Source organism: Pipra filicauda, unplaced genomic scaffold, assembly GCF_003945595.2.
Source record: "Pipra filicauda isolate LSUMZ 115617 unplaced genomic scaffold, ASM394559v2 scaffold29_size4552773_pilon, whole genome shotgun sequence".
In the NCBI taxonomy this organism is placed as follows: Eukaryota; Metazoa; Chordata; class Aves; order Passeriformes; family Pipridae; genus Pipra; species Pipra filicauda.
In genome coordinates, this window is record NW_024104420.1 from 2,014,842 (window position 1) to 2,075,789 (window position 60,948).

The 60,948-nt window shown below is 37.7% G+C and overlaps 1 protein-coding gene across 2 annotated transcripts; it reads left to right on the forward strand.

Moving 5' to 3' along the window:
• The first annotated feature begins 27,591 nt into the window (after positions 1–27,591).
• Positions 27,592–60,231, forward strand: SNX2 (sorting nexin 2). Of its 2 annotated transcripts, XM_027710267.2 has the most exons (16): positions 27,592–27,725; positions 35,587–35,704; positions 44,460–44,623; positions 45,889–45,955; positions 46,155–46,198; positions 46,284–46,425; positions 49,777–49,855; positions 51,030–51,105; positions 52,302–52,415; positions 52,643–52,736; positions 54,503–54,708; positions 55,867–56,010; positions 56,512–56,523; positions 58,692–58,772; positions 58,877–58,948; positions 59,745–60,231. In XM_027710267.2, exons 1-16 carry the CDS (start codon positions 27,618–27,620, stop codon positions 59,793–59,795), a joined length of 1,572 nt encoding a protein of 523 aa, XP_027566068.1. In that variant the 5' UTR covers positions 27,592–27,617; the 3' UTR covers positions 59,796–60,231. The 2 variants fall into 2 exon arrangements, with proteins under 2 accessions (XP_027566068.1, XP_027566069.1); XM_027710268.2 differs by lacking the exon at positions 56,512–56,523 and having other exon boundaries at positions 27,593–27,725; positions 59,745–59,907.
• Positions 60,232–60,948: the final 717 nt, after the last annotated feature.

A 60,948-nucleotide genomic window follows, 5' to 3' on the forward strand; every position in this document is an offset into this window, starting at 1 on the left:
GGCTATCACAGATATAATGAAATGTTGACAGTAGGCAGCTTTAAATGTTTTCAGTGTTCAAGTACTGGATGATACCACTCACAAGAGACAGTTGTTTTTACCACAGCTTTTACTAGATAGGAAACTCTACCTTCACCCTGCATCTGCAGCATTATTTGCTGTCAGGACATGCTCCTTTAGGCTGTCTTGATTGTTCTTCTTTATCTGGATACCTAACAATCCACATCTGAAGAAATGTTTATTGACTTCAGTAAGATTTAGAGTTTATATGTCTTGGAACACTCAAGAAAACCAGTACAAATTAACTAAAGGTGTGAATTTAAAGTTGTGATTACTTTAACTGCATTATGTGCACATTCTCATTCAAAATTAAAGTGGCCCTAATTTGATTTAACTACATTTACTTCCAAAGTAAATTAATACATTCTAAATGAGAGTTGGCCACACAGAAATTTAATGTGGTTTAGCCAATCTATTTTAAAAGTTAATTCAGATTGATTTTTCTGCAAGTTCTAGACAAAACCATCAGCTCTTAAATAGAATGTGAAATCCTATTTCATTTAGGTGTGTAGTGTAAAATGTTACTCACTAGTTCCTCTAAGGATTATTCTGCATGTCTGCAGCTTATGCATTAGACCTAGAGATATTTTTTAAGAATGAGATGTCTTTTAAAGACTTTCTACATTGCAATTTCTTTGCAATGGAGGATTCCTACAGGTATGCCATTCAACCTCTCTGGACCTTAAATCAGTAATTATCGAGCTTTTTTTAAAATATGTGTCTTTATGAGAGGCTTTGAGAGCTGTTTTAAGTCTTCAGAAGGAAGAGAAACAAACATTTTATCTTGAACCAGCAAAAACCAGAACTCAGGGCAATAAAGAATATATGTGTAAAAGAAGGCATACCTGGCTAACTTAGAGAAATTATTGTGAAATTAGTACAGCATACATACATACAAACCCAAGCTCTCTGCAGAGAGAGACATTAAAAATAATGGCTACAGACTATAATGTGTAACAGCAAAGATCCACAGTAACTGCTGGACTGCTGTCAGAACGTCACACACTCATTTGCTGGTTCTCGTAATAGCAGAATGAAATGCAGAAAGAAAGATGATTGCAGATGACTCTTGTTAACAACCACTCTTATCAATACTGAAGTAGTTAGAGGTATTTTCTTAGAGCATGGTATCATGTAGTATGTTTTACCTACTTATCAAATTCAGAGCAAGAAAAGAACTGTTATTTTTACAACACTGAAACATACTGTATTCTTCCAGAGGGAACCATCAGTATATTGTTAGTTAACCATTAGCTCAATCAACCTCATTAATTGATTGATAGACGGACAGAAGAACAATATTTTTGTTATATATAACCTGTAAAGATAAGTTAAGGAAGACTTATGAAATGCCTCAATGAGTTAGTATAACAGATTTTATTGGCAGTCAATAAAGATTTGTGTTCCTAACCTTCTTGGTGGTTTTGATGAGAAGAGGAAGATATGTCTGCCTAGCAAACTGCAGTTGTACCATATCCTACTATACTGCTTCTAATTTAACTAAGGGTCCCTGGAGAGTTTATCTTCTGATACCGCACTGCAAGATTGCCCTGCTACAATGATTCTTACTGTTGTCAGCGCTTATTCTATGACACTGGTGTGGAAAAACTACCACAGCTTATAGTCACATCCTCATTTGACTGTGCCGTTGAACTTGAAGAGGACAAAGTGTCTTTGAGATAGATTATTATTTAAATTAGGTTAAAAAAAATTGGGGCTGTGAAAGTTAGGTACAGGAAGAAAAATTTTCTATTTGGTAAAGGCATTTAACATTTCTCTCTGAATGTACAAAGATTTCTCCAAGAATGCTGAATCAAAATAGTAATAAGAATGGCACATTCACTGAAAAGTTTAAGGAGCAGTACCAAATCCATGACATAGAAAGCTTATTTAAAGTAATGTTGGTTATTTGACCTGTTAAGGCTATGACCATATGATTATCGTGATCGGGTACCAATATATTTGTAAGCCTTATATCTAACATATAGTCTGTGTGTGCAAGCTGTAGTTAAGCTGCAATAAAACTGTACAAAAAGATTAAGCTTAGAGCTCTGCTTAAGAAACCAAGTTTACATTTCTGATTAAGACTGTAAACAGATTGAGACTGGCAGACCTTTGGCAATTTGCAGTCCTCTGCACAGGCACCTGGCAGCTCAGCAGTGGCAAAAAGGGTTCCCTGAGCTCTCCCTGAACAGTTCTTTACTGCCTTAGTGTTTACACCCTGCTTCAGTGCAAGGGTATTAGCTTAAACAAATACTGACAAATAAAGTGATTTATCAGATAAGTACATCTCATGGGACTGAGCTCAAGCTTATGTTGCATCTGCACATCTAATATTGTCCCTGAGAGACAGGAATAAATGATACCTCTACTGCAGTGATGGCATGGAGTAACATTATCTTATGTTACATGTAAAGTCTAACTGCCGAATAACTTAATAGCAACAGCCAAATTAGGAATGAGAAACCCATTCTGATCAGGTTCAGTGGAAAAATCTGAAATTTGAACTTCTAGATTTCACTATTTGACCAATTATAACTAAGGAAATAAAGATGCTTTAATTCCTTCTATCTCTGTCATCTACGAATGCAATTTAGGCCCTAATTACTATTCTTCAAAGATAAATAATCAGTGGCATAAAGCTTGCTTACATTCGATAGTATGCACACAATTTCTTGTTCCATTTGTGGCATCTTAAACACTGAACTTCCTACTTGAGCGAGTTTCATAATTTTTTAATCATAAATGGATTTGGTGGAAACTCCTTGAAGCAAGAAATTCTTTTAAGGTTACTGCTCCTGTGATCATCTGGGAGGCATGCATCTGCACTGCACCACCAAGGAGTGTTTTTTGGTTTTGGCTGGGATTGAGTTAATTCTCTTCCTAGTAGCTGGTATAGTGCTGTGTTTTAGATTTGGTATGACAATAATGTTAAAATTCTGTTTTAGTTATTGCTAAGTAGTGCTTACCTTAAAACAAGAACTTTTCACTGTCCCATGTTTTGCCACTGAGCAGGTGCATAAGAGTCTGGGAGGGAGCATAAATAGGACAGCTGACCTGAACTGGCCAAGAGGATATTTCATAACACAGAATGTCATGTCTAGTATATAAACTGGGCAGAGTTGCCCAGGAGGGTTGATAGCTGCTCAAGGATGGGCTAGGCACTGGTCAGCAAGTGGTGAGCATTGTATTGTGCCCAATTTGTTCCTCTTGGGTTTTATTCCCCTTTCTCATTTGTTTTCACTACTACTACTACTGCTGCTGCTGCTGCTGCTACTATCATTAATATTGATATTAAGTTGTATTTTATTTCAATTATTGAACTGTTTTTATCTTAACACACAAGGTTTACTTTTTCCTTTTCCTATATCATCCTCATTGGGGGTGGGAGTGCTTAGTGTCTGCAGGGTGCTTAGTTGCCAGTCAGGTTTAAACCACAACAGAGCACTCTAACAGTAGTTGTAGGTGCTGTCTTGCAGCTTGCTGGCTCTTGGCCCCATGTAAAGTCTGGCCCTTCCTGGCAGGCTCTCACCACATCTCTGCCTGCTACTGCTGCTGCTGCTGCTGCCGCTCTCAGAAAGTGACAGAAAAGGATTAAGGTTCTTTCCCTCAGAACTTCAAAAGTACATTTTATTTTGTAGCTTCTGGGGGATGGAGCACGTGAATTTCTCATGTGTCCACTTTCTCATCAGTGTGGTCCTTCCTGCTGACCCTCCCTTTCTCTATGTCATATAGTCCATCCCAAGTTTTTCTTCAGTGTGGCCAAAATTTTCAAAAAGGTTCAGAAGGGTATTTCTACATTACTCTACAACATCCAGCCTCCCTAACAACCTTTTATTAAAGGGTTTCTCTCCACAGAGATACCTTACCATCTGTCAGAGAATTTCATTCCTATACTACACAATAGAAGCGCAAGCATAGCTTGGTAAGTTCTTCTCCTCCATTAGAAATCACAGCATCTGTATAAGTTTTCTTAATGGGTCTCAAGCTCTTTTTTCAAGTTGTAAAGTTGGCAACAGATTAGTTTTGATTATCCTTTTAAAAATTTTCAGGATGGAAGGAGTCACTACCACAGTGTCGTACAGCAGTCCCTCTGATAGCAGGTTCTGTAACAAACAGGTGTCTTCTATCTGGGTCACAGCAAATCTTCCATAAAGGTATCTTTTAGTACTTTGGGTGCCCAGTCATAGCTAACAAGTCACAGTTCTTTTGGCACTTGATGAGTATATACAGCACAGAAGGGTATCCACTGCCTTTAGATGTTTACTGTTCAGGACAAGAAACAATAGGTAGTTTAAACAAACGGAAGAGGCTAATGAAATGGTACAGTAAGCCTGGCTTATATGAAAAATTGAAACAGAAATAGGAACACTAAAATCCACTATTTCTGAAGGTCATCGTGGCATCAAAAAAAAACCCCTCTGGATGGTGCCAAGGGGCTAGTGCTGCAATATACAGAATTCATGGCCAAAGAAAGGGTAAAGGATCAGCTCAAAAGAAGAGTGGATTTTATTAAGCCTGAGGTTTCATTTAAGGTATTGTAGCTGTTCTCCAGCTTCCCTTCTTTTAGAAAGCTTGATTTATTCTCCACATCCCTTCACACTCAACACAAACACAAGCTCTTACACACTGAGAAGCAAAACTTCCATGTATTGATTTTTAATATGATTCAAAACTCATTCAGTGTATCTATACAAACAAGTATCACAAAGAAAACAGAATTAAATAATTTTCCACAATGATTGTGTTTGACATATACACAAAAATATCTAATGTCATATCTACTAATCAAAGCAGAATTCTATCTGAATATTGAAAGTGACTACCAGAATTATAAAGACATTTCTAATCCAGATGTACATTTTCTGACTTTTTAGGCTTCTGTGTTAAAGCTGGTAGGAAAGAACATTCTAGTGTTTTCTTTATAGTAGCAGCAGAAATGTAATTTTATTTTCTTCTTAAAAATGCATACATTGATTTTGTTCGAATTTCCAAGAAAAACTGACTATTCACGAGAGAACAATATATTTCAACCTAAAAGGTAAGAATTCCACATATTTCACAGATTTCATAGAATGTTCTCAGGTGGAAGGGACCCACAAGGATCATCAAGTTCAGCTCCAAGCGAATGGCCCATACAAGCATTGAACCCACAACCTTGGTGTTGTTAGCACCATGCTCTAACCAACTGCTATTGTTACAGGGGGAAATACACTTCAAATTAAAGGCTGCTAAGTAATTTATTTATCCTAGAAGAATTCCTAGATGTTTGCAGACATCAAGGGAATATATATTTGCATCTGATATATTTAGTACTGGCTTGGAAGGTTACGTGTGTTATTTCAAGGACTAGATAGACAGGGCTAAATCCTTGACTGTGCCTGAAGTACATCCCCACGGTCCGAGGGGGGATGAGGCCGTGACACAGCACGGATGGGTACAGAGACAAGGCAGGGGTGCACATGGAATGCTTTATTGAGGCAGGCACAGGATTTTTTATCAGTTTAGGCGGGGAAAGGGCTAGAAAATGGGGTGGGGCATGAGACAGACAAACGGGGGAACAAATCGGGATAGAGACACAGGCAAAAGGGGGAGGAACGTGGGAGGAGCCGGGGAAGGAAAGGGCGAATGGTGGCTGTCTCCTCTCTCCAGATTCTCCGGCCAATCAGAGAGGGAAGCAAGGAAGCAGGGAAGTGGGCAAGCGTGGGCGTGCCCGGGAGATACAAATCCTGGGGAAACGTACAATGTGTATATTTATAAACACATAAAAACTCTAAAGTCCGTATCATAAAGTCTTGTCAATTGCTGTATGTTTTTCTCCACGTCTGGAGCCTCTCCCATCCTGAGTCTTGTTCCTTCACAGTACATACTCCCTGGTTCAGTGGGGCTGGTGCTCTCATTTTAAGGCAGCCTCTACACTTTGGCATTTTGGAACAGATACCAGTCTTTTCTCTTCGTATTTTTTTAAGCTGACTTAGCTTTTAGCAGACCTCAGGGATGAAGACGGTAGCCAAAGATCGTGGGCACAAACAGTGGCCATCCTTGTGTGCCATCAAAGAGGCAGAGGCTGACATCAGAGTTTCTCCACTGACTGTGCTGCCAGATGCTGCTTATACTGGGGCTCTCCACTTGTGCCTTTAGGAAGCCGTCGGCACTGGAGGGAGCAATAAAGACATCTCTTGTGAAGGAGAAATGTTCTTTCAGAGTCAGACACGCTCACTTAGGCTGTAAGACCTTCTCGATTGTGCCAAAACAAATGGTGTTTCTACATGACCTAACCCAGTGGGCTCCTGGTTGATGACATGGGCTCATATATGGTATTGAGTTACAAAATACTTAGAAGGTATTGCACTATGTCATTATCATTCAGTGCATGCCAGAAAATGCAAAGGATGTTTTTGAAAAGCCTCCAGAAAAAGTTAATCTAGCTCTGTAGTTTTGCAGCGTAATGAATAGTCACTTTCCACCTAGTCAGAATTCTAATTACAGCTCACTGCAAACAGACAAATGAATTTATCTGCAGTCTTAGTTTGCAGTGCAGGCACACATGTGCACATTGAAGTGAATGATGAATGATGATGAACCCATGATCCCCTTCTATATTCCTTTCTCAAAGCATGAGATTTGATATCTGTTCAAAGCACAAAAGAAAGAATAAACAAGCATCAGTCATTTTTAACAAGAGAAGTTCAGTAAAGGGAAGCAAACAAAATCTGTTTTCAGTTTATGCTACCCATAAAAGAAACAAATTCAAATGTTGAGCTTTTGAGGCTCAAAAGGAAAGTAATGAGAAAAAAACAACACTCAGTTATAAAAAACCACACTGAAACAAAAAAAAACCCCAAACCCCCAAACAAAACAAAACAAAACAAAAAAGAACCAAAACAAACTAACAAAAAAGCCCACCACAGGGAAAAAGGGAAAAATAGATGAAGGAGACAATCACTTTGCTGTATCCTCCACAAACAACAGACCTAGACAAAATAGCCTGTTAGTTCCTAAACCCACTTCTCCCTGTTTAAGAGGGAAGTCCTGTAGATATCATAATGATCCTTGTGGGTACGGGGAGAGCAATCTCTCTGCCCAATGACTTCACCATGGTGAGCATTCCAGAGGTGGCTGCCTTATGCCAGGCTTTCTCCTCGCTCAGTAGCAGTCAGTGCATTCAGACTGAAGTATTTTGACAGGTAGGAGGATACTATGGCATAAAGCCATAGGACCAGTGCTGAAGAGAGAGGGGAGAGGCTTTGCCAAAATATACTCCCTCAAAGCTAGCTGCTTACTGTAATCACACATCATTTATTGAATATGAAAGACAGTCTGATACAGGCAGGGTGCAATGACCTTGCAATTTATTTCACTTTTCTTTGTCACAGACAAGGCACAGCTGGGTCAGACTGAGGTTCTTATCTGCTATCTGACCAATATATGCTTTTTTCCCCTGCCTAACATTAGTTTTCCTTATGCAGGCCAATTAGGAGAAATTCCTCTTCAGAAGTTAGCGGCTCAGATGGACTGCAGGTGTTTACACTGACCCAACTGAACTGCTCCCTGCCGATCTGTCCAGAGCACTATCCAGCATGTCGGTGGTCTCCAGATACCATAGGGGCCTTGCCTTGCTGACCTTGCCTGTGTTTGCCTAGAGTGGACTCCTCCCACAGCCATTCCAAATACCACTTGTCCTTGCATGGTGCATCCTGATGCTTTCCAGCCTGGACCAGCAGAAAAACAATGTTCAGGGTTTTTTCAGATATAATTTTGGGAACACCTTAGGGTATCAGTCTGAGTTTCTCATTATTGGAGTGTATGGGCCATATTAAATATGTCTGTGCAATTTCAGGCATCACATGGTTTTCCTGAGTTTTAATACAGTCTTTAGTTTTGTGACAAACAACATTACCACATATAAGATATTTATACAGAGTAAGATGGAACACACTTAAATGTACTAACCTAGTTAGGCAGCTCCATGTTTTAGATGCTACCCAGTATCTGAGGTCTTATCTGCAGGTCTTTTTCTTTAAGTAATTAGTGTATTTTGTTGACATTATTAGGATTGAAGGCTCGAATGTCTTAGAAAGTTTAAAAGTATACATTCACCCCTTTTCACTGCACTCAAATTCCCTTTCCTTCTTTTTGTAGCATACAAATAGTGCCACACTCCCTGGAAACTTGACTGACTTCACTGAGCTCTAGACAACCAGGATAAGCACATTATTGACACATAAGCAGATAACAGAATGTGGGCAACTTTTGGCAGGTGACCATCTAGTGACATGACAAATGTGCTGCTTTCAAGCCAAGCGCCATAAACAACCATGTATGCACTGCAGTTTTGTAATCCAGCACACATTACATAGATGGGATGGTTAAGAGCTCTGTTCTTATGAAATATATATGCTGCATGTGCACATATCTGCTAAGGATCAGAATGGGCATTCATTCAGTAGGTTATGAGTGCTTCTGTGGCAAATATCCCTTTGTTCCAGCTATACTGTAACATCTTTTGCTTTAGTTATCCTAATTAATATTCAGGCAGTGTTTACTATTATTTTCCCAGGAAAAAAAATGCATTATTTCATTTTACCTGAGCAGATCTTCCCCATTTGCTACTCTTTTCTCTTTGTGTTTTATGTAGCATCAATATGTTCTGCATGTGCTTGCCTGCCCTTTTGCTCTGAGGTCAGAGAGTTTTGTACTGGAAAATGAAGTCCAAGTATTTTCCCTCATAAATGAAATGAAAGCAAAAGATTCAGCTCTGTGGTGCTTTTACAAATCCAAGCATAACTGAAGGATTTAGAATATATAAAAAAAGCCCACAGAGTGTACTAAGAGTGAGGGATAAAGCTACCTAAGGCAAACACAAACGAGGTAAGAAATGATGATTTTACAAGAACAAAAAGAGACGATCTTCAATACTAGTAGAGTCGTCCAGGCATTTCTGAATTCCCGGTGAGCTGGAATCCAGCCAGTTTAAGAAAGAGCAATCACAGATAACACATGGTGGATGTGGCAGAACACAGCCTATAGGGTCCTCCTAAGTCCCTTCTGTGTTTCATAATACTTAAAGTTATGCAAAGAGATATCATGCACAAGGACTTGGAAAAATAAACTCAAACTGATGTAAGAATATGGCTGGGGAAAATCAGCTTATGAAAGCCAAATCTGACATTATTTTTGGACTCCCTGTTACTCTGGGAATTATAATGTAACATTATTCTTCATATCCTTTAGACCATCATCTAATGAATTCTTGGAGATTTTACTATTTGCATAACATAAAATATATATCCCATGGTGTCCAATGAGAGAATGATGGAGTCAATTTCTTGACTGAACTTTAACATGAGCAAACTAAACCATGATTCACAGGCACTTCTGGTGTAAATGTCCTGAGGAACAAACCATGTAAACTCACAGCGCTTCTTAGAGAAAGACTCATTAAACATTTGGTTTCTAGCTGCTCTTTGGTGAACCAGCTTACTAGTTTCATCAGTGAAGCCTTAAACTCCTCTACTTCTCTTCATCCGTGTATCAGCTCATATATTTAGAGACCTTTTGGGATGCTGTGGAGACAGCATAAGACTGGTGAGAATCCTTTTCCAGCATCAAAGATGGCTAATAGCTCCGAAACACATCCATCTCGTAGGAATGGTGGAAGCCCCTGCATATATACAGAACTCCTATGAAAATCACGAATTCATGATTTTTTTAATCATGGACATAGAAAACTTTTTTTTTCTTCCCAATTTGTCTTCTTCAAGGATCTACATGCTCTCTTTCTGGTTACTAACCCTTCTAGTTTACTGTTGCTGCAGCTCACTTTTCTTGCCAACAAAAAAGAAACCTTACAGAACTCACAATATTTTGTCGGTACTTCTCAGATTACACACTGAAATGGAGGGGTGTCACTCAGACAACTGCTAGTCAACAGCAACAACTACAGATCAACATATTTCTTTCATTTATACAAGCAAATGTCACATTACAAGATACTGTATGTGTCTTCCCCATTTTCAGGGCAAAGGAATCTTTGCTATCAGGCATTCAGAAATTCAACATGCTTCTCAACCACCTTAATTCTTTGTCTTGCAAATAGAATATAAAATTAAACATCAAGGTCTTTTCTTCCTTTTCATTTTAATCATGATTTTATATACTAGAGTTTCACAATCCACCTGCTAGCCTTGGGTATCCATTCCAGAGCAGAACTTGAAGGGACAGCAGGCCACCTGGAGCAGAGAATGTTGTTGGTTCTTCCAGCTGGTTCCCAATGTGACAATGGCACAAGCTTCAGAACAACTCAGATGTAGAGACAGTAATTGGAAAATAGTAAGGGGGGGGGGGGGTGCAGAACATAAAGGAGGTTGAAAATTAATTACAAAAAACTCTGCAAAAATGTATATTATTGAAACCCAAATTTAGTATATCTAAACAGTAAACATATCTAAACCTTGGGTGTCCCATACTGCATCACCATGAAATTTAGAAAGATATGATTCTATTCTCCAGGCATTTTTCATTAATTTTATAAACTATTCTGTTTTACAGAATTATTTCCTGCCTTCAGATTTACATTGGATGTAAAAACCTTCCAAGAAACAGGCTAGATTTTTCACTGAAAGGTTGTTTCCAACAGCTCAGATTCCCATAAGTACCCAGGTGGGAGATCAGCCATCACTTTTGGCCTGGCTTTTAGGCATGCTACTGGCATCAGGTCCATGCTGAAAGAGTGGAGAAGGGAATCTGATGTCCAGAGGAAATAACAAGCAGCTGCCAGAGAACTGAGGGAGGGAACAAACTGCTTGGATGTAACACTGAGTAATCATTGTGTCCTTATGCAGCATATCCAGATCACGACATAAATGCAATTGGAGTAGGGAAAAATCATCTCATCATTGAGATGTTTATCAACAATTACCAGTATAATTACTGTGTTTATTGTGTTCCCATTTTCTTCAGTGAAAAGGTACTGTACTTCTGATGGTTCTTCTATAGCAAGTCATTTCATTGAGTCCTCTTTGCACCATCATCTGTGAAGGTAATAGAGGAAATAAAGACCAAGGAAAGACAAAAGCTAGAAGGCAACAATTCTATAAAATAAAGCTGTAAAATAGCATAAAGAGCAAAAGGAAAACAAAATACACATTTAACAGAGCAAAATGTTGGAAGGCAGATAAGGAGGATCACCATAATGTCCCAGGTGCTGTTAAGGCATGCAGGACTATTCCCTCTACCTTTAAATTGTCATATCAGTTTGCTTCAATAATTAGAATGAAAACCAAAAAATTGTATGGTTTAAAAATGAACCTGAGCATATTGTCAAATAGGAGACAGAGGAACATAAGGCAGTGGGATGAACCAGAAAATTCTTGATGTCCGTTCCAACTCCATCTCTTACGATACTGTGATAAGGCATGATGTTATCACAGACAGACACCTAACTGACAAAAATAACTGATTGGTTTGAACAAATGTGAGAGGCAAGATCATTTTTTAAAGAATTCTTAAGAAAATACTGTGTACAGGATTTATACTGTGACAAAATGATCTAAGTGATTTTGGTTTATGTTTCAGGATTACTATCTTGCTTCACGTGAATTGAAACGCTTGTTTGTGTTGGATTCTTCCATCTTAAAAAATCCCCTGTGGCTTCTTTTCAGATATAAATAAAGCTGAAAAAAATATGTGAAGTGTGGATGAAGGAGGAAAAACAACAGATCCAGACTCCCTGGTACCATTCAGTGGCAGCAGATGCCAAACATAACAAATAAGTTTTACAACAAGCATTATCCACTAGTCACCTTTTTCAAGAAAACTCTGAGGCAAGAAAAAATGATAGTTTAATTCTGTGTCTCTTGATAAGCACATTTCAACAATTCATAAAACCTGGATATCTCCAATGCAATGAGAGTATTCAGTGCATTTTTTTGCATTGATCACTACTTTTAAACACGGAAGTCTAAAACTGAGCAAAAGTAATTACTTTGCGGAAGCTGTGTGGTATTAACAGATGCCATCTTGCAACCTGTAATAAAGAAAGTGACCCAATATGCTCCCTACTCTAAGGTCACATATACAGAGACTGCTCTTGAAAGACAATGTTCAAACTACTCTAAAGTGTCTCATGAAAGAGTTGATCCACACATGATCAACTCTGCATATCTTAGAAAGTTTTCTTACTATCTGCCCAAAATTTCCCAAATGCAAATAAGCTTTTATTTCTTACCACGTTATTAGAGAAATACAGAATGGTTTACCATCACTTTTTTATACACCATTCTTTAGAACTTCTCATATATTCCATTAGTATCATGTCCCTCATTTCTTTCTCTACTTTTCCTCACAGATCATGTTATTTAACCTCTTATCCTTCTTGCTGCTGCACCTTGAAGTTCTTTTAGTTAGTCTACATTTTTTTTTGCTGTTCACTGCAGATACGATATTCTTGGATTGGGGCTTGAGCATTGAGTTATTTAAAAAAAAAAATCTGTCTTTCGGATCCTATGTAAAATTCTCCTGTTGATAACCCCATAATGAAAGTTATCTGTTTTGGCGGTGATACCATCAGGATCAACTTATGATTCGCTCTACACTCTTAATTTCCTAATGTAGATTTGTTTCCTTAACAGTCGTTGATTTGTGTGTTTCATATTAGTTTCCTATGATTTTTTTTAATTCTAATAGAAAATTCTCAAGTTCTTTAATTTCAGAATTTAATTCTTTTTCAGCCTTTCACTTATCTATAGAATAAATACAAGTTTATTAAGCCCAAATTTGTTTTATCAACTAAATGGCAATTGAAGGACTGACACAGAATAGATACCTGTGCTATAAGCTTACAGCATCTTTGGATTTTGGCTGTGAAGCATTGACTATTCATTTTTGACATGGCTTGTTGGCTCCCTACTATCGTAGATGGATGAGGCAACAACTTCCTGTGAATTTCAGATAGTTTCTCTGGGAAGTAGACATGTCTTTAAAAATGTGTATTATGGTAATTATTCGAAACTCTCAAGGAAAATGCTTTTTCTAAAGACAAAAACTACTTTAGGGGTTTGGTTCAATAACATGTAATGGCTTTAATTCAGTAGATTAGTATTTCTTAATATTGCAAGTTACTTCTTACTCCTGTTTTTATTAGTATATTCCTCATCTTCTTGGATAGACAACGCATGAAGTTTTTACCTCTCTAATTTGTGTACAGGTATTATTATGCTTTTCTGGATTACATCTTTGTGACTTTTGTTATCCACTTCATAAAGAAGCACAAAGACAGGCTCCAATTACATTATTTTCACAGTAAGTTTTAACACACATAGTTCTCTACCAGGGTAGCTACTTGACCAATGTGAAGAAATGGCAGTCCATGGACAGATGAGTTTTGAATTTGCCACCAGAGGGAGTCTAGCTAGCTCCAAATGTAACACAAAATACCCTGTGATCTCACAAGAAAAGGACAATTTCGGACCATAAATTTTGAAAGAAAGTCCAACAATCCAGAGTATGAGGACACGAGTGAAAACACTGAAGCATGTTCTGGATATAAAATGTGTTACCAAGTGTAGTTTAAGCACCTATGTTAGAAAAGAAAGTCAAAGTCTCTTAAATTACTGAATTCATGAAGTAACATGCTGCCTATGCCAGCTTTGACATAAATGTCTGATAAAAATGAAATCCAATGCTTTTTTTTTTTTCTTTGAAGAAGAAAAATATAAAATCCTTCAACTGAGACCAATGAATTTTTCCAAAAGCAACATGCTCATCTAAAATATCAGGTTCCATGTCAACATACTGATTTAACAACAAGAAATATATTCTTGGTAATAGCTTAGAGCTGTTATAAGAGAACAAAAAGCTCACCGGTCCAACATAAGATTTTTTTTCATTTTTTATACTCTGGTAAAAAAATAGTATGGGAATTTCCTAATACTGATGGTATATGTTCATGGTCTTTTAAGAGAAATGACTTTGAAACAATATTTGCTCTCTAAACAAGAAAATCCACAATGCATTCCCATCATACTGAAGTCATAATTACAAATGCACTAATGTTTTCCATTTGATTTTATTTGGATAAGCTAATACTTGTATCTAATAAGCAGCACAATGTCAGCATTAAAGTGTTCCATCTATGAGAACCTCAGAGAAGAATTTAATTTCCTCTGTTTTAAAAGGCTTAAGTAAAAATATATAAGACCTTAAAAAATAATTGAAGGAATTTATCCCATGTAATATTCAAACAGGTTGCACTAATCATGACCTTAACCCAGTATGCAAAAGTTGTTTAGATCATACAGAAATATATATTTGTTATCAGTTACCTTGGGTGAATGCCCGGTGTCCACCGAGACTCCTCCCACCCCCCTGCACCGCCCCCCCCCCGCAGAGGGAAAAGGAGGAGGGAAGGGGGGAAAAAAGAGGAAAAAAAACCTTGCAAAACCCGCTACAATATTAAATATTTTTTAATTCTAACCTGAATCCCACATTTCACATGCAAAAACTAAGCAAAGAGCCATCTTTGTATACCTGTCTGTTTTTTCACCAGCAGCTTTCGTGATACCTCTTCAATGCTCCAGCTGTATCCTCAGTATGCCAGAAATACAGGGGAGAGAATACACAGCACCTCAAGATATGCCACCCTCCCTCAATCTCCATCCTCTGTGCCCAGTGAGGGGATGTAAAGGCCACTGCTACACTGTTTCTCAGAGCCTGGAGAGGGGAGAGTGCTAAGCAGAGGTAGGATCCAGTTCTTTGAGAGGTGCTCAGCCTTCCTCACTCTTCCTCCATGACCAGACAGTTGATGCCTGGACCTGGCAACCTGTATCAAGTTGCACAACACAGCAAACATGTGTCTTCATAGATTTCTGCTGCCTAAACACCTGTGCAAAAGCATTAGTGCCAGGACCACACTTGTATTTCTCCCAATCCTGCCAGCTAACACCATTTCTACAGACAATGTTGCCTCTGGGACAAGCCCCATAATATCAGCAGTCTGCTCCACAAGAAGTATGTGCCAGCATAACTTTTTCAGCCCTTCCTTGATGAATAGAAGTCTATTAATAATAGAAGTATGTACAAGTCATCCTTGGCACATGGACTGGCTGGATGACAATAGATGCTGAGGCACATGCCAGTATCACAAAATGAACAAATAGTATCTACCAGATATACATCCTGATAACGTGTTGTCAGGGACAGCAGTGATGGTGAAGATCACACGGACTGTCACGAAGTCTGTTTCTGGATGACCCACCCATGGGCATCAACACCCTTTCCTGTAGAGGCAGACCATGTCCTGTTGCTGCATGGGCTATGCTTCAATCTTTTCTGCTCCATATAACCAGCCATGTCTTCTGGGAAAGTGGATGGGACATTTCTTCTCCAGACAGCATAAAGGAGGCAGCTTCTTACTCTGGTTGTCGTTCCTCCTCCTACACTGAGAACCCCAAGTGGATTTTTTAGCTCAGTGGAGGCTGGCACCTTCCCAGCAGGTACCTGTTGCTAACATGGCAGTACGCACTTTTATGAAGTTTCTGGAGTGTTTAGGTAAAAGTCAAAGAATAACTAAAGCTCAATACACAGGTGAGTGTGCCCAGCCTTTTTGGTCTCATTAGAAAACAAGTACCTGAAGAATCTTGGGGATATGAAGTAAATTTTTAGGTAACTTAAAGCATGAAGCTGTACCCATTGCCTTTCTATCTATGCTGCTGACAAAACTTAATCAAATGTAGGATCAGAGGAATAGCTACAGCAAAGCAAAACTATAGTCATATCCCAACCACTAAAAAAATTGTCCTCCCATATAAAAAAATGAATATATGATAAATCTTCCAAATGTCAAGGACTACATCATTCATATTTTAAAATTTGAAGACTAATTAACCTTCTAAAGATTTAATTCAGTTTAACTGTGGGTGATAGAACATCATATTAACATCTAAGCATTTCTGAAGGTTTCAACTACCTTGTCTACATCCAGACTTTAGTACTGAAACAGATTTATTTAATTTTTAAAGATTAAAAAGTGCTGCAACTGAATAGTAGTTCAATCATTTGGTATGACATAATAAATGTTCTCTAAACACGAGTCCTAATTTTTAAGTCTTGTTCCAAAACTATCATGTTTTTTTCTTCACCATTTCTCACATGTGCAATTCATTACTTATTTTCCATGCAAGAACTATTTAATATTTTTAGTCCTGTGTCTCTGTCACCAAGTACAAGTGGGAGTTGTTTTTAGACCACCTGGGACAAAATCAATTAGCCTGCTCAGATTGCAAACCCAGCTGGATCCTGCCTGGGCTGGCAAAATCACTTCTGACTGTGCATCTCAGCTGGCTGGCTGGAAGATCAGAACAGCAATAACCTCCCACAGGACAGGGCAACAAAAATCAGAGCACAATCACATGCTCTGCTAACACAGAGGGAACTGGGCCAGACTTTTGGGCTGAGCCAAGTATCACATCTTCACCGACTGGGTACTGCTCCCAACTTATGTATTGAGTTGCTTGTTGTCAGCAAGTGACTCCAAGCATGTTGATCTTATTGTTTTGACCATTCATCCAATGGCTTCCATGAGCGATCACTCCCACTGGCACAGCAGGCAGGTCCATTGAGTGAGTGGGCAGTGACAGCTCCCAGGTGAGCAGCTGGGAAAACAGCTTTGAAACACCACAAACCTTAACCTCTTTTGAAAACAAATGCTTCAAAACAGCATAGATTTTGTAGAAACCTAATTGATCTATGAAGAGGAAGGAAGGTGTGTTTCTTGGAGGAAAATATTAAAAATAGTTCAAGGAGTTCAAATATATTGAAATAATTAGTTCCATTATTTCTTGTTCTGGATAAATCAGCACTTCAGCTGTTTCTGATCTATATTCCTAGCATGAGGCAGGAAGTGGTAAACTGTTCTTCCTTCTCCCATTTTAATCTATAGAACTGTCAGCAAAAAAGAGGAACTGAGATATCAGTCCAGTACATTAATGTGCCAGTATACTAGCAACCACAGGAAGAGAACTTAATGATATCCAGGACAAACCTTTTTTTTTTTTGTTATAGATAAATATTTGTATTTTTCTCAAATATTTATATTTGTTTCTATTTTGTCTGCTGTACATATTCATATACAAAAAATATACACATATATATACTGATAGACATAATATTCTATATACAGAGAGAGTATACAGAGATACATAGAGAATGAATATATTTGAGGACTATATATATACATACCGTATAAAGAATATATATAGTACCTATGTGTCACATATATAGACTGCACAACTACATATAAATACTTTACCCATATGCAGTGATATGCATTTACCTCCCCACTCTTTCACTCTCTACGTATTGTTTTATAATGGCTTTTTCCATGTGGATATGCATATTTTGTAACAGATTGAAGATCAAAGCAAAAAAAGCTAAAATGTAGCTTGTGTCAAATCAAACATCCACCTGAGTTGCCCAAGGGAAGGGCCAAAGGTAAGATAAGACTTTGTGTAAGTTTTCTGTATGGTCAATAGAAGAGATAAAGAGATAAGTGGGGGTGACCCAGAGTAAAACTGTAATTCCTCTTCGAAGGTATGTATCTCCTTCCAACTAAATGGGGAACAAGGAAATGAGGATGCTTACAGTACAGGAAATTCAATATCATGCTTAAAATTAGGTAAGAAAAAAGTCTTTACTGCCTGTCTTTATCTGAAAGGAAAAAGTTGCCTAGGATAGAACGTCCCTTGTTACTGTGGTGTTTAGTTTTTTAAGGAGGACTGGTTAGATGAAGTTAAAACAATCTTACCATGTGCTGCTCTAAAATGCCCATGCTGAATTTTATTAGTATCACTTTCAGTTTATACAAAATTATTCTTGAGCAGATCCAGTGATTTCATTAATTAACTTACTGGCAGAATCATACTTGTAACCGATAGTATTGAAATGGGATGCTTGATGCCCTGTTTTTTGCCCTATAAAACTCTAGGTTAATCAAAGCAAAGAAAATATATTGTAGTATACAACACAAACTGGATAAATAGATGATTAGAAAGCCACAGACACTTTTCCATAGCTAAATTTGTAGTTTACGCAGGTCAAACATTTAAAAATACCTTGAGACATCATTTTGTTACTGAAGTTCCCATCTCTTTATCAATGGATTCCTCAGTATCTTATGACTGCGTCGTCCTCTAAGTTCGTTGAGCTCTTGAAACTTTATTCTTATGAAGAAATTTGAAAACATGCTTATAAACATATTTAGACAATATGTTGATTGCTTTCTCAACACTCTTGAGATGTTAATATTTTTTTTTCTTATTCTGTGTTTAGTAACTGTTATCACTTGAAGCAGAAACTTGAAGGAAACAGATTTTTCCAAGTCCAAATTTATGCCTCCACAGGATAAAATTAGCCAGAGTACAGTGAATTAAAATTTCTCAAAGAAGAACTATTTTGTAAAGACAGGTTTTTGCTGAACATGTCTAGAAGCATCTTAAAGAAAAACAAATATATGTATTAGATACACAAATATATGTATTAAATACTGTAGCAGCTCTAGTGGCAACAGTACCAGAATTTTCTGCACTGCTGTTCGGTGGATATTTGCAAGTTTTCCTGTTACTTATTGGGAAAGCCATAATCAACATTAAATTGATAAACTAATTGTTATAACAGCCAGAGACAGTGCTATTTGGTGGAAATCAATTCTATTAGAAGTTTGTAATTTTTCCTACTTATCTTTTGCCAAGTCTGGCTATAATGTAGACAGATGCTCCAAGTCACTTTACAGCAAAATTGTAAATGATGCAAATTACAGCTGCATTTGGGCTGTGAAACTTTGAAATAAAGCAAATTCTGTTTCATGCATATCCACTGAGCAATTTTCAATGAAAAATTACTTTCACATGCCCTTATCTTATATGTTCACAAAGCAGAAAAAAAATCTCTGTGGATTGGAGATTGTACTCTGAAAAAAATTACCAGAGACATTTTGAAACTATTTTTTTCTGGTGCTTAGCTCTCTTAATCCATGCAAATGCAAACATTTTGAGAGATATTTTTGAGAGTGCTTTTTGTTTTCTTTAATTTTAGGGTTCTGGTTTTTCTAAAGCAGCAGCAGACGTGCACCAGTGTGTCTGGAGGGCAGGGAAGAAATTTTTTCTCAGGCTAATTTTGGATAGAGTATTATTGATAGTATTTTACCTCAGGTTAATTCAACAGCCACTTTATAATTTTTATTATGATAAATATTATGATTAGCCAGAAAGCTGCATTTAAGATTAAGGCTCATTAATTTAATCAGTTTATAATTTAAGATATATACGTATGTTTTGCTGAATGAGATTTTCTCACCTAATCACAGTTGTTTTAAAATCAAGCATCTACCTATGAGTAAGCATCCTCCCTTGGCAATGGAAATAGGCGCTCATCAGCCAATCCATCCTATCTTAAGACCTAAAGACAGATAGCATGCACGAGAAATCATCTTTTTCTTTGACTGTCTCCTTCAACAGCCTACAAACTAAGCTGAAATAGCTTTTGTTAGATTGCTGCCTTTTAGCCAGCTAAAGTTATGAAGTGTAAACTGTACCCAAATGCATATGAAAACACAAAGGGTAAAGTGAAGTGAAGAGGTTTGGAATGATGTGTTGGACATGTATGTTCTTAAAATTCCAACACAGGTTTCAGAGAGCACATTTTCATTCTCTTGTTTGCTGCTTTAAAATCTAGGTGAATTACCTCAAATCAAAGGCACTCAGCAGGCTGAGAGGGGCAAACTGTTTTAAACACTAAACACTAAATAAGAACAGATGCAACACCTCCCTGCTTTTGTATATATGTAATTGCAGTGCAGGAACAGATGAAAGCCAAAAAGCTGACCCTCTTCAGAGACTCTATTGGCACCTCCCTAGAAATGGCTTCAAAGTCATGAGAACATACAAAATACATTGCCTCCTGTGTCTGGAACATAAATAAGACATATTGGTCCTTATCTAACCAACACTATTGTTTATGTTTTAAGAATGCAAACCTTTTAGAAAAGTACTGTGACTGGTAAAATCTTCTTTTGTTCCTATGGTAACAACCGAAAGCTCTCAACCACCTTGTGAAAGCTCTCAACCACCTTGTGACAGAACAAGGCTCTCATTGCTGGGGTCCTACAGCATAGGAGTAGGCTGGTGTATTTAATTGTCACACAGCCTCTGCTTTGTGCCATGCAAGCAGGGAAATAAGCTTCCTTCCCATAGGCTCAAGACTGGGCAGAACAATACAGATCTCCTAAGTTTATGGTGGTGAACTTAAGAGGCTGTTTACCATTTTTTGCTGCATGTCACTTCCATTTTCTTCCATGCTGCCACATTCTCTACCTTCAGGTTTTTACCATAATTCTTCACAAAAAAAAAAAAAAAAAAAAAACAAACAAGCAAAACCTTCTGCTTCATTCACATCCTGCCCTGCTCCCTCTTAAAACTTTCTAAACTAAGATTAGCTCAAGAATTGTAACTCTTTGAAAGAGAAAGACAATATAAACTTTCTTCACCTACCAAATGTTAACACAAAACTATTTCAAGGTCTCGTCTTAGTAAGTTCTACTCTGGATTGATATAGTACTGCTGATTGATAGAGGTACACTGAGATGTAGCTCTGGTTACAGGAATTTTTTAATGAAGTGCTTGTTTTCAGCAGGTGATTTTATTTCTTTTTTTTTTTTTAATTCCTCTACAAATGGACACTTGGAAATGAATTGTTGGTTTGCTTGGGTTTTTGTTGTTGTTTTGGTTTGTTTGGGTTTTTTGGAGGGGAAGGGAGTTTGGTTTTGCTTTGTGTGGGGTTTTGGGGGGTGTTCTGTTTTTTGCGGAGATTTTTGTTTGTTTGTTCAATTGATTTGGGATTTTTTTCTCTGAAACTGTTTTCATTATCATTCTGACTCTAATATTCTCACTAGATTAAATCTTCCCCGAACAAATTAGATAAAATTCAATGGCAATGTTACATACATCACTGGTAAATCAGTGATGGTAAGAGTCAGGAGGCATAGAGCAGTTCCTAATACAGTACCAGAAATTAGCTGCAGAAAACCTCTAACCCTGTACCCCATCTGAAGAGAAGAAAATGATCTGCAGCTGAAGAAACTTGGAATCCATTAAAGAAAAATTACATAACATGAAACCTTTTCTCTAACCAGACAGCTTTTCAAATGATAATTCTTTATGTGCCACACAGGGACAGTGCCAACTGATATTGTGCACTGACTTGTCTCTGACACTGTACCAAAGGTCCAACCTCCTTTTCCCACTGTTCTGTTTTTCTTGTGTCATGCAGTTTTTGATGAAAGAATTAGGACAACTCAAAACATCAATATAAACAGATAGCTCTAAAAAAGGACTCAAAGAATATTCACTGAAATGAGTTGATACAAATATCACTCAGACAGCCTTTAAGATTGCACATGAATCTTTAAGAAGACTGATGGCTTCTGATATTCTTAGCTCTAGCTGAAAGTCCTAGCAAATTAGAGAATAGCAAAAACTAGATGTTGGCTTTAGTGATTTAACATCAAAAATCTTGTAACAATGACAAAATGCATTACAATGACAAAACTCTGACAAAATGAGTTAAAATTGATTAAGAAAACTCTGCAAATGTTCATACCTTACTTGGAACCAACCGCACACCATACATGATTTCCTTACCTTCTCTGAAAACAGGAAAGCAGCTCAAGACAGCTTTGCATTAATAGAAATGTATAAAATTGACTTAGTCATGGAGCATGGGCCTGCAATTACATGACCCAAAAATTTTGCTGGGCTGAGGTTGAACAAATAATTACTTGGCAATTAGGAACCCTTAGCCCCCTTTAATATGACTAAGACTATGCTTCTCTCTGTGGACAGAAACTGATGGTTGAAGACGGGTTAGCTTCAGGCAAGTGCTGTCCCATTTCCATCCATTCTGGGTCCTTTTAAACATGTGCCTTCTACTTTGGCAAGGAATGTCTCAGGTCTACCACCTGGTGACCATATCCTAATATTTATTTCCAGCATGACCACTGTATTGGGACACAACCCATGAGATTTGACAGGCAGCTGTCAGGGATTGAGTGACTGAAGCCTAAACCAAATCAGGATATCTCAGATGCTGCTGTGTCTCTCATCAATAGCCAGGTTTAGATGTAAGGTTAACAGTGTAAAATAAAACCAAAACTTTGCTGGAAGCCATTCTCTCTCTTGTAAAGCATGAACAGTGGAGGACAATCTGAATTGCAGACAAATGTATATCACAGTAACCAATGTTTCTTGCTTAGTTCTCACCTGCCATTAGTGCTTATCAAGACAGAAAAAACTACTACTCTTCTACATCATCTTACTATTGCAACAGGGTAAACATGCAGCCAATATAAATGAACTATAGAGTTTTATATTTGTGTACTGCAACATTAGATGAACTAGGGAGCAAGAACTCCCGTTCCCTTATTTGATAGAGGGCAGTACCCATCACTAGTCCAAAGACAGATGAAACATCTGACTGAAGAGAGAACCAGTCTCTTTTATATATATAAAAATTATTTTTCTGTAATAAAAGAAGACATTGACCACTCACTGGCAAAGAAAGGTAACCAAACAAATTATTTTTTTATAAAATATGCAATAAAATACCCAGATGGAAAGATGGTGTTCTTCTGTTCACAGAAGAACAATCATCATGATCTGAAGTGTAATGTTCATTTGGCTGACTGAACGAGTGGGCAAATGAATCAAATGCACAGATATAGTAAATTTTTCTTAGGAAGGCTGACTCACTGCAAGGCTTTACTGTTATGTCCTAATGCAGTCACTATACAATAATAAAATATTCGTTTTTTAATATTTTATAAATTGGAAAAAAAATCTTAGAAACCCATCTCTAATTCTAAGCACACTGTGTTTAGTCATTTTTTTGCAATATCTCCTAGTGAGGAAGTATTCCTTCAATATTTCTTGAACATTTATCTTTTATGATTTTTTCACAAGAAAGCTAATGAAACGTTATATGTTAATCATTATAGGTTAGGTACAAAACTGGTTAGAAAACAAAGTCAGAATTTATTTCTCAGTGATTACCATTTTATAAAAGGATGAATTGAATGAAAGGTGACACTGGCCTACTGTAGGCCTGATATGATTTACTATTTTCATGTGTGATAGACCAGGGAGAATGCATACTGCATTTGCGAGTGATACCAAACTGCTGTAGCATAGCAAGAGAATTCAAAACGGTCAAAACAGGTTGAAGTAAAGGCCAGTAAAAAGAAAAAAAAAATTCCATAGGGAATGTGAGATTTTTTCTGAAGTCTGACTAAACCACTTCACAGATAGAAAATGAGACCAGCATCGGTTCTGAATATAATCACAAGCCCAGTGTCATGCTACTACAAAGTAATACTTCATATGAGGATGTTTAATTGGTGGTGACAGAGTATGAGGTTAGGCACAAGGAATGTCTTTTCTGATCCTGGAGAGCAAAGCATTAAAGCACATTGCCTGTAGAGGTTTTGGGGTCTTCATCACTGGAGTTGCTGAAGAAAAGGTTTAACAAACATTTTTCAGCAAATGGACTAGATAATCCCCTGTGGCTCCCTGCAAATCCAAACCAGGGGGCTGATCTTGACTTGTATAATTCACTGTCACTCTCTCTTCCAGAAGAGCTTCTTTGAAGTAATAAATTTCTTCCAGCTTCATTGATATTTCAGTTATTAAAATAACACAATATTATAGTGGCTATTATACTAAGTATATTAAGTGCAATACTAAGATAGACTGACACGTAAGAATTACAAAAATCAGTCATATTTGATTGTAAACGTTGATTCACATTGCTTAGAACATTGTCATCTTTATTTGGTATCTAATTTAATAGTTTTTGACAGATGGACAGAAGCAAGATAAAAAATGGTATATTGCCTAAATCTACGTAAATTCTTGTAGCTGTTTCAATGCTTCAGCACCTCTGTGACCTGAACCAGGAAAATGACACAGAGGCCTAATACTGTTGTACTGTTCCTTTTAAAAGCCATTTAAAATTGACAAGATTATACTCCTGAGTGAAATCTCATTCTGCATGAACAAAGGAAGCTTTTTATTGTGCAACAATTCCAAAGAGTGTTTATGTAGAACGCAACTTTGATTTCCCAATCTCCTCTGAAGGGATGAACTACAAAGGCTTGCAGAGTCTAGAAATGCTGTGGACAGAATCAGGAGAAGTAAGGTGAAAGTTTTGTGAGGCAGATGTATTGACTTGGAGGAACTAGTGGCTGACAGGCCAAAACCAGAAATTACCATTTTTGGAGAGTTCTCAATGTCTCCTAAGGCTAATCAAGAAAGTATGGGACTTGACAAAGGCCAATAAAGGGAAAGGAAAGGACAGAATAGAGAAGGAAAGAAATAAAAGGCCACTCCTAAAAATGGGTGAGCATAAGGCTAGTACTGTGATACTGGGGAATGCTGTCTATGAGAAGAAACTGATGAAATGTTAGGTATTCTAGAAAAAAAACCCAAATCCCAGCTGCCTCAGTTAGGGATTTCAAATTAATGAAAACTTTAGGTTTTAATTTTTCCTTCTCTGCTCACTGTCTGTGTAATGGGCATCATATTCCCACAGAAATCCTCTGAAGATAAAATTCATCAATGCCTGTGAAACACTTTGATTTGGTAGTGACAAACCTCTGAGAAATGCTTGTGAGGAGACAAATCTTTTTATCTTCAGGATAGGTTTGGAAGTGCATATTATAAATGAAGTACAGAGCTGTTAGGAAACAATAAGAAAAAACAGTGTAACTGTGCAGTCAATATTCCTTGGGAAGAGGGCTCCTATAGAAACATTGTCATGTAACCAGGTAACTAAAGCAGGCACATGACACATATAGAAGTTCCACGTGTAAACTTAGCCTTGATATTTCTACTTCTACTTTGAGGTTCTTGACTTAATTCATGTCCATCTCAGATAGCATTACAGAGGTGGATTTATTGGCTGCAAAGGAAGGAATGATTGCAGCTTCCATTGGGACACATGGGTAGTTCCGTATTCTCTGTCTTAGATTCTGACTTAGTAGCATGATGTAGAGTTGACAGCTGTTATGTATTTGTGGAGTGACATACGTATTTTTACTCGCACTGATGGGGATGAGGCTTGGCTTTAAACTGGGGTTTTGGTTTTTTCAGTAACGCATCACAGTCTCATATGTGATTGGTTTTTTGCGTTCACCCTAAATTTCCCTGCAGCACTAATTGTTTTCCAATTTATTTTCTTGATTGCTTTTCTCTAATTTGGATTATTTTCCCACGCAGATTTACCAATCCAGTTTTTCAAACTTAAATCTCAATTAGCTAAAAATCCAGCTCCTGTAGTTATCCATACATTATTCCTTGACTCTTCTGCTGCAAGAGATAAATATCTATAATAGATTTCTGTGGCCACAGATCTCTTTAGCCTGACCTGTAATTACAATGTTACTTTGAATCAGAGAAGCTAAACTTCTTAGGTACCTTTCTTTATGAGTGACATAACCCAAACAACAAAACAAAAAAACCCACCACGAAACTCACAAACAAACCCACAGGTGACATCTTGCTTACACTTCATTTATTCTGATTCTGGAGCATGCTCAGCTGGTGGAAAGATGAGTACTTCAAGGTATGAGAGAGCTGATTTTTAGCCTAGGTGCATGCGTGTTAAAGACATAGATATGAATTTTGATGAAGTCAGAAAACTAGTCAGTCTAGTGGAAAACTATTAAACACCTAAATACTATGCTAGATTAGTACACTAGCCAGAAATAGTAAAAAAAAAAAACATATCTTATGATCTTTTTAATCACAAAAAATAAAATTATGGTGATATACCTAAGAGTATAATCAAGGACACTTGATTATTATTGAGGTGATTAAATCCTAGTATCTAGATGAAGCATGCACATGCCAGTTATTTGAAAAGTTTTTAGGAACAGCATAGCAGAACAGGAATACCACAAGAAATTGGAAAGGCCGTAAGAATATAATGATAGTGTCATCCACAAAAATGTAATGCCAGAGAACTGCACTTCTGGATAGAAAAGACTTGTATATTTTAATAGATTTTTTTCAGTTTCTTACTCTGAATTTTTAAACCTTAAAAGACATCTAAATCTTATTTAGAGACATACTGAAAGCAATAGGCTGAGCTTAAAAACAGAGTAAAAATGTAGATAGAGTATATTTCACCTCACGGTCATGGGAAACAAGCTAGCAGCACTGCTATCTTGTTTTGTATGGAAAAGGGAAACATTGATATGCTGCAAATGTCCTGTTACCCTGAAACCTAAAAATGCTATCCAACCTGGTAAAAGACAAGCAAGTTACTATAGCTTTTAGTAACGGTAATTTTGTAGCTGTGTCGGTCTCAAAATACATCTTTTACTAAAATAGCAGATAACTTTTTCTGATTTGAAAATGGGAAAGCTTGGCTGTTCCTTTTCCATCTGCTTCTACACATCTAAGAAGAAATATTGTCCTTTTTATTATTTATTTATTTATTTTAATTCTTGCTCCTAAATCTCCTCTGTTTGGTAACTTCTTTGCTACTTGCAATCGGAAACTTGGGGTTCCTGAGCTTCAACACTAATTTAGTTCTCCTGAGTGGGAGATTTACCAGGTCTCACTCAAAGCATTGAGGCATGAAATGTTCTCAGATGTTGGCAGGTATGAGGGACATTCTCTCTGGACTTAGCAGTCCACATCTCTCAGGATAGAGCTCTCCACAATTTATGACATCGTGAGCTTAGGCAATACAGCCAAAATTATGCATTGTACTCTACGTTTTCAAGATGACATGTATTTCTGTTTACATATTTACAACTTTCTGGAAATAAATGTGGCGACTAGCGACAATTGGTGTCCCCCAGCAGCCAGTACTGGGACTGATACTGTTCAACATCTTTGTTGGTGACATGGACAGTGAGATCGAGGGCACCCTCAGGAAGTTCACTGGCAACACCAAGCTGAGTGGTGCAGTCGACATGCTGCAGGGAAGGGATGCCATCCAGAGAGACCCGGACAGGCTTGAGAGGCGGCCTGTGCGAAACTCATGAAGTTCTACAAAGCGAAGTGCAAGGTCCTACACCTGATGGTGAGAGGAAAGAGAAGAGGAAGGGGATGGAGACTGGGAAAAAGTTGGGAAGGGAATAGGGAAAGGGGAGGGATGGAGAAGGGGATGGCAAAGGGGAAGGGATGGGAAAGGGGAAGGGGATGAGGATGGGGAAAGTGATGGAGAAGGGGAAGGGGAAGGAGATGAGGTAGAGGATGGGGAAGGGGGTAGGGATGGGGAAGGGGATGGAGAAAGGGAAGGGAATGGGGAAGCGGATGGGGAAGGGTTGAGGAGAAAGGAAGGGATGGGGAGGGTGATGGGGAAGGGAAAGGGGTTGGGAGAGGAACGGGGATGAAAACGGGAAGAGATGGTGAGGCCGCCGGTCCCGCCCCCGCCCCGGTCACGTGCCGTCGGGGCCGGTGGTGCGGTCACGTGACGCGGGGGCCGGGCAGCACGGGAAGATGGCGGCGGAGCGGGAGCCGCCGCCGCTGGGGGAGGCGAGGCCCGCTGACCTCGAAGAGCTGGAGGATGGCGAGGACCTCTTCACTAGCACCGTGTCCACCCTGGAGGTGAGAAGAGACAGCCCGCCGCTGCGCGCCCCGAGCCTCTCAGCCGGGTCGGCGCCCGCCGGGCCCTCCCGTCCCTTCCACTCCCCTCCCGTCCCGTCCCGTCCCGTCCCGTCCCGTCCCGTCCCGTCCCGTCCCGTCTCCTCCCGTCCCGTCTCGTCCCCTCCCTGTCAGCCCCCTGGTCCCTCGCCCCTGCCCCCCGCCCCGCCGCAGCCCCTCACCGACCAGGTCTTCCGCTCGTGCCCCGGGAGCGGCCGCTCGACGCGTCCCTCCCGGCGCGGGGATCCCCTCGGGGCTCCTCCCGCCGAAAGAAACCCACAACTCTTGTTGTCTCGGAGTGCCGCTATCCCGGGCCGCCGCTTTCCCTCCTCTTAGCCCCTTTTTGTGCTGCTGGGGTAACAAATATTCCCACCTTTCCTCTTTCCAGTTTCGCTGGTCTGTGCGTGTCCGTCCTCTCCCTCCCACCTTGGACTTTGAGGGGATTAATAACAGCCCATTTTCTTTGTTTGGCCTCTTTCCGAGGCTTCACCCTCTTCCAGTTCGCGAAAATTTGCAAAAACTTATTTCTCTCTGAGGTTTGTTCCACGGGAGTCGGCGCAGTTCTTGTCTGCGGCGGCTGCTGGGACCTGCTGGAAAAGGAGCATGAGGAGACATGAGAAATGCTTTCTGTGTTCATCCCTTATAATGCGAGCTTTCCCTGGCGAGTTGTTGTGGTCACGTCTCGCCTCTGTGTGTTGCCATTATCTTTTGGAAGAACTTTGGTTTTTCCTGTGCGCAGTTACCCATTTAAAAAGGAAATCTTTCTGTTCCTCTTTTCCTGAAGAGTTTTCTATCCCTGACCTTTACAGTAATGGGATCAGTATATGTTTCTTTGTTTTTACTCTGGCTGTTGCCTGTCCTTAACAAAAAAAAAGCCCACTGTACAAAGAGGCTTTTAAATGGATTTTAAAGTCACTTGCCTTCTCTCAAGCCACTGTCTTTTTTTCTTTCTTTTTATAGATGCATAATCTGTGCATTGATAGAAAAAGATCTGTGGAAAAATGCTGTAAAGGAATAGGAAATGATGTGAACCTGCAGTTGCATGAGTAGACTTCTGTGCATCTCTGTGTGACATTGTGTATTTCTGGAGTCTTGTTGTGTGCACTGAGAAAGACTGTAGTGTAACATTAACATCTTCATTCACGTGATCTAGAATTAAAGCCGCAGGAGATAAGATAAATTTAGTGTCTGAATCACAGTAACAAGGAGAAGTCCTCATCCTAATGATTAAAAAGTTACTGAAAACTCTTCTAACTGCAAAAACTGGCAAAGAAACACTTTGTATCAGTTGTTTTGGCTGAGAGTTCCCCTTTGCTGCTGCTGTGTGTGTACACAGTCGGTTTGGAAGACAGTCCTTAAGTAGAAAGGGGAAGCCTCTTTGCTTGAAGAGAAGCTTTTAAAAAGCTGTGTCAGTAAAGCTTTTTTTGACATCTAGTCAGCTACAGCATTTGGAGAAGTGCCTTAACCATGTGATTTTTTTTTTTCTGGCAAATTTGTAAGAAAGAGGTCATGAAAATTGACTTTAGGCTTCTCACTAGCTTGAACGTGGATTGATGAATGCAGTTTATAGGGTACTACAGTCCACAGAATAATGATTATCTCATGATGTGGGCTTAGTTAAATTTCTATCTTGAGTGTTACTTTAATCTGGTAAATATTCATAAAGCAGCTGATCATAAATGGCAGTGGGAGTTCTGTTGCAACAAGAGAATCACGCTTTTTGTAGTTGATCCTGTATTTGTTTGCTGATAGCAGAGGTGAGAGTGTGGCAAGAGACAGTGAGGTCCAAAGCCAGCTTATATGAAGGCTGTGGTACTTTGAAAGGGTTCCCAACTGGTTCATCTTGAAGCTGTTCATTTGCTTTTAGCATGATTTTCTGTAATGGAAAAATACATGGAGGAACTTGAAAATGATCAGTAAGCAGTAGATGTGGTAATCTATCAAGGATGTCATTTAGGGCAGGGTGTGTAATCTCATTGCCAGTTTATTGGTGTATGTCAAAGATCTGCAATATATATTTGGTTTTTGCATAGGAAGCAAAACAGTAGATAACCACAGATGACATTAATGGTAGTCATTCAATTTAACAGTGGCAATTATTGAGGAAGCAGTAAAGACCCCATTGGAATATCTGAGAGGAAAATACTAAGTCCTTCAGTACTGTGCGGTACTTTTGTAGAAAGCTGAGTTTGTATCCAGGATTAATTGGTGTAATTCTACTGGAAGTGTGTGTCTTGTTGCTTGATGTTAAATCCAGGCTGTAATGGAAGCATGTAGACATTGCTCCTATGTGGCTGCTTACTTTCTGCTGGAAATAAAACTGTCCTGCTGTTGAATCTGTTCTCTCTGCCCATGCTGTGAGTTGTGAGCTCCTGTAACCCTGTTTCAGACAATGAGCTGTGTTAACCTGAACAACTATAATATGATTGTTACCTTTTGTCAGCCTACTGTATTTTGACTGAAGGAGGCTAGGTAGGATTCAGACAAGTAGTTGAACTAGTTTGAGGTGGACCCTACTATTAAGAGGAGGGAGGATGTCCAAACATTTAGAGCTATAATTTCAGCGAGCAGAAAATGTGAGAACTTGTTCTTGTTTCTTCGTAAGTCAGAGCTATAAGATGCTTAGTTATTGCCTCCAAACATAATGAACAATAAAAGAAAATTAAGCTTGTTATTGCCCTTGTAAATTGGAATGGGTCCCTGGCTCTCTCACCACAAACTTGTTTTCAAGAAAACAAGGAAGGATCCTGACTGTCCTGCATACCTGGATGTCCTGGCCGTTTGGTATCTTGGTTATTGAATGCTTCACTTAATTTTCAGCTCACCAGTCATTCAGAAATTTCACAGCCGTGTACGTTTCAGGAAATGGACATGTTTGTGACATTTTGTGAATCCTTGGCATCAAGAAAGTTTAAAATTTCTAAACAGCTATGCTGTTTGTCTGTGTCTGGGCCTTGAGCTTTTATGTTAGTCTCATCTTCTGTTTCTTGTCTGATATGCAGATTTTCGCTACACTAACTACTAACTGCTTTGACAGCCATTTTATTCAGCCATTTTAGCTGTACTTTGTAGAGATAAAAAGGCAAAACTGGGGTCCTGTCTTTTAGCTTGCATATGTAGAAGACTGTAACTGGAATAGCTTAATATGCTGATGGGTGCTTTTTTGGTTTTTGAGAACCTGAATAGCACTAGCTGTGCAAAATCATCAGATTATTCGGAATTATCGAGTCCGGTTTCTGATATGTTCAGGGCTGTGTCTTGCTGGGTTTTTGTAGTTCCCTGAGGGTTATGTGTGTTTAGAAGAGAAAAAACTAAAACTTCATTGCAAAACTCTTACAAACAAGCTGATGTAGTGTTCAGACCATGAATAATTTTTAATAAATTTTTACATGTTATCTTTTTCGTATAAAGTCCCAAATGTTTCCGAAGATATTTAACTCCATCCTTAATTTATCTTATCTGAGAATGACAGCTGTTTAAAAATACCAAAGAGCCACAGAAAGTTTAATAGACCAGGAGATGCCTTAATCATCTGGCAGCTGAGCCCCACATACTCACTGACTCCTGCCAGCAGGATGGGAGAGAAGATTGGAAGGGTAAAAGTTAGAAGATGGGTAGGTAGAGATGAACAGAATTTAATGGGTATAGTAAAAGCTGCACACACAGACAATATAATTAATTCATTCACCCCTTCCCATGGGCAGACCTGTGTTCAGCCATCTCCAGGAAGACACTTCATCACATCTAATGATGACTTAGTGAGACAAATGCTGTAACTCCAAACATCCTCTGCATCCTCCTTCTTCCCCGTACCTTTTATTGCTGAGCACGGTGTTACAAGGTATGGGATATCCCTCTGGTCAGTTGGGGCCAGCTGTCCCAGCTGTGTCCCCTCACTGTTTCTTGTGGACTCTCAGCCTACTTGTTGACAGGGCAGTGAGTAATAGAGAAAGCCTTCACACTACCTAAACAAAGTTCAAGCATAACTGAAACATCAAGGCTGCATTGTCAACACTGTTTTAGTTGCAGATCCAAACCATAGAACTCTGCAAGCCATTATGAAAAAATTATTTCTATGCTAGCCAAAACCAGTACACAGCTGAAAATTCACTTTATCCATAAATTATCTGCAAAATTAAACTTTAGTATCTACTATTCTTAAAAGCAGAACTTAACATTTATAACAAATGCAAATTTATTATGTAAAAATTATTATTATTATTAAACAAATAATACACAGACAGAATATCAGTTTCTCTGGAAATATTCCTATAAAAGTCACTTCTAGACTTTTTGTCTTGTAGACAAATTATACCAGCTGCATGAATAAACTTTGCTTCATGAGCTTTCTCAGGTGCCCTTAAGGTCTATTTGAGTCCTCTCCTTTTGCAAATATTCTCATATGAAATTTGGAGAAAGCTGTCTGTAACTGCTATACTAACTACAACTGTGAAGCCTGGTGTAGTGCAGAATTATTGGTGTTCTTTAAGGATGCCACTGGACAGGATCTTTCCCAGTTCAGCAACAGAAAGATACATGTGCTTATAACCATTCCTAGGAGGAATCTGTTTCTTTTTTAGAAGTGGGAATAGCTCTGTATTGACCTCTGGTTAACTTGTTGCTTTAGGCCTGTAAATATTTGGTATTTCATATTATGCCATGGGTTGATCAGGTTTAAGTGTTCAAGGTGAATTTTTTGTCTGATAGGATTTCATTTTGTGATTAGAAACCAGGTATAATCAAAAGGTAACTATCAGCAACTAAAATGGCTACCTCAGATAAAACTGAGAAGATAGGTTGAGGGAATAGCTTAAAGGTGTGAGTATTCTCCAAGGGCTCTTTTCCACCATTCATTAATCAAGAGCACAATGAAGTGATAAAGCAGAAAGCTCTCTGCTTATATACAATAAGTGGAAGGCTTTTGTTCCCTGTGTCTGACTGTATTAGAGCTGTTTTTTGTGGCAGTGAATTGACAAACACAAACTTATGTGCCATTCTGCATCTGTGGTATTGTGGGGCGCCCACTGTGTCCTAAACCTCAGATCTATCAAAATGTAAGTAGGTTGCTGTTCAAAGTTGAGTAGCATCAAAACAGGTTTGGAAGGAGTATCTGTAATGTTTTTGTGAAAAACTGTTTTTGCTGATAACACTTTAAAGTTCTTGAACCTCACAGAGAAATCAAACATTTCTGTGCTCTGCTGTTTTGCTGAAGTACAAGATCTTGAACTCACAGCTCTACACAGCACTGCCTGGAGAGACACACCATTTCTTCTGAAATATGCTACTTCTGAGTTCTGATACAAAATAAAACCTTTGACTATTACATGTAACACATACTGTCTATACTATCAATTGTAAAACACTGAAGCATGTCAAGCACTGTGGTTTTCTTAAATTTCCTAGTTCATTTCATCTAAATTTTTACATGTCTTGTGATACAACTTAAGGAGTTGTATCTCCTTATGATACTTCACAGAGTCTTCACAGAGTGGACAAATACACCTTTTACTACCCCAGAGCACTCTATTTCCTGAGGGATCATTTTGTCATTCATTTAGTATGAGATGAGAAGTGTTCATGTGACCAGTGGATTGGTTCCTTGCAGGGTTCTAAACTCTTCTACCTGTGTTCATTTCCAAGTATTCCTTCTCTGATGTTCTTTCCAGGCTCTAGGGCAAAATCCAGCCAAGAATTTGAGAGATGGCTCCTTTTATTGTCACTTTGGTTTGTTTATTGTTTTCCCCATGTATATGTGGGGTTCTTAGAGAGGGGCAGCTTTTGGCAAAGGGAGAGAGATATGACCTCTTCCGTCACTTGAATGGAGCAGTTCATTGTTGCAACTATAATCTGGCTGTGTTGGCTTTGGGTAACATGAATTTTCTTCACAGTGGCTCATAATGGGGTTGTGTTTTGGATTTGTGCTAAAAAAATAGATAAAATAGAGATGTTTTTGTCATTGCTGAGCAGGGCTTGCACAGAGCCAAGGCTGCTTCTGCTTTCCATACTGCCACACTGGCGAGGAAGATGGGGGTGCATGGGAGGTTGGGAGGACACCCAGCTGGGACAGGTGACCCATACTGACCCAAAGGAATATCCCATACCATATGACGTCATGCTCAGGATATAAAGTAGGGGAAGACAGAAGAAGGGGGCATATTTGGAGTGATGGTGTTTGTCTTCCCAAGTAACTGCTGTACGTGATGGGGCCCTGCTCTCCTGGAGAAGTTAAATACCTGCCTGCCCATGGGAAGCAGTGAATTAATTCCTTGCCTGTGTGTACAGCTTTTGTTTTCTTTATTAAAATATTTTGTTTTCTTTATTTCTTTATCTCAACCCATGAGTTTTCTGGCTTTTGCCCTTCGATTCTCTTTCTGATCCTCTTCCCAGTCCTCCCGGTGGGGGAGTGACTGAGCATCTGTGTGGGGCTTGGTGGCTGTCTGGGGTTAAACTACTACACTGATTTAGGGGTTATAAATTTTCTTGTATTCTTTTATTTGCTTGTATCTTCCTTGTGTCTTCATCAGGGAAAACCTTTCCAAGTCAATTGAGTCTTGATTTCATACTTTATTTTTCCTTTCAAAAACTATTCTGTACCCTGTCTGAATTTGCCTGGCAGGATTTTTACTATTTCTGCTTACTTCTTCTGTGCTAGAATTTCAGGTGTTTGAAGTCTGGATAGATGTGAGGGTCAGGACATACACTACTTTTGGAGAGCCAGTTATAAGGAAGACCTGTTTGTTAAAACTGTTGCCTCTGCTGCATTTATGAATGTGAAAATACCATCTGGACAGACTTTTTCAGTGACATTTCCATATTTTTCCGTCTTTTTTAAAATCTTTTTAGTCTGTGGTGTTTCTTGAAGTATATAGTGAAACATTTGTGATCTTTTTTGAATACTGGTTCTGAGCTTAAGTTCTGACACCTTTATGCAAAAACTAGGAAGCAAGTAGTGGTACAGTTTACAGATGCTCCTTAAAATGCATACAGTCATGGATAAAGACGCTGTTGTTGAAACCTCTCTAGCTAACTATCGTGGGTGAAGTTGTGAGAAGTGAGTCTTGCGAATTTTCTACTGCTGGCAGTAAACATAGTAGATATTTATTCAAGGAAGATTTTCTAAGTGAAACACTGACTTCAATTAGGTGTGTATTTATTTTGTAAGCAAGAGATACATTTGGTGGCCCAGCTTCAATATTGCTTTAATTTTCCTGAGTGTCTTCAACAGAGCAAGTTCTCGTCTTCAATGAATTAAAAGAACTGTATCTATGGCAAGCCTTGTTTCCATGTACAGTACTACATGACCCTCTGTGGCAGTAATCCATTAGCAAAGCTATCAAAATTTCTTAAGGCTCCAGGCAGTCTTTAATTATTTGGATGGCATTAATGCATTTTTTCAGTCTCTGAAAAACTGGTACAAAGCACTTGGAGATTTCTTTATTAATTTTTGGCTATGTACAAATCCAGATTTAAATCCAAGTCTTTCCAGAAGGAACTTAATAATGAAATTACATTTGGCGATACTAATAAACTTATTCTAGATATTTCGATAGCAGCTTTTGCTTCATGTTAATTAAACCTGAGGAAACTTATGACTCTTTTTTTCTCTTGGACAAAGAAATTGAGAGCTGTTGACTAACTCATATCTTTTGTTCTTTGTTCCTGTGCTGGGAGTGGGAAATGGAAATAGCTGACAGGGCTTCCTTTCTGTACATCTTGTCTTGTTTCTTTGCAATAAAAAAATGTTTGTTGCAATAATTCTTATATACTGAGACATGACAACTGGTTATCTGCTAATTATTTTACTTTTTTTTTTTTTAAATAAAAGTCAAGTCCTTCATCTCCAGAGCCAGCAAGTCTTCCTGCAGAAGACCTGAGCACAAACTCCAATGGTCCAAAGCCAGCAGAAATCATGCTGGATGGCGACAGAGAAGACCTCTTTGCTGGTAATTACCATTTTCTTGTAATGTGCCTGCACAAACTCTTTTGCCCTTGGACTGAAAGAAATTTGGTTTTCTAAGAGGGAGAGTTGAAACCTTGTAAGTAGTTTGACAGTGTTGTACAGGTTTTTTCTTGTGGTACATTAGCTAAGTTTGTTTACTAAATGCAAGTTTTTCAGGGGTGTGTATTGTCAGTGTGTAGCGTGGGAGTGTTTAGATGTTCTGCTGACAGTAATAATGTACTTACCATTCTGTGATTAAAAATGTTCAAACCTGTGTGAAAAAACATGACTTAAGCTGCATTCTTGTTTTCTACTTAATAACTATACATAAGCTGTCCCAGTCTTTTTTCCAATTACAAAGACAGATAACTCAAAAAATAATGCAAACTGGAGGATATTTCCTTCATCTTAAAACTCTTGTTTTAATGAAAGAGTAACAAACTGGCACATGGGACCAGTCCTATCATTTCAGTAGTGTGTGGTTCTCTCTCTGACAGTTGATAGTACTGAAACTTCTGATAAGTAATCTGTTAAGACTGTACATTTCTAAGGCTTCATTACTCAGTTGCTGCTTCGGTGTTGGTTTTTGACTCTCCTAACATGGGTTATTGTTGCTGTCAGTTACAGATGTAGGAGCATTAACTATTCAAGAAAGGAGGTGTAATATTTGGAATCTATCATGCGTGTCAAAAGATGGTTCTGAATGTTGCATCTCATTACTAGTATATCCCGTATGACTACATATTGAGTGAGTCAGCTGGCAGTCTGCTTTGAATATAATCCTCATCTCATCTTCATTGATTACCTGATGTAGTCATTTGAAAAGAAACTTCATAGCCTTTAGTTCTGGGCTATTTTGTATAAATACTTGCATATACATGCTCATTACCTCTGTTCTAAACTTCCTAAATTTGTATTTCCATATATTTGAAATTATGTTTGCTCATGACACTATTAGAATGTATTCACTAGTTTACTAACTCTCTGAAAGTGTTTTAAAAGAAAAAAGGAATAAGGGAATAGAGGGGTAATCTTACTTTTTTTTGTATTTATTTTACCTTATCTTGTGACTTATAAAGACCATCCATTCTTTAGCAATGAAGCTTTCTAGTACTAGTTAGTAATTTGGTTATTTAGCTTCAGTATATAAAGCCAGCTTTTTATAACCATAGAGCCATCTGGAATGTGTATTTTAGGAAAGCCAGTTCTCCTTCGGATAATATTAAGAAAAAAAGGTGGCTGTAGTAAATATTGAGGGGAGTCAGACAGAAGGAACAAATGCTTGTAGCCAGATTGTTTCAACTGAAATGAATGCTGTGAGAAAAACACACAGAAAAACTGATTTAATGAGTTTGAACTTGCTATGTAGGACATTCTCTAAAATGCTTGCAGCACTGAACTGAAGGCATCTAACATACAGCACATCTAACACAGCTGAGACTCTCAAACAGAGGAAAAAACAAGTGTGATTTATGGAGCCTGAGACAGAATATGACATTTTTCACAGTTTCCTATTCTAAGCAGGAAGTTTGTGTAGTGCAGTTGAGCCCAGGTGATGAACTTCTGTCTTTGTGTCATTGTCATTCTGAAATGACATTCAGAAGAACTATGTCTAATTTATGTTCCGGTGCTGGGCACTCACAAGTATAACTGTTTTTTCTTTCTTAAGACTGTTTTGCTAGACAATACAGAAAAAATGTGAGAAATGCAATCATGGTGGAAGCAAGAAAATAGGTATCTCATATTGCTTAAGTCTGGCTTTCTGTGAAAGCGGGACTTAATTTAAAAGTGAGTGTGACTGTTTTTTTTCTTTGACATGTTGAAATTCCAGAGAAACCTATCTTGGCACAGCTTATAGGAACACTTAACTGGAGGGAAGAAAATGAAGCTCCACAGCTTTGTAACTTCTGTTGTTCCTTCATATTGAATTCCTAGACACTATAAAATCCAGGTAAAGAAAATTCTTTGTTGCTCCTGAAAGGAGGGACAGTCATGCTTAGGGGTCAGAAATAATTCTAGTTTTTAGACTTACTTATAAAGAGATGCGATAGTATGCCTCTCTAGCTGTTGTAGACTTTAAAAATATTTTTCATTATTCCACCTAATAATGCAACCTAATGGAAAAGGACAAGAAGCAGAACAAATTTTATGTACTGTTTTAATTCAGTACAGAACCTGGGATTTTTTTGGCTTTTTTGATTATGTTTAAACTCCCTTTGCTGTTACATTTTTGTTGCAGCTACAGGATAGAGTGTGCAACAAAATGGTTTAGATACTCATTACTTTGTCTCTAGTGACTCATAAGTGAACTATTAAAGCTAGGTTTCAAAGGTGGAAGAAATGAGTTTTCCAGCTGTCATCAGAGACCAGTAAAGTTTGCTGCTGCACTGTGGTTCTTGGTTCTGTAACAAAGCAAACTGTTTTGCTAGACCCACTTAAGCACTTTCACTCTTAGAAGAAAAGTCAGTTGATTATTTAGAAAAAAAAGACTTACTCTTTCTTACCTTGTAGAGCTCTTATATGCAGAGGACATAATGGTCAGTGCTCCAGATGAGGTAGTATTAGGTGTATGTTGAGGGATTTTGGGACGTATCTTAAAACTTGGCTGTCCGTAAGTTGCTATTACACAGTGAAGAACTAGTTATCAAACTAGTCTTCCAAAATGTTGACCCAAAGTTCGGTATATAACTGCACAAATATGCTATGGCCAGGGCATAGCTGTCTGTGCCTTCTGCCTCTAGTGCTCCTAGATGGTGCACAGATCTGTGAAGTTATGTCAGTGCTCTGTCACCTTCTTCGGAAAAGTGGAAAATTATAATTTTGCCTCTCCCCTATTCTGGTAAAAGGTTACTGTCTTTGTTAGTTTGTTTTTTCAGCTCTGAAAGGTGTTTTGCAATGGATCAAGTTATGCAAGTATCTAGCTACTCTGTCCTGGGGAAAAGTCAGTGTGGTGGGGTCTGGGGTGATGATTGTTTTTATTGGGTTTTTTGTTGTATTCTTTTTTTTCCCCTTTGGGTTGTGATAAGTTTGTCTTAGGCTTTTTTCCTCATAGTTGAGACAGAAAAGGAGATGATGATTCTGTGAACCAGACAAGGCATGTACTTTAAGCCCGTTTGAACAGAAAAGCTTGTAGCTGATGGTGTCTGTCAGGCTGTTGTGTGATTTGTCTGATACAAAGAGTTTGGTGCAAATGCTTTGCTGCTAGTTGTTCTGTTCTAGCTTTCTTCTGCAAGAAACATGCACAAAAGCATGTGAGCCTACAGTTTTGAAGTCAGAAGGTGGTCTTATTAATATCTGACTGTTCTGTTAAAACTCTGTTCTCATTAAGGTCATGCTTAGTACTCCCAGTATAACAGTAAGGGTTGTGGGATGTGACTTAGGTGTAGTAGTTCTTACAGTCAGTTCCGTTTGTTTTTGTATCTGAATTATACTTGGAGACTTGGTGTCCAATACACTTGGAGAAGCCTTTTTTAGTAGTTTGTCATCTGTTCTAGACAATCGTTTCTGCTTATGTTTTCTTCCCAATTTGTGTTCACATGAGCAAGCTTTAAAGATGATAAGCCAATTTAAACATTCAAGCCATGTCAGAATGTTAGAACTGTGACTAGTAAAAATAACTTGGGGCTGAAATGAGCTGCTAGTGAGGAATTGCAAACTTGCACTTTCTAAGATGATGTTTGACAAATACTGGTGGTGAAAAATAAAGAAACGAGAGCTGTCTAATGGTGAGATTGAGCCCCATGCTCGAACATCGATAGAAACTTGATGTAGTTGGGTGTCGAATGTTAAGTAAACATACATACTTGTCTTCTACAGCAGAATGAGATGTTTTCATGTGCTTTTGGCGCTAAGCAACTTGACAGTGATCCATAACAAAGACTGTTTATGGATTATGAAGTATGTATTTATGTGTATCAGTCTTACAGCATTAGCTTGGTGGGAGTGCTTAATATGTGCTGGTAGCTCCCATAGCTGATAAAACCATTGGATCTCAATGTTTTTCTTCCAAAAGTTGGGCAGAGCAGTTGCTTGCCTCTCTTTAAGCAAGAACATATGCTTTTGAGAAGTACACTGAAAAGAAGGCATCAAGATTTCATCTTCCGTGCTAGTACTGACACTAAATATTTAAAAAGTAAGCCAAACAAAAACTACACACACACACACATAACCCCCAAAAACCCCCTCAAAGCCACACCACAAAACCACAACCTCATATTAGGTTTTCAGGGGAAGGTCTAAAATGAACAGATCAAGTAAATGTTTCTGCAAGTGCATAGTTTCTACTCTGAAACCTGACAAATTAATATTTCCATGAAAGAAAACCAAACCTGCAAAACAAGCACATGAATTGTCAACAAAACTTTTTAATCTAGACCACGTCATCTGGTTTCTCAAAGTGAAGGAATGTATGCAAGAAGCATAAATGTCAGAGTTCATCAGAACAAACCTATTTCTTGGGAAATAGATGTTCAGCTTATGTACTATTCAAAAGGCTGCTTTTCTGAGGGGGTAAAAATAGCTAGAAGTAAGAACCTGCTGTTGTTATTTAAAACTAGTACTTCTTTTCCCCTTTCAGAACTGTCTAATACTTCTGTTTCAAGCAACAACTTTGTCCCTGTCCTGCTCTGTCCCATCATCCCTTTCCATGATTTTTCCATTCCATGCTTCTAGTTTTACATAATGTCTGGGAGGCACACAGACTTGGAGCTGAGAGGTAGCAAGAGGGAGGATAGCATAAATTCTCCTTTCTTCCTAAAATGACTGATTTACTGCCATCAAACAAACAGATACTATTTTCTCTGTGTCAGTTCCTCCAGTAAAACAGAAAAAAAAGGTTAGTAGGCAGCAGCTATAAAAATGTGCTCCTGCTCAACCAACCTGAGGTCCCATAGCCTTAGAAAGACTGGTATGGACAAACTCTAATGTTGTTGGTCCTGCTGAAAGGAAACCTCCTTGCCTGTCCAACTGCTGGCTCTTGCCACTTTCTCTTTTGTGTAAATAATGTACCAGCTTAGCAGTAGCTTCAGCTGTCTGCTGAGCAGAAACAGGGCTCTATTCCTGGTTGGAGTTCTTTTGATGCACAACCTGGATTGCTTTATGAGTGTGTGGATACAAGTCTGAAGAAGAGTGCTTGGAAAGGAGTGCTGCTGTTTCATCTGATAGCAGTGCTGCTTTGTTACATTAAAGTCACAGTTTTTTCATGAAGTCATACTTTACAGTAACAGGATTGTGTTCTCAGGTAGTGTAAGCAAGAAATCTGTGTGCTTTGAATTGTTTAATGACTTGTTTTATAAACCTGTCTAAAATTTGAAGTAGAGAGAAGTATATAGTGGTGATTAATGGTTTGTTTCCTACACATGTGCTGGAATATAGCTGGTGATAAAAAAAAAAGGGAGAATTGAAGTGTAATTGCTCTATTTTATATCATCATCATGGCTAGGCTTCGCGAACGAAGATTTGGGAAGGCTCTATCCACATTTGTTACAGACACGCTGGTGGCTTATGAGGCCAATACGTGACAGACAAATCCGATTGCAAAAGGCACAGCAGAAAGACTCCTTAGATGGTGTATTCTGCAATACACGGTTCTTTCTGCGTTGCCTTTTTTCCTCGAGGGTGATCCTGCGTGTGTTCTCAAAGGAGACAGCTGCGTTATAGATGGTGTGTCTCCAGGCCTCCCGATTTGAGGCCAGAGTAGACCAGTTATGGTGATCAATATGGCCAAGGCTGAGATGTTGTTTCAGGGAGTCCTTGTATCTTTTCTTCGGGGCTCCTCTCATGCGGCAGCCGGTGACAAGTTCACCATAAAGCAAGATCTTAGGGAGGCGGTGGTCCTTCATCCTGGAGACATGACCTGCCCAACGCAGCTGTGTTCTCAGCAACATGGCCTCGATACTTGTGATAGCTGCTTGCTCTAGAACAGATGTATTGGTCACATAATCTGACCAGTGGATGTTTAGAATTGTACGGAGGCAGCGTTGATGGAAGCGTTCTAAGAGACGCAGGTGGTGGCGGTAGATGACCCATGATTCAGATCCATATAAGGCAGTAGACAGCACTATGGCTTTGTAAACACTGATCTTGGTGCTTTTCTTCAAGTGTTTATTACGCCATACTCTTTTATGGAGTTTTCCAAAAGCACTATATGCCTTTGCTAATCTGTTGTCTATCTCTCCGTCAATCTTACCATCTGAGGAGCACCACAGACATGGTATTTGTCCTCAGACAACTGCAAGAGAAGTGTAGGGAACAGAACAAAGGTCTCTATGTAACCTTTGTCGACCTCACCAAGGCTTTTGACACTGTGAGCAGAAAAGGTCTGTGGCAGATTTTGGAACGTTTAGGTTGTCCCCCTAAATTCCTCAAAATGATTATCTCACTCCATGAGGATCAGCATGGCCAAGTCAGATATGGCAATGCACTTTCTGAGCCCTTTTTAATTAAGAATGGCGTGAAACAAGGCTGCGTTCTCGCTCCTACCCTATTCACCGTCTTCTTTAGCATGATGCTCCAAAGGGCCACAGCAGACCTCAATGATCAGGACGGTATCTACATTTGATACCGTACTGATGGAAGTCTATTCAATCTAAGGCGACTGAAGGCCCACACTAAGACCTTAAACCATCTTGTCCGGGAGCTGCTTTATGCTGATGACGCCGCCCTTGTTGCCCACACAGAAGCAGCTCTGCAGCGTTTAACACCCTGCTTTGCAGATGCTGCTGAGCTCTTTGGTCTGGAGGTCAGCTTAAAGAAGACAGAGGTCCTCCATCAGCCTGCACCTCAGGATGTCCCCCATCATCCCCACATCACCATTGGTCAATCAGAGCTCAAATCAGTCCAACAGTTTAATTACCTCGGTAGCCTCATCTATTTTATAAATATTTTATATTTTATATTATATCATGTATATAAGATACTGTATTACATATGTATGTATATATTTTTCTGATAAATGTTTCTGTGAAATAGTCATTTGTATAACAATATGTTGAATGCTGTTAGCCACAAAGAACTGCCTCTTTGTGATGTTGAAATGTTGTACCACTCTAAAAGCTTTTTTTGTCACAGCTTCATCATGACTTCCCACCTGCTCTTAGGTTTTGAATTAAAATTCTTTATTCATTTAAGATGCAATGTCCTTCCTACGGCATTTGAGGAAAGGAAGCATCAGCAGATGCTTAAGGTCCTCAATATTTAGCCATAAGAATAAAGCAATACTAGGAAAATAAATATTTTCAAATAAAGGCTTTAGATATTCTTTGTTCATATTAAAAATGGAAAATATAAAAAGGTGCTTGCTTTTAAGTTTAGTTTGAAAATGCTATGAAAATCTATAATTGGAAATTAGGAAAAGCATTGCCAGCAGGTTCAGGGAAGTGATCACTCCCCTTGGCTCAGCCTTACTGAGGCCACACCTGCAGTGCTGAATGCAGGTTTGAGCTACCCAAATGCAAGGGAGACCTGGACAGACAGGACTGACTCTAGTGCAGGGCCATGAAGATTTTTATATTGCTAATAGGTTACAGGCACTTTTGGAGACGGAAACAATCCTATGTAATATAAAAATGGGGCTTTTTTATATGCAATAGAACTATCCCACAAATTTTAAAGTAGATCTGATCTTTAAAACTCCTTTTAACTGTTAGGTAAGAACTAGTTATATTCATTTTATTCACAAGGCCTTAAGAAGTTGGGAAGAAAGATAGCATATTTTCTTTTGAAAATTCAGTGGGTTATGTAAGCAGAAGTTGCAAGCTTAGGTCTTTTCCAAACTGCAGAATAAACCTTTTTTGTAACCTGATGTACTTTGAAGTGGATCTATTGTAATGCCTTGGCAAGTATTTGGTAAGTACTTGCCACAGGAAGTCTAGTTTGTAAAAAGATTTGAGATCAATTGGAAAGTTAGTCTTGGTATCAAATGACTGTCCTGTGGTCCATGTTATCTTTTAAGGAACTAGAATTCTTGAAAATGCTCATCCAGTAAGAACCACAGCATTGTTAATTTATTTGAATTAGAACAGAAATGTCTTTATACCCAGGAAGTGTGTGGTTTGCCAGTGGTCAAAACCAGTTAGTGCAGGAAAGTGCAAACAAAAAGCCAAGGTTTACATCCTCTTTAAAGATGGGTGAACTGTCCATAGTGTGAAGAAAGTACTCAGTTTTTAGTGAACTGTTTTAAGCCCCAGAGAGACTAGAGACTAAAGATAGTCTTACTAGTAAGAATGTCTCACCTGCTAATATTGCTATTTTACAGGTTATGGTAAGGTTTGTCAGTGCTGGGGGTGTCATATGGTTGTGTAACTTCATTCAGTACTTCATTCAATACTTCATTCATGGTCTGCTCAATTATCAGCCTGTATGACTAAATCAGCTGTTGTTCAGCAAAACAGTGATGAAAAAGATCTGTGGTAAAAAAAAAATTATTTAGTTTTTACAATATCTCATGCAGAAATAAATTAATTGTGACTTGTGACTGCTTTAAAAGACTTGTTACCAAACAGTATACAAAAAAAAAAAAAACCAACCAACCAAAAAAAGCAGTATTAATCTTACTTTAACCCATTCTGCACTACAAACTCAAATGTCTCCTCTGCTATGTATTGAAAGAAATTATCCTGCACAAATGAATGCTATTTACAGATCAACTTCTATCATCATTTAATGTGTGTGTTTTTTGTTTTTTGATGCTTATCCATATCTGTTTCACAAGAACTTCATTGCTAACTCAAAATATTTATCTACTCAAAATGTTTATCTAGAAGCAACAGAAGAAGTTTCATTGGACAGTCCGGAGAGGGATCCAATACTTTCACCAGAACCTACTCCTGCAATCACTCCTGTAACACCTACTACATTAGTAGCTCCCAGAATGGAATCAAAAAGCATAACAGCCCCAGTGATTTTTGATAGATCCAGAGAAGAGGTATGCAGTAAACTTCTAAATTATGGAAATGTCTTACATGGCATTTTAAGTTTTTCCTTCTATTGAAATGCCAGTTCCTCAATGTTGCCTCATAGCACATTCTTTGCTAAGGATAAGAATGTAAAAGAAAACGTATTCTGTTTATTTTGCATATGAAGTTTATTGTGAATTTGACTCATGAAAATACCATAAGAATTCACTACTTAGGTGATTATGTTGGAGATCTCTATTGTGAGGAGTAAGAAGTTCTCTTCCTTCAGAATAGGTGTAGGAGTAAGCTATGAGCTTGATACGTGAGAAATGTTAATAACGTAAAATAACTCCTACTAGCCTGTTACAGGCTTCAACTTGGATTTCTGAAGCTGTTTTCAGTGGGGAAATGGAAGAAGCAGTTTTTAGCATTATCCTGCATAGTAACATACAGCTGAGGATAATGGTAGTTTAAATGTTTCTGTGTACATTTGATGTTCCAGTCAAAGCCTTGGAGCTGCTGAATGCCATTCATTCTGGAGAGTTCTCTTACTGGACAGTGGCTTTGCTAAATGAGTTTGCTAACAAGACCTACCTGTGACTCGATGATGGCTGCTTCCTCGGATATCACAGGATGGCATTTGATTCTGATTTTGCCCCCTTCAGCCCTAGTAATTGTCCCTTCTGCCATGGTTTTTCTTAAGATCTCTCATTTTTATCAAATATATATATTACATGAAAGATTATGACATTCTGGGAGATTAGAACTCAGACAAGTATCAGAAAAATTTTGATCTGTTGCATTTCCCTTCCGAAGCTCTTCTGCTGCAGATACCATTAATGAAAAGGAATGCTTGTCCTTAGATTAGAGGCACATAGAAATACTGCAAATGAGAGTGGTTGTGAACCACAGTATCATTGTAGGTCATACAATGAACATACCCCTAAGTTAAATATTTACTAAAATTTTTTAGACCAGCAACTTCTGAGTCTGCCATACTAAGAGCTTTTTTACGAGGCCTTAAAACTAAAATTGTAGAACCATTTAGATTGGAAAAGACCTTTGAAATCACTGAGTCCAACTGTAAACCTGGCACTGCCAAGTTCACCACATGAACTTAGTTGCAGTCACAGTCGGTGTTAGAAATTATGGTAACGTTGGACACTGGAAGTGTTTTTTAATTATACAAACATACCAACTTTTTCTCCTCCTTCCTATATACTCTTATCCTTGTAACCATGTATATAAGATGAGTGCATGTTACCTTTCTAAATGTGGCAAATCTTTTTCCTAGATTGAAGAGGAAGCAAATGGAGATTTGTTTGATATAGAAATCAATGTATCAGACCCAGAGAAAGTTGGTAAGTTCCTTGAGCCTAGCATTTCAGACTGTCTTATTCTCTGAAGACTATTCTTAAATTTCCGCATGACTTCTTCACTTGTCTTTTGGCAGTTTTTGCTATCTAAATGGAAAACTATTTAATGTATATTTTGGAATAAAAAGTGTATGGCGGGATAACCATACCTTGCCCTGGCATAAGTATCTTCATTTTCTTACAGGAGATGGCATGAATGCTTATATGGCATACAGAGTAACAACAAAGGTAACTAGTGCAACAAATACTTGTAGATAACTTTGTGTCATAGCTAAAATGGATCAGTAATTCATAACAATTTTTTTTTTTTAAGACATCACTATCAATGTTCCACAAAAATGAGTTCTCTGTTAAAAGAAGATTCAGTGATTTTCTTGGCTTGCACAGCAAATTAGCAACGAAGTACATGCATATTGGTTATATTGTGCCTCCAGCTCCAGAAAAAAGTATTGTAGGTAAGTGCAGTTCCTGTAAGGTGACACTTAAGTATTGTAATTCAAATTACTTTACTGGACAAATACTGCTTAGTGATGCTCAGGTGGTCCAAATGTTCTTCATGCTCTGTATTTTTAAACAGTTCAGGTTAAATTGGAAAGATATGTAATGGCCTCTTCCTAACTCAGACCAGTGTTGATAATAAGAAGGACATATGTCTTACTACATGGCCTTGAATTTCTTATCTATGATTCTTTCTTTGCTGTTGCCCTTCAAAAGCTGATTAGTCTATCGAAACAAAGATGTTAAAAAATTTATTTTTAGCCTGAGCTGTTATCAATTGCCTGCAGCATAAAGAGCTCATACATATTCCACCTTCTAATACTGTCTGTTTCTTTTTATCATGGTGAATGCAAAACCTCTCATTAATTAATGCATTAAAACAACTTCAGTTTTATGATCTATAAGTAGTAGAAGTTCTTCCAAAATAACTAAGCATTTAAAAAAGTAAAACCTGTTGAAATATTTTGCGTTACTCATAAATAGGTGATTTGACTCTAGAATGTTGTTTGATATGTAGAGAATAGCAAGACTTCTTTTTCAGTAGTTTAGTCTGTAAAGCTAACCAGAGCAGCAGCTTTTCACATAAGCAGCAGTAGGCAGACTGAGTAGATGTAGGCAGCAGAAGGCTTAGGAAATTAAGGATTTTACTTCTGTGAGAAAACATTTTATGGACACTTCCGTGGACTGCATTTTGAAGTCTGTGAGACTGAAAATTTTACCTGAATTTTTGGTAGTTCTTGAAAGAAATATGTGATTCTGTAATAACCAGTTTTTCATATAACAAAAATAAGTTTAACTCCAAATGCAAACAGGTCTTTTAAAGATGGAGTGAGGTTTTTGGTCACATCCTTTGGATGATGCAACATTTAAGGCATTTATGACAGCGTGCATTTACATGAAAACGTAGAGCTTGCATCACAGTCAGAATCACCTGTAAGACAAAGCTTAGACTGGATTTCAGGTACTACTTGAACAAAACCAGCATTAAAAGTGATACGCCTGGAAGTCTGTAAAAAGGTTCGACTTACTGCCGTGTAAGCAAGTACTGGCTGCTGCTTCAAATCCTTGTATAGAGACTTTTTTAAGCTACAAGTAGTTTGGGAAAACTCACAGATTCTGTAGGACATTTCAAAGGAGCATGAGACTCTCTCTTTAAAGTTGAACTTCACTGCATGGGTCTTAGTTGGTTCTGTTCAAAAGCATGTAGTCAATACATTTCTAAGCACTGGAACAGGCTGCCCAGGGAGATCATGGAGTTTCCCTCTCTGAAGACATTCAAAACCCACCTGGACATGTTCCTGTGTAACATGCTCTAGGTGACCCCGCCTTGGCAGCAGGATTGCACTAGATGATCTCAAGAGGTCCCTTCCAACCTAAGAATTCCGTGATTCTGTAACTCTGGAGAAAAGAAGGGATTGATTCTAGAGCCTTTTAAAATAACTCATCTTTAAGCAGGGAGCTGACAAAGCAGCTGAAAGTTGATATATAGTGTTTACATCACACGTGCTTATTTTTAAAGTCTTAATACATAATGGCGTACATTCAGTGTTATGCAGTGCCTATTGTACAAAAGTCCTTAGTCTGTTCATTCTGTCACAATGTTGATAACACATGGAGTTTTAAGCTCCAACTTTATTTTGGTGATGAGTGGGAGGGGCTGGAATTTTAGATCTTAGCTATTTTCAAGTGACTGTGGAACAAAGGATAAAAATGAGTCAGTGGTGAGTTAGAGTTGGGCATTCATCCAAACCGCTTCATTACTTACATATGCATGTGTGAAAGTCACGTTTTTTTCTTTTTTATAGAAAGTAATCTGTTAAATCATGGATCTTTTCTGTGAAGGATTTACATGGGTGCTTGGGCTTGAGAATCAACCTTTACACTTGCATTTAAATATGCTTATGTTAACGGAGAAAGAAACCTGGCATGAACTGTCAATATCACAGATTAAGGGTTCCTTATACCTGTTGTTTGATTACATATTTATTTTTTTCCCTATGAACTTCTGTTCGAACTTCAAAGGTGAAGGATCTTTTGTATTAAACACAGAATTTCTTGCTTTCCGCAGTGAAATATTAATGTATAGTAATACTCTAATGCAAAAAGGTGAGGTATGTGAATTACCTCAACTTTGTTTGAATACTTTAATCCTTCTACTTTAAGACATACTTGATTTTACAGATAAATTTGTGGATTTACAGTTACATTACACTGTTTAGTATACCTTTGAAAAAAATGCCTATCAGATTTATTTTCATTGTGTTGCAGAGAAAGGAAAAGCTAAGGCTCCACAGAGAGCTTAAGGGTTCTTCCTTGTTTCTGTAAGGATGCTCTTTGTCCCTTCTGTGGGTTACTGTGCGAAGCTTGTAAAGCCAGAAGGGAGATGGGACAAGGAACAACACTGGGAGCTGTTGACCTGGCAGGTCACAAGAGTACATATTCAGAATCTCAGATGTAGACCTTTTAGTGTGAGAAGCACAAAACTAACAGGTCAGAAATACACTACAGCTAGTAATAAGATGTCCGGACTATCATAAAATACTGTGTTTTAGGAAATAAGAATAATTATGAATCTCCAGTGTTTCATGGTGTTTTTAATAGGACTCAGGTTGCTAAACTCTCTTTAGGTCTTTAGCATGAAAATAGTGACCTCAGTCTGACAGTTTCAGAGTTCTTCTGATGCTGAGATTGAGTGTATTTCCCATACCATGACACATCAATAGCTGGCTCCCCATCGTAGTTTTTTGGCCATTCTCGTCTTGGTCAGAGGAAGCACTGTAAAACTGCATACATTTTATTCTGCTGATTCATTCTTCATTCAGTTTGTAGTTGTTTAGAATTTTCAGAACTTGTTCGCTTGCCTGAGTTGACTGAAAAATTACTAATTTTAGAACTTGGAAAAATAGTAGAATGAAAATATTGGTCATAAGCTTACCAATGAATAGGCTTACAACCCAAGATTTATTTTTCTATTCTGCTTTATATGGTTAACTGTTTTCTTCTTCAGAACATGAGTTACCAGTTAGACTCTGATTGGCATTTAAATTGTCTTCTTAAATGCAATTAACCTAGTTTTTCACAACTATTAGTGACAATTAATAATTTACATGAAATTACATATTTCACAGAGCTGCTTGCACAAAACCATGTAACATGAAGTGTTGATATTTTGGGTTTTTTCTGTTCCTATGTAGTGTTTTTCATTGTAATTTGAATTAAATATGTAAACTTAGGTGAGCTTTATCTTCTAATCACATCACTTATGTTAATGATTTAATTAAAATCAATATGATGCCATTTTCTTCAAGGCATGACCAAGGTTAAAGTAGGCAAAGAAGATTCTTCATCTACTGAATTTGTAGAGAAAAGAAGAGCCGCTCTAGAAAGGTAATGTTTGTATCTAAGTAAAATTTATTTAGGCTCAGAATTACTTGTAGTGTACTACGTAGGCTCTGTAATTGAAACATGGGCCATCTGTACTTAGATGAATTCTGGAGGCTGTATACAGTTGTCGAATTTTTTGTGTAGAAATTGAATAATCCCCATTAATAACAGGAAATGTAGGCTTATTGGTAGAAAAGATTATGGATAACTTGTTTCAACTTAAGATTGTACAGATTCAGTAAGTAAAACTATCTTTATCAGCTTATTTAGATGTTTGTGGTTGAAGGAATTAAGGCACTTACAGCAGCATATCTGTTCTATAGCAAACCAACTGTTGGGCAGGGAGATGAGTGAAAGGGTCACTTGAAAGTCAAATGGCCTCCTGATTACATATATTGATGACTGATGTGACTAGCTGGATTTTGGCCTAAGAGATATGTTTTGGCCTAAGATGTCTGTCACCCAGTGCTGGCATACAGCTGATACTGTTCAAGTATCTTCATCATGGAAAGGTCCTGTCCCTGGTATACTGCCACGTTAACTTGTACTTGTACTTGATGCTGAGTATAGAACAGGGAAAGAAAAGCTGAGCAATCTAGTGTGTAAAATAGTTGCACTGCAATCCTTAGCTTCTATAGGAAGAAAAATAAGGATCTCGTGGTCATACCTAATGGAGGATAGATAACAAATTACACTTTGTATCTAAGCAGCAATGCAAAAAACCCACTCCGAGGAGTTGCATTGATTTTTACTTTTCTATGTGTGTGCATCAGTCCTTTAGAACTAAATGTGTTGATGACTATAGTCTATCCAGCATATAAGTAGTTCATACCTGGATCATAATCAAGTCACTTGTCCAAGACTTCCTTTAAATACCAGAATTACCTGTAACAAAAAAGGCCTGTCCACTGCACTGTACATTTTTTTTTCTGGTGTAAATTGGATGTTATTAAAGGAGGAGATTTTTATTCAGCTGTTGAAAGTATTAAGTATAATATTTTACCGCTGTGCAACATACAGTTATGGTAGGTCCCACGTTAAGGACTTTTTGGTTTAAAGGCAATGCTTGACCTTTAGTATGTTATGCTGTGGTATGGAGTGCGTGGCACTGTATTATTTTCAGTCACACACATTATATTTGTTTTGTTATCTGATATTTTAATTTTTAAAATCATAGGTATCTACAACGAACAGTAAAGCACCCAACCTTGCTACAGGATCCAGATTTAAGACAGTTCTTGGAAAGTTCTGAGGTATTTCAGTTCTTTTAACTTCTCCTATTTGTTTCTAGATATAGTAACCTACTTAAATAATGGTGTGCCTCTGGCTCTCATAGAACTAAGCAGTAGTGACAAAAAGCTATTTGCTGTACAGTGACTTTTCAAGTGAGTTGGTCTGTCCTGTTCTGAGTGAAACTTGTCATACATGGTGGAAGTCTATAATTGATGTTACTGATTGTTAATTAAGATCAAGAATTAAGCTGGCTTGGAAGCAGCTCTCTTGCCCCCAGGAGTTCAATGTGAGCTGTATTGGTGGGATAATGTGAAAATGCTAGCAATGCTGCTGGCCAGGCTGGGTGTTTTGTGAATAGAGGACTTCAGTCCTCTGTACTATCAATCTGGCACTTTTCACAATATTAAGTATATTGTTAAAGATACATGATATCTCTTTATAAATATTCATAGTGGTTTCACTGTAATACTGAACTGTCTTTTGGCTAATATCAGTATCTTAGTTATACTAATAAGTCACAGAGGCCTCACTGCTGATAAAAGCATCAATAGATAACTTACAGTGGGTTTGTCAATGCTCCTGATGGACAAAACATCATATAAGGGGTAGATGGTCTGATAAGGGGGGCCACCTTGTACGGCATATGGCATATTCAATCTAGCCTGAGTAAGAATATCAGTTAAGTTTAAAGTTTGTTAACTTACCTCTAAGGATTTCTCAGTACCTATGCAGATAACACAGTTCTCATGAGACACTTGAGGTAGGTTTTGAAATCCACTCTATACTGAAAAGCAAAAAGTCATCAACCTTTTATAATCAGCACATAGTGCATGTCTTGCATTACAGATAAATGTTTTACAGAATTTCTTTTTTCTAATTTGTTGTAAATCTAAGTTTTTTTTTTCCTGTAGTGGCAGTTTGTTCTTTGTAGTGTAGAGGTGGCTAGTTAGGACACCTGGCTAGTTCATAACAGCTTTGGACAAGTGGGTTGTTTGTTCCATTTAAATGTAAAGTTGTAGAAGAAAAGTAAATAGTCTATATTTTTAAGTTTTCCTCTTGAGAATGTAAAAGTAGTAAATCTGAGGAATTAGATTCCACTATATTGAAACACATAGGAGCAAAGAAAACACTATATCCTTTTCTTTCCCCCTTGTGCCCAGTTAAACCTCCATCCTTTTAACCAGTCTGTTTGCCCTTATTTGTCATTCAATTCCAGCTGCCGAGAGCGGTTAACACCCAGGCTCTGAGTGGAGCAGGAATATTGAGGATGGTGAACAAGGCTGCCGACGCTGTCAACAAAATGACAATCAAGATGAATGAATCGGATGCAGTAAGAGCTGATTTTTCGGCTTGAATAATGAGACGAATTAATGAGCCTCAACAATTGCATTTTAAAGCTGTAGAAGTGGAAAATGGGTTATTAATTTGCTTATTGGCTTGAATTCTTAGCTGTATAAGTAGACCACCCTGGCAGTACTTGGATAATTTGCTTCCTTAGAACCAGAAATGTTGTTGGTAATCTAATTTGTAATGCTTGACTCTTTCATCTTTTGTCAGTGGTTTGAAGAAAAACAGCAGCAATTTGAGAATCTGGATCAGCAACTTAGGAAACTTCATGCCAGTGTTGAAGCATTAGTCTGCCACAGAAAAGGTAACCTAACTTTTATGTGACTGCGTGAACTTTAGGAAATGATGATGAAACAAGAGCTTAGCACGTGAGAGCTCTTAACTAATTAATAGAGATATGCAATATATTTTAATGCACAGATCTTCTATTTGTACCTTTTATTTTAAACCGCTCTAATACTTTTTTAATATCTTTTTAATCTTAAATTTAACCAGAATATCTGTCATTGTTAGAGTTATTTTATCGATTTAGCATATTTTTTTTCCATTGCACCCTTTCAATACCACACCTGTACCAGGTGATTCCACTACAGTAGACATCCGTAAATTTAGGTCTCATGGCAAGAGTAATTTCTTTCTGAACAAAAAGTGGCTGCATAAATCTATTTAAACCTCTCTTGGTTCAGTATTGCTCTGTTAACTGAGTTTAAGCTCTTATTGCTATTCTTATTTTGGTCCCACATAAGGGTATATCATCAAGCTACTGTTAAAGTAAATTTTCCTGGGAAGATAAGTAGTCACAGAGTATCAGCTTTTTGTTTACTTATTTTAGAGAGAAGCAAAGCCTATAAGTTCATAAGCAGCTTGTGCTGCTTTTTTTGTCAAAGATGGATTTCTATCAGATGATTTAAAAAAGCCCCCAAGCCCCCCCCCAAAAAAAACCCCAAACCCCACAATATTGATTTATAATTCAAGGAAGACCATGAGTGTGCTTTCTGACGCTGTTGTATTATGTTAAAATATGGTGTCACCTTTGAGCTCTTTCAAAGGTACATGAAAATGTCATAAGTTGCTTTCTCATAATTCTAAGCACACATTGCTCTCTCTAGTAAAAAAATCTTTAGCCAGCTGTCCTCGAGGCTAAGAAGTATTTAAGAAGTAGTGGAAAATGGAAATCTTGGTTTACTGTTGATTTGACACCTGATTATAAATTTGAAGTGTTGATTGGTTTCTTTAAGAGTTGTGTTTCAGTTGTAAAGGTTTCAAATATCTGAAGACGTTTTCCTTCTGCAATCACTTCTGGTGTTCTGATGATTCTGCAGGAGTAGCAGAGCTGCAAACAAACCTGCATTTTTAATCCTGAAGTAATTTGGACTAAACATTTTTTCAAAGGTCCTTCATAGAACTTAACTTTGTACGGGATTACTTACATAGGATTTGATGAGACAATTGTGCCAGTATTTGTTAATAAATAAGCTCAAAACTACCTCCACAGATGCTGATATGTGAGGATTGTTTGTTTTTTATTCTAAAGCATGGCAGATGTGGCAATACATTACAGTATGCACAGTAGAAGTTACTTAACAATCAATAAAACCTTCCAACAGAAATAAATTCCACTCATGGGAATGGTGGTTTTGTGAAAGAGTTGGGTTTTTTTTTTCTCTCTGAACTTAATGGAACAACTGTGCTGTAAACCTGTTAAAATTGTTCTGAATTAGCCCTGTGGGTGACTTGGTTTTTTTTTTTTTGTGGGCTTGAATTTTCTCTGAGCTAGGCAGTTGGATAATATTGAAGTGACATTTTTTTCCATGTCTTTTGCTTGACAGATTAAGCATGACATTAACAGACTCAGCAAAACATTTACTGATCAAGAGTTTTTTGCATAGGAGTCTTTCTCCTAAATGTGGTTCATTGTGCTCTCCTTGTGTATTTTATCATGATCTTTAGCTTTTGTTTTTCCGTTGGTGAAGTTAGGGTTGAAATAGAGGTCTCTGTTCCACTGATCTATGCCACAGAGTAATATAACAAATTAACTACGTTGTACTGAACATTACTCCTGTGTTTCAGAGCTTTCAGCCAACACAGCTGCCTTTGCTAAAAGTGCTGCCATGTTAGGTAACTCTGAGGATCACACTGCCCTATCTAGAGCTTTGTCTCAGCTTGCAGAGGTTGAGGAGAAGATAGATCAATTGCATCAAGAACAAGCTTTTGCTGATTTCTATGTGTTCTCAGAGCTTCTTGGGGATTACATTCGTCTGATTGCTGCAGTAAAAGTGAGTACTACTAGGAAAAATACTGATTTTGTCTTTGAAGTCACATTCTCAACTTGTAGATTCAGGGTAAATGAATGTGTGCATTTGCATGTTATTACGGAGTCAAGACAGTTAAGTTTTTTGCCTGAAGTTGTAGCTGAGTAAAATGAATGCATTCATGATCAGCTATTCCAGTGATAAAAATAGTTGTGATCGAAAATGTGAATGGAGTAGTAAGGTCCCAAGAAAAGGAAAATCTACTTTGAGCAGTACCAATTGTATACATTATTTGGGGACACTGAACTATACTGTGTTTAGCATACTGTACCAGCTTCTTTCAGATTATTGTTACACTATGCTCATAAATTTTTAATAACATAATTCAGCTGTATTTGGTAGATAGCCGATAGTTTCTGTAAATAAGAAAAAAATGCAATTTGTGGATCTGCATCTCATTAAAGAAAATATTCAATTTAGATGTAAGCTATGCTTCACAGCATAATTAGGTTTTGACATAGGAAGGGGTGTCTGTGAATTCTTTACGGAAATATCCTTGAACTTGCCAGGCTATTGGGAGTACATATTTTTCTTTTTTACTTTATTTCTTTTTTCATTTTTTTTTCTTTTTTTTTGATATTTTTGTTTTAATTCTGCTACTGTAGTCCATTGCTAACAAAAATGTGTTGCTGAATATGCATGTAATCTGTATGCATAAAAGTTTGCTAGAATCTGCATGTAGAGAATTGTCTGCATAATAGAGCACTTTTTAGTGGTTGTTTTGGTAGTGTTTTAATGGAATGAGGCACATAAAATGTTTTGGGGCACTAAAGTATCTGCTTTGAAAAGGATTCCTCTTAAATACTGTTATTTGTGGAAGGTATTGAGCTGTGCAAGCGTGCTGTCAAATGAAATAACAGGAGACACGCTAGGTTTTTTTAAGTGTACTTCACACAGAATCAAAGAGAATTTGCTGAGTGAGAAGAGACCCACAAGGATCATAAGTCTGACTCCTAAGTAAATGGCCCATACAGAGTTGGAACCTGCAACCTTGGCGTTATTAGCACCATGCTCTAACCAACTGAACTAGTCTCCAGCTCTATTCAGAATTACTTTTTCCTACTGGGAATCTAGATAGCTCTTACAATTCCAGTTGTTTAATAAATTTATCTGTTCTTATAGGGTGTGTTCGACCATCGAATGAAATGCTGGCAGAAGTGGCAAGATGCTCAGGTCACTTTACAAAAAAAACGTGAAGCTGAAGCAAAGCTCCAACTTGCCAACAAACCTGATAAATTGCAGCAAGCTAAAGATGAGATAAAAGAGGTAATGTTATCAAACACTATGTTGGAGGTCGGACATGCTGCATTAGCTCATTCATTCTGCATTAATGCTGCTTTATACCATTTTTATTTACAAATCACTTACTTATTTGCCATTTTCCATATTTACTGAAATTGTTAAAAGGAATTTATTTAAATTCCAAGTATGTGCAATTGTTACTCATTGTAAGATCTGTAAGGCAGCTAATACTGTATCTATGGAGTCTGGGAGATGGGAGGAGGGGAATACGTAAAAGGTAATGCTTTTAACTTTTAACAGATCGCTTGGATAGGCAGCGGAGCATTTCTATTTCTAATGCTAAGATGACTTGGCTAAGTCTAGCAAAGGCAACTAATAGGGAACTGTTCCCATGTTTTGCTTAATTGTGCAGCATATCTACCCATATATATATATGCATGTATATATGGTGTAATTTCAGTAAAAATAAATCTAACATGTTGAAGTGTCATAATTTATACACTTTTTCTGTCATGCTTCACTAAGGAAATTGAGGAGGTAGGACAACTTAATTATTTAACACTAATGTGTTCTAATTATGCTCCAGTACTCTCTATTAAATAACAGAAGAACATTATTGCAGATTTCAAGCTCTCTTACACAGTTGCTTTGTTTGGCTTCCTCATTGGTCACTAACCACATGCTCCTTTGTTCTTTTTGCCCTTCAATATATTTCACATACAGTAGTGAAGTTACTCATTAACTTGACTTTCTTTTTCTTAAAAAAGGCCTTTGCTTATTGAGAAAACTTAGTATCACTCCTGTGTGACCACATTCTTGCTGGTTGCCTCTTTTGATGTTACCCATCCATTCACAGTGCATTTCCTGATTATTGGAAGTAGTAGGATATAGTGATCCTTTCCCAGTTCCAATATTAAAATAATTAATTATAATTTTTCCTAAGAACTTATTTTTCCTATTTTATTGGATGATTAGAGAAGGCTTTTAGTGAATCCCCAATTCAAATGTGTCAGGTGAAAGTTCTTGCTGCCATTGAAATGTGTTTAGAGTTGCTGAATTCTGTAATAGTGGACCTTCTGGCAGAGAAATTGCAAGGTGGAAGCCTACGCAGCTTGAGCATCATCCATGACTCAGTTGTTTTTTTCATGGATAAAAGGGCAAAGAACAGTCCTAGAAATACCTTATTGAATGAGAAACTTTTTCTTGTCAGATATTGTAGGATGGTAAACTGTTATCCTGTGATAGTTCACATAAAACCTGGCATTTGGGCATGATGAAACTGGAATGTTGTTGGATTCATTAGGCCTGTTATCCTGTGATAGTTCACATAAAACCTGGCATTTGGGCATGATGAAACTGGAATGTTGTTGGATTCATTAGGCCTGTAGAGGCTTTCACAGAAGTCTCAGCCACTTCTAGTTGGTGTGGTAGGAGGGTACAGGTAGTCTTAATCTGCCTTTCCTTAACTGTGTTTTATATTGTTTGAGTTATCTCTTTAGGCTATTCTTCCATGAAGGACATCCTATTATGACTTACTGCTTAATTATGTACATCTAAAAAGGCAATAAGGGGGCTCTGAATAAATATAAACTAAAAATAAAAACATGGAGATGTTTATTGGAACGTAGATGATGTTTATGTCATATCCCAATAGTAACTTGACACTGCATCACCAAATGATTTTTTGTAAATAAGTAGCACCGCTGGATTGCTAACAGGATTATGCTACATTGACGCATGTTGCTTCCCTGCTGCCTCTTTCTGAGGAAGATAAATATTACTGAATATATTCCCATGACTCAGGTAATATCTTGCGATTAACAGATACAGTTGCATTTTAAATAACCGCTAGCCTGCATGTGTCTGCAGTGTGAGGCTCACACTGTATCTACACAGATAGCTTAAACTTAACAATGTAATCGTTGTGTAAAAGCAGTTACAGGTTAATGTAGGTGATGATGATCTCTTCTTGTCTAGCTGCATGTCTTTTCACAGAAATGGAGATGCAGCCTAGTGTCAGGTACTGTTACATAAATGCCATGCTCCCAATATGGCAAAATCCCATAAGAAATGTTTCTTCCTCTCTATTTTCCTCTAGTGATCTTCTTACCTGCAATAACATTTCTATTCCTGCTTTCTATGAAAGCAGCTTCCACAAGAAGGCTTGTGCTTCAGCTTCCTTTCTGTTTGGAAAGCAAATAAACACATCCTCAGTAGCTTTTCAACAAAAATGTGACAGGGATAATCATATACTTGCTCGTAGGCAAACATGAAGATTTAATCATCTCTTCTGGAATCAGGAAAGTACAGGGAACTAACCTTTGAGACTGTTCCATGCTGGATTGGACAGGTTTAGATTCTTTTTATATATTTGTAAGAGGAATAGCAAGTAAAGCCTTAGATATCCATTTTCTTTTCTAAAGAATATTTTTAAAATGTTAAGTGTTCTTAATAGCCATACTAAGATATTTTTACATTTTATCTACAGATAGCATTACTTAAAGATACTGTTGTTGTAACATCCTCTTATGTAAATTTGAAATTATTGTAAGGCTTTCTCTTAAGTATGCAAAAGAAAATCAAACAAGTCCTTTTAGTTCATCAATATGAACTTTTAGACTATTAATATGCCAAAGAAAGTTCAGCTACTGGAAAACTGAATGAACAACACAAACTCTTACCTCTGCATATCTTTCCTTTGCCAGTGGGAGACAAAAGTTCAGCAAGGGGAAAAAGATTTTGAACAGATCTCCAAAACCATTCGCAAGGAAGTGGGAAGATTTGAGGCATGTATAATTTTGTCCAACTAAATGACAGTTTCACTTTTGAGAATATGACATTCCAAGTAAAATGTTAAGAGGTTAATATGCCATAATTTATTTATTAACAGAAGGAACGAGTGAAAGACTTTAAAACTGTTATTATCGAGTACTTAGAGTCGTTAGTGCAAACACAACAGCAGGTAAGATAAATTTTAAATTTTGTACAAGTTAATATTTAATATATTCCATACTAGGTTATTTAGAAGAAAACGGGCTTTAAATATAGCAATTTCCAAAATATAAAGAACTGCTAGTCTGTACTGTATTGGAGAATGACATGATGATCACAGTTTCCCAGCTATTGCTATACTCCCTTGCAGAGCTGTAATTCAGGGAAGCAAGGGAGGAGCTCTCTCGGGGATATGGGCAAGCAAAGGGTCTTGTAATCTTCCAAAACCAAAGCAGTATTTCCACTTACAGATTGGAGTAAATTGTAATCAGTATGTACTTACACTTACTGAAGAAACTTTGATACTTAAATGTTTATTGCTTTTTTTAAAAAGTATAAAATAATATTATTCAATATTATAAAGCATTAAAACAGTTTCCAGTGTCTAAGAAGTAGGCCTTGTTCCCCAAAAAGTGTCCAGATGCTTTCTTTTGTTCATTCTAGGAATATAACCCTCCAGCTTTGTTTAATTAAAAAAAAAAATTATCCTTAGAAGTAAGAATAGCAGATTGAGCTTTAATAAAAATTCTGTATAATTGTATTCTGTAGCATTGTGCTCAACATGTGGTAACATACCTATAGCTATATTAAGCAGATTTGTATATTTATTACTTGTGTTTTTTCTTGCACTATTTAAAAACGTGAATGAATAAGCACCTGTGTTCTTACTTTGTCTGGGAAGCAAGTTTATCTCAAGAGGAGGTAGGTATGTGTTGTGTTTTCCAGCATTTAGTACTTAACGAGTGATTTTTTCCCTTCTCTTCAAGCTAATAAAATACTGGGAGGCATTCCTACCTGAAGCCAAAGCCATTGCCTAAAAGAAGAATATTCCAAATGACAAGACACTCTGAATATTTGTCCTGGATTAAACTAAATTCCACAGTGAAATCACTTTAAATCATCCAAATAAACCACTATATATTTTATGAATTAACGTGGCTTTTTTTATATACCACAGCGTTTTATTAACAAGCTGCATGTCCTGACCCTCTTTGAAGTGGACTGTGGCATGATGTTCTGCAATACATTGCTGAATTGAACACTATTGTGTCTTAATACTTGCACTGAAGTGTGCACTGCAAGGCCAGAAAGCTGATATTTTTGTTCTTTACAATACAATGTTCTGTAGTATGTTTACCTGATCTTTATGAAACAAATTTAATTGCATTGATTAATGTTCACTTAAACATTCCTGTACAAAATCATGTTTTTGTGATTACAATAATAAAGGGATGTACCTTGTGAAACATTAAACGCTCTGTTTTCGTGTCTGGATACTTCCTGTTCAGAACAAATTGAGATTATATCCAAGAAAAAGCAACATTTAGTAAAGAGTGCTGGAGAAGGTATTAAAGATCCACAAATAAGTATTTGTGGTAAAGTATTCTGTTTTTAATTCTGAATCTCTTCATTACAGGTATTCTTTTCACATGAATTTGTCACTGCCTTGGCAACCTGTAATGCATTAATACTCATAGGGTCCAAAGACTGATGCTTGGGCAGCAGAAAGACATAAAGTGAAATCTTCAAGCGTTTACAAAGCCTCTGCAGAGTTAAAATCACTTGTATGGTCAAATACTACTGGACCTGATAAATTTCATCAGTTGTCTTCAGTGGTCTCAAGATACAAAAAGAAAAAAAATTTGCAGTAATTCTGGGAATCAGGGAGGAAGAAAAGTAGGTAATTCATCTGCGTGCATGTTAATTGTAAGAACTATCATTCTACTTGGATGTTCTTGAGTAGAAAATACATTTGCAGGGACTGGTCATCCCTTCTTCAAGAAATCAGAGCACCTAAACATTTTTCTGAAATGTACAATACGAACGTAGGATGTACTGTCCTGTCATTTTAACGATATACTGAGCTTGATAGTGGCATGTATTAGTATTAATATAACCAATTGTAGACAAATCTTAATCATATAAAATACAGGAGAAGCTGTTCTTTCAGCTAATCATAAGGCTGCAGGA

Excerpts from the sequence above, each read along its gene's own strand:
- SNX2 (XM_027710267.2), top strand. The coding sequence starts at position 27,618 with ATGGCGGCGGAGCGGGAGCCGCCGCCGCTGGGGGAGGCGAGGCCCGCT. Across the intron at positions 44,624-45,888 it reads TTGATAGATCCAGAGAAGAG|ATTGAAGAGGAAGCAAATGG; the intron begins GTATGCAGTAAA and ends TCTTTTTCCTAG. Across the intron at positions 58,949-59,744 it reads TAGTGCAAACACAACAGCAG|CTAATAAAATACTGGGAGGC; the intron begins GTAAGATAAATT and ends CTTCTCTTCAAG.